This window comes from Calonectris borealis, chromosome 4 (assembly GCF_964195595.1).
Source record: "Calonectris borealis chromosome 4, bCalBor7.hap1.2, whole genome shotgun sequence".
Lineage (NCBI taxonomy): Eukaryota > Metazoa > Chordata > Aves > Procellariiformes > Procellariidae > Calonectris > Calonectris borealis.
The window spans coordinates 28,774,950-28,847,038 of record NC_134315.1 but is presented as its reverse complement, the minus strand read 5'-3'; positions in this window follow the sequence as shown (position 1 = coordinate 28,847,038).

The window sequence follows — 72,089 nt, the reverse complement described above, 5'->3', positions numbered from 1 at the left end:
GGTTTATTACAGGATGAAACCAAGCCTTATGAAAAGTATGTATCATATTTTCTTAAAAGTTGCATGAAACCCTGTTGTCACAGCATGTCACAAATAGAGCCACATCTTAGTGATAAGTGTCACAAGAGATCAAAGTGAAAAAGTTTATTTCACAATTCAAGATCAACTTCACTCCTCTTCTGAAGCCTTCAGTCTTTCTTAGAAAAGGTCATCTCTGACTCACAGCTGTAAAGATTTCTCAAAACAGTGAGTTATTGATGGTTCAGTCCCCAGAGGACACAAGGAAATAGCGTAATTCTGTCACTAATTCAGTCATATCCTCTGGGGTAAGAGGAGGATAAATATGAAGGAGGGAAACTTGGTTTGGGTACTCAGGCACTAGATTGATACAGCTCTGAGCTGGGGAATGAAAACTGACTCAGAATATTATGCTATGGAACACACACTCGTGTATCAGAATGCTCTTTCAATAGGTAATATTCTTATGTCTTTTGTCAAGAATTCAATATAGAATACTGGCAGTTTGTAAGCAACGTAAATTATTAATTAGTGTCACAGATGGTTTTTACTCTCACTTTTGTCAACATAAATCTGCTGTGGCCCTAATTAAGAAACTTAACCTAGTAACACCATGGTAAGATCAGTCCAAACAAGAAACAATTCAGCACCTGACTCTTTAAAGTTATTGGTAGGTTTACTGCAACCATGAAAATAAAGTCATTTAGGGATATATGCAACTCCCACTGGTCTAAATTAAAAGTGCTTGCTTGTATCTCTCTGCATCTAAGTCTCTCCATCTGTGAAATTGGCTCTCTACCTGCTTCACATAAACTGTATGGAGTTAGAAGGATCCAAAACCACTATACCAGGAGTTCCAGCTTACGCTATTATTTTTCACTAACGCCATTACTTGCACAATATTTAAGTTCAAACAAAATGCATATTATTCTCCACAATTTACTTGTGCAAAGTATAAGGGTTGTGACCACACAACCTCAGTCTCTTTGGCTCAAGGTTACCCTTAGAAAATACCTAGCTAGATACAGCCTAAAGCAATAATTCAAAGAAAAAAAAAAAAAAGGCAAAAATTTTATCACATACAACTGCATGAAGAACTTTCCTTGCTTTTTTTCAATCAATGTTTTGGAGGGGAGATGTGAACTTAACCAACACATTCTTATCATTTAGGGTATAATTCCTTCAGGAGGACTCATCCAGCCCCATATTGCCACATATTACTTACTCAGTTACTTTTTTTTGCCCTTAGTCTCAAAACCTCATAATACTAAACATTCCTTTTAAAGTCTCATTCCAAACAATACACCAGATTTTCACCTCTGTATCTCTACTGATTTGTACTCACCAGATTAGTTAACCACCACGCACGCTACAGCTTCACTTACACCAAGCTTAATTCCAGCTAGATACCCACACTGCCCCTCCAAACTAGAGATTCTGAAAACAGCTGATGCTATTCCCACCCCTATTATGAAAAACCTCCAAGCACACCTGTTAAGGCATGGTTAAGACCTATCCCTGCTCCTTTTAAAGGTCCAGGTCTTGCAGAGCACCAGGTCAACTTCCCAGGCAGTTCTGATGGTGCATTGTGTAGCTAGAACATGCTTAGTTCCAGCTAAAAGCTTTAAAATTGAGTTAGAAAACAAATTCTGTAAAACATACATATACATACCCTACCACTATTCTACTTTAGTGTGGGTAGTCCTGTCTCAAGCAAATCAAGAAAAGTGAATGTGCTTTAAAAAGATTCTGGTGATAGAACCCTTTCTTTTGTTTAAGTATTTGTATAATCACTACCAAAGAAAAAGATGAAGCTGTAAGCAGCCTGCAGTCGGTGAGGCACTTACCAAAGCTGAAATTACACGATACAAAAAGGGAAGGAAGCAGGATGAGAAATGCAGGAAGGCCTCAGAACAAGTATCTGTTAAGTGCTGCAATATACCATGCGTTAGACAAAGCTCAGATAAAATTGCTACAGAAAATAAGCTGCCGCTAAAAATTTAACTCTGTGGCATGGTAGCAGAGTGTCATTATACTTGGTACAGAACTGGAGGCCTGATTTTGAATGCTTCATAGTGAGTGCTCCCACCAGTGTCTGTGCACTGGTTCAATCCTCATCAGTCCCCCAATCCAAGGAAGAGAAAGTGGCTGATCCGAGGATAGCCATGTCACTGTGCAGTTCGCCTTTGGTGAAGTCAGCAGTGAGCTCTCTGCACATCATCCCCATTTGCCACCTTGATTAAGAAAGCCTTTGGCCTGGATTTTTAATTGAATTCTCACACAGAGTTTAGTAGTTATTTAACACTCAGGAACTTGGGAAGAGCATGAGTTTTCCTGCAGTCATCAGTAGTAATGGTGAAACCAACGACCCAGATGATCCACAGCCTCCTAAGACTTATCTGCCATATCTGAACCTTTTTTCTTTCTGCTCTCTACAGTTTTCTCAACTGATGTGTGTCTTGGATTGAGACTGTAATCTCATTTTCTGGAAGTGATGGGAAAAAGGATGCGTGCGTCTTTATAGCAATGGAAGGGCCCTGAGCCAAAGCTGAGCAAGCTGAATGGCAGGTTTCATCTGAGACAGGAGTGACATGTCCCAGGGAAACAGCACTAAGCTAAAAAGTAATAAAAAAGAAATAAAAAGTAAAGAATCTAGAGCAAGTGTGCTGGCAACTCCAGGGAAGCTATCATTTCTGTTTTCTTGGATTTACCTTTCTGCGCCACTCTGTGCAGTCCTGACTAATCTGAAACTGCAAATACCCTGAGTCTGGAGTCTCCAGACGCCTTGTTCAGTCTAATACTCAATAAAAATGGTCACCAGTGCAGCTATTAGTAAGAGTAAGTAACATGCTGCCTGTGGATTTTTCCAATTGCTCTCTGGTAACTGTCAGAGCTATTAATGTGTTCAGTGCCAGGGATGCTTCCCCTGAAGAATTTCTTTCAAGGAACAAGTTATTTGTACTGCCAGAATAACTCGCCTTATTTTTCCCTTATAGTCTGAGCTAGAGTTTAGCCCAAAATGTCTGCTGCAGGAAAAAAAAAAAGAGATTCAGATATTCAATGGAAGTAGGAGATAAACTCCTTTCTACACACATGTTTTTAATTTAGATTTAGAAATATCTACTCTAAGTATTTTATGTGGATTGGTATCATTACCAGCAAAAATAATATTGCAGTTATAAATTCATTATAGCTAATTTCTTGCATTGCCCACTCTGTCTTTTATGGGAGATGCATAGGATTTTTCTCCATGTTTCTACAGCAGTTTCATAATAAACATGCAGGTTGTTGGAGCTGAACCTCCAGAACTCTGGACTCACTATTCTTTAAATAGGACACAAGGAAATGTGCAATGATGTGGGATCATCAGCTTCTGTCTCAATCATTCCGTCTTTCAGGAGAGCAGCAAGAAGTGGGATAGAACTAAATATCAAAGTTTTTCAAACTCCAGGTTTGAAAATATTTCAAAGTTTTGAAAATATTTTAATGTGCAATTAAGATAACTCACAGGCATTTGGAGGAAAGGAATGAAGCTAGCTGGAAATCCTGAATGTGTGTTAGTTCTAGTTACACCTCCTTTTGACAAGGTTAACCATTTCACATTTAAAAATTCACGCTAAGATTTCAACAGTATATCTTATGTGCATTTTTAAGCCCCAAAATATCAGTATAGAAATTTCAAAAGACTTTTTAAAAAATGTAAGTTTTTTGAAAATTTTTCAAAACCTACTTATTCATATGAAAATATTCAATTAAGAAATCAGAATTTTCATATGAAAATTCATCTAGCTGAAAAATGCTTATTCCAACCCAGAATTAGAACTCACCATGAAAAATAAAAACTAAGGAAAATTACGCTTTCCCACTCATCGTTCCTTATTAGAGAACAGGAAATCAGTGACAGGCTTGTTGGAGGAAATTTTCTGAAAATCATGTTGCCTAAAATGTGACTCTGCTCACGGCTATTGCTACACTGAGGCCTCAATGTCATTGATGGATCAAGTATAAGAACAGAAGTGGGGACCTTTTCAAATTGGAAAAGGTTTGATGGTAAAGCTGCACTGTTTCATCAGCATACTCACATAGGTATGTGAAGACATCGCTGCAATAAAGACAGAGTTTCTCCTGACAAAACACTTCTTTTGACATTATTACATCAACAGGAGCAAAACCAGCTGGCAAGAGACTTATTCTGACCATGTGTCTGAATGCCTATTAGGACATTTACCAATGCATTTACGTCTGCTTTGAGGAGTGAGCTTTTTTGAACTCTCCTAACTGATGTTAAGAGGGAAGGCCTGAGTTTTAGTGTAGCACAGACCAGAAAAAATATAGCAGGAATATTTTTGTTCATTCTATGACAGGGCAAAATTTTCGCTGTGATTGTCAATTTCACAACACAATTAAATGTAAATAAACCTAGGCATAAATAAAGACACAATAAGATGAAGCATAAGCTACAGCACAGAGCATCAATCTCTCATGAAACGCTGCAAACATTTCAAAGGGATGTTGAAAGTTTTCTCTTAATAACTTAAATTGCTGAAAAACCGTATCTCTGCGTAAAGTATTTCTAAAGCATGTTCAGAAATCTCACTTTGCAGAAGACTACTACTGAAATACTGGGAAGCAACGAAGTGGTAGTTTGATTAGTATGTATATTTACATGCTTAGGCCTTTTATCAGTGTCTAAAAACAGTGAGAAATCATAAAGAAAGGATGCTGAAAGATGACCCCCAGTTTATTTCCTTTTCTCTGGGCAAAGGTGAAGTTTATCAAGTCTCCCTGTACTCAGAAAAGCTCAAGGACTGTTTTTTTTTCTGGCACATGCATCCCAACAAGAACCATGAGAAGATTCTGCAACATGGCTCAATGAATAATGGGGGGCATGTGTTCAGCTCTCAAGAGAACCGGGTGCTATTCTCAGCTCTTCCATTAACCTGCTTTATGGTCCTGGGCAAGTGATTTCACTTTTTTGTTTCCATTTCCTCTTTGACTGTCTTGTTGATTTAGATTACAAGTATTTGTTGCAGGGATAGGCTTTTACTGTTGTCTATAGATTTCTTTACTAAAAAGACTTTTAATTCCAGGCCGTGTGCCTAGGCATTATTTGAATATTAATTTGAGAAGCAGATGTCCACTACAGACCTGGAGGGTGACCACTGGACCAAGAAGGCATGAGTCCATTTCCTGTAAATAACGTGTATTTCCTTTCTGTGCAACTCATGTAGGACCCAGACAGATAATGGGCTTCCCAAAGCATTCCCTGCCTTATGTTGTCTATTCCAGTGGCAACACACCTCTTGTCTTTCAAGGGCTGCCCACCACTTAAAAAGTGTCAGTCCCTATTCTGAAACACGTTTCCTGTGTTTCCTCAGGCAATTACCAACATGAACATGAGCATCCAGGTCAAAAACACATATTGGTGTTAGAATTCAGGATTCAGTGAAAGATGACTTCTTCATCAGCTATTATCTACTTGGTTTTTGGGAAGGAAGGGACAAATGGCTACAAATAGGGACTCTCATCTTTTTGCTCAGCTGCTTCAATGGCCTGGACACTGAGGCAGATGCACATGTAGCTCCAGGTTTTAGGGGTCTACTATGGAAACCAGAACCAAATTGCAGTGTTTGGCAGCAGATGAAGCTGTATCACAACCTCCATCCCTCCCAAAACATTTTATGCTGCTTGGACCACCAGCCCATTTATTCCAGTAAAAGCATTGCTCCAAAGTGGAACTAAGGTGTAAACTAATGGGGTGTGTGGTGGAGAAGTGGAGGACCCTATTAAAAAACAAGACCACCTGTAACATGTCAGTAATGGGATTCAGAGAGAGAAAAAGTTGTTTGAACTTCAACTTGTGGACCTGGAAAATAATATGGTTCCAAATATGTTCACCTGTAAAACAGTGGCAAGAAAGAAACACATTTCCCACACTCACAGCAGAGCGTTAGCACCTGAGGTAGTGAATGAAATCACCATTACATGGCTTGGAAAAATATAATTGCTGTGACAACACGTCTTTTAAAAAGTGTGAAGTCTTGTTAAATATGTGAAGACAACAGTAGAGCTAGGGATTCTTTCTTCCCTGAAAATTAAGGGAATACTTAAATTAACATTTTAATACATTTTCTGAGAGAACAAATGAAATTTTGTTGGTGGTTGTAAAAGGGTATAGAAATAGGTAAGTGCCCATAATAAATAGCTCATGTGCTAATAAATGTAACTATTCATTACAAATGAAATATTTTTTTTGTTTCAATAATACATAGACACATGCACACATAATGTTGTCCTACATTTTAGAGGGCATTTAATGCATTTAAAAGGCATCAAATTGCTACAGAATAAAGCAGCTGTTCTGTGTCTGTTTGGATACATTTCTAGAATGACAAACAAAATAGCTGAGCTAAAAAACCTTTGTTTCTAATAATGCAATGTTCTTGAAAGAAGTCCTCAATGGTGAGGCAAAAGAGGGAAAGATCTAATTCCAAAACAGGTATACAGACTATGTGACACAGATACAAAACCTTGCTTAGGAAGAGAATAAATGTTCTGACTCTGCGCTGTTTTACCTGTGGTGTAAGTATTTGCATCCACAGAACAAAGGTGTGAGCAATGCTGTGTTATTTTTCTGCTGGTCACTCAACTTTGTAATCAGTCTGCACACATTCAAACTAGTAAAGAATCACTTCCATAAAGAGGATGGCAACGTGCTAAATGAACAACTGAGAAATGCAGTCTTGGCAGAGTTCATAGATTGACAGGCTGAAACCCTTGCCTGCCTGAATGACAACACTTTCACCACTTTGATTGGAGACAAGGTTTCTTCCACAGATGTTAGGACCAGAATTGTTATTAAGATTATCTCTTCTGATGCAAAGCAAAAGAAGTGATAGACTGTCATCTTACAATTCCTGAGCTGTAATTCAACTGGAGCAGATAATTTAAAATAAATCTTATTTTAAATTATTCAGATGATTGATTTATTGCCCTTTGAGATAAAAACTAGAGAAAAAAAAATTTCTCATTCTGTCAAAAAGAAATTGCTGGTGTTTGAAGACAATGGATAAAGTTTCAAGAGTATTTAAGAGAAGTAGGAACCAAAGTTTTATTAATTTAGGCATGGAAGTCACACAGGAACATTTAAAATTATAATTTAATAGCCAGTTAGGACATAATATGGAATCTTTTCCCCCTGCTGCTGACTAGAGGCTGTTGGTGTTGTCATGAGCATAATTTAATATATAGAATCAATTTAAAAAGATGAATTGGTGTATTCATTCAGGTTTTCAACTTCTTCAAGTGTCCTTTGGCACTTGGAAAACAAACTTATGCATGTAAAATAAATAGTTACAATCTTCTGGAACCATACAAGTCTATTTTCTAATGACTTACGTGACTCATTAGAGTGCGGTGACAGTGTCAAGTTGTATCAAAGAATGTCAGACTGTTTGAATCATGCCTGATTCGTGCAGTTTTAAACAGCCTGGGTGAGGTAATCCAACATGATATGGAACCTGATGCAGTATCAGAAAGTTCATTATTTTCACCTACACATTACTTTATGAATCCAAGCAAGATTTCTTCTTTTAATTTGATGTTATGTTGAAGTTCTCACTGGTGACAACAGGAAAGATTGCAATTTCATTGTGGTTTACTATTAATCCAATGTAACCCAATGAAAGACTTAAGATGTCTGGATTCACACTAGCACGAGTGAAGTAACTGATCCTTAAGAGGGAAAATTCCTATTGTTAGTTACACACTGTTACAAAATGTTAGAATATATGAGTGAAGAAATCACCATGTAATTCTCCCCTATATTTCTGCAATACTTTTAACAGATTAAATTACAGCACACAGCTAAGGTAAAAATTTTTAAATATTTGTATCTTTGTTTTTTAAAAATAAGCCCTTATCAAAATAAAATCATCAAAATGTAGTGCTGGTTTAATCAAAGAACCAGAGAGATAGTTTTAATAGCTATATCAAAGGTATTTGTAAAACTTTTTGAAATCACTTATGAGATCAGGTCTGTATTCTAGTTACAACCTGCAAATTAGAAAATTCTGTGATATGGTTTATAACTTGTAGAAATAAAAACAAAATTTTATTTCTTACAGCACACTGTGCATCTCATTTCTTTTAAAACAGTAACACTTACAGTGTTCAGCATAGTACTGGTAAGTAAAACAGTGCTTTATATGTTTTTCTAATTTCTACAGAACCACCTGTCTGTTACACATCCCACCTTTATCATTTTTATCTTCATTAGCAATTCCCTTGTGAGTATTCTATAAAAAAGTACAAAATGAATACTTTTTTAGAAGTATAAACTCAGCTGTCTCAGTTGTGTCTGTCAAACTGATATGTGCCATCTTTATTTAGAAAGCCGAGTCATGTTGTCGTTCCATCAGTGTATATAAATATTGATACTTTATGGAGATAAGTATATAACATTGCACACTGGAAAAATCCTTGGAATTTGTACTCCTAAGCTATATAGTTGAATTATGGTATAAAGATGTTTAGTACAAGATTCTAACAGCCATATGTCTGATATAATCAATTTATACCACAGTCTAATCTTTGCTTTAGAAAGTCTCTTTTCATGCTAATGTCAAGGGACAGAGATACCTCATTCTTAATCATAACTGTTTCTATTTCAGACATGAATACTTTATATTTGCCGTATAAAGCGGGTGCCAAGATTATACTTGCGCAATCTCATATGATTTTAGGTACAGTTTTAGGTACAGTCAAGCTAATACTAACAGAATCTTCAAAGGAAGCTAATTTAAAAAATTACTAGAGGAATATACAAATATAGGAATTATATATATTATATAGGAATTATATTATGGAAATATATATCAATATATATTTTTATATATATATGTATAATGGAAATATATATCAATATGTGACAAATGTGTAACACTATCTATACCTTCAAAAGATTCATCAGTTTGAACTTTGGAGAGATATCAGCAGGATCCAACAGCTTTTCTTGAGGAACAATAAGAAAAACCTAATTTGTACATTCCTTTGAAGTTGTTTGAAGTACAGAAATCTTACACAGTACATGAATAGCAAACATTTTAGTTTCTGACTCATGTAGACCAGATTCTGGTATCCCTCCCGATCTGAAAAGCAACTTATTCCCTGAAGAGTTCTCTTGGGGATTTCTTATCTTACATAAGCAGGTAAGCCCACGCTAGCTTAGAAAAGATTGGAGAGTGAGGTCTCTCCCTTATATTCCATGAAATAATTCAAATAGCATCAGTTCCATCCCCATATTTAACAAAATCAAACAAATATTCAGACCTGGAAACATTTTGCAAAATGAGATTCTTCCTTTCTAATTAGTCCTACCCAACAGTTCCTTATCAGAGCACCACTGTATAGACATTTCGTAAGAGTACTTTCAGCATTTCTGAATTGGCTTGATAAATAACTAGTCATGCATGCCTGACAATAAAGATTTTCTGTTCTTCCTAAAGTGAGAAACAAACAGTGAATGTTATAGCTTCATCTGTTTGTTTTCTGCTTCGTTTTTTTAACAACTGACTATTCCCTTCCATGTGAAGCATACTGACACGCACAATTTATAAGGAAAGGAATCAACCGGCTGCTTGTGAAGAGCTGGCAATCTGTATTTTGAAGAAGTTTCTTTCCCTGCTACAAGGAACAGGAGCTTCAAAGAGTGGACAAAGAGAATGTGTTAAAATACACAGGTCAAGGTAATTTATATCCTACAACTTCAAAGCTGTTGAGGAGTTTTCTGGATCATTAATGCTGAATTTTAAGAAGGCATGTCATTCTATAGGAAGAAGGCTAAAAATTGCCAGTATCTAGAAAGGACAAACACTGTGACCTGGACTAATTCTGCGTAGCACTCTGTGAGTTCAACTACTGGCGATGCTGTGCGCACGTACCGGGCACAGTGCGGGAGCGAGACAGCCTTGCCTTCGATTCCCTCCCTGGGACGCCTCACCAGCTGAGGGCAGGATGTGCCTCCACAAAGAATCGGATAACAACCTATTATAAGTTTTGTTAAATGTTGTGCTTTCCAATGTCATGTTTTCACCTGCAAATAGATTTCAGAATATCATGCTTTATCCCGAATGAACTGGCAACAAGAAGCAGGGACTGAGCAAATTAAGTTTGTGACCTCAAATGCAGTAAAGCATAGCCTTCTGTTACACTGCTTTTTTTCCTGAATCCTTGAGGATAACTGTGTGAAGGTAACTTTTTAACTGAAAAATATTTTTTTTACACTTTTTAAATTTAAAGAGAATCTTTTTGAAAACATATAAATACCATTTAAAATAATATAAATATTATTTTAAATGGAAATATTAATTTTCTTTCCTTAAGTTTTGCAAGTATCTTCATTGTTTCTGTCATTTTAACCATGCTTTGAATAGGATGCTGACTGCTAACTTCTTGCTTATAATAATTTTTAAGTCTGTGCTTTAGCTGAGAGGAAAAAGATTGATGGAAAATATGATGTATCCATCTGCTTAATGAAAAATTAATTATCCATTTCCTCATTTATAGTGTCTTGTGTTTCACATGACCATGTAAGAACCATCCTACTGCATTTCATATGGATTCATGTTTGTATTTTCTCTCAGAGCTAAAGCCTTATTTCCCTCTGTAATGTTCTACTTGTAATCCTGAATCTTATAGATATTTATTTTCAAATAAATCTGTCTTAACAATGTTTATAAGGTGGTATAATGTCTAGAAAAACTTCTCTTTGGTGTGCTAAAAAGGAGCTGATGTATGACAACACCAGAGGTCTCTGACTTAGCTCTGCAAAGTAAATTTGAAAACAATTTTGTTTGTCATTTCTCTCAGGGATTTTCAAGGGTTAGGTTAAGCAAAATTCCATGCCAATGAAAGTGAACTTGACAATACAGAATATATGAAGCCTCTTCTCATTAAAGCTTCTGATACAGCTCCCAATGATTTCAGATAAGGCTCACAGTAGGAAAACTTTTATTAGTACATGTTTAAAAGCAGTTTACCTCGCTGCCTGTCCAGATCTCCAAGGATGAATTTAGCAGTGAAAATGAGAGAGAGCACTAAAGACCTAGAGACCTTTTAGTGTGGATGCAAGGCACCTGAGTATCTTCTTTGAAGTTCAGAAGAGATAAAGTTCTCCATGTAGGCATATCCTAGGCATGTCAGAAATACACAGAGGAATTAATATAATGTATCACAGGAATTGTTCATGGAGCACCATTAGATCACCAAACTTAGCAACCTTGTTATAAGCAATATAAAATACCTCATAACTTTAAAGATCCAGATTCAGCTAAGAACAATCATCACAGTATCCTGAAACAAAATGCTTAGTCCTTTTATAAAATAATTACCAATATTTGCAATTTCTAACAGTGAATTAATATTAGTGATTCCTATTGAAAATCTTTAAAGCGCCAAAAATTTTTACTTGCTGGTTGTCCATCACACACACTGTACTTTGTCCGCATACAGAAACTCATAATTCAGGTTTAAAGTGAGGGCCGTTGTTACATGTTTGAAGCCCTCACAGCATTCCCTCCTCTAAAGTGATAGAATTATTAAGGGGCTATTGCTGGAGTGTTTTTGATGCAGTTTTTGAAAGCAGCAGATCATTAATATTAATACTAGGTTTAATATTAATGATAGCATTTACAATATGTTATTAAAATTTAAATTAACAGAGTACTGTGCAAATACCAGTTGTGCACATGAATATAAAATGGAGTATCTCATATGGGAAATAGTTTTTTCTCCATCCCTTTCGAGTTCTGACTGCATATACTTGGTTCACAATCTGCTAAGGAGAGATCTAACCAACAGAGTCAGGTGGCTTGAGCCCCTTCCCAGATTCTTAGTTTAAATGTTCTTTTTTTAGAGCTGAAATCTTGGAAATACTTGGGTTTTACAGTTCACCTCTTCAGAAGCATAGTATTCAGAGACTTTACAAAGGTTCTGAAAATAAACCTTTCAGATTAGAAACATCAGGAAACAGACTGAAAATAACACCTGTGTGCATTTTCGCAAATGTGTTTCTTTGATCAAGTTCTTCAAAATTAGGTGGTATGTATTCCCAAAGGATACCACATAGGCTTTGTCTTATGCAGCTGCTACAAAGTCGTGCACAGATACTGCCCAAAAATGCGTAGTTCCTCCCTGTATATGCACAAAGTAAGGAACAGCTACTCTTCCAGCAGTTCCCACTGCCACAACCAACAACATACCCAGGCTCTGAGGTTTATGACCCCTGCTTAAAAAGGAGCATATGGCCCTCCTACAGCTGTGCATATGTCTTCACCACAGGAGCACAGCTTCTGTGTGGAATCAGTTTTCTTCTCCCTACACCGTTCCCACAATTAAATAAGATCCATCTATTATGAAAATACACCCCTGCCTGACCTTTCTCTTCTTCTGTGAACCTTCTGTGTCTGTTCAGCTGCTGCCTCCAGAGGTAGAGGGTTGGGTGAAGGAATCCCAGCACTTTAAACTTCCCTCCTGGCAAGCTGATCTCCATCATCTTCAACTCCTTAATCTCAAGGGGGCCAGGCCTGACACCTTACTATTGGGTTGACCTGCTGGAGTATTCTGGGATGCAGCAATTTTTAAAGCTGAAATGGAGTTCATGACCTATTAATATCACAGAATTTCATGAATTGCCACAGCTGCAAAGTCAAAAAGTTATATTTTGGAACTGGAACACTGGACTTGAAACGTGTTTTTTTTTCCTCACAAACTACAGTGCTAATAGTTGTGCAGGTAATTAATATTGAGGTAGAAAACTGCAATATTCTTGATAGTTGACATGGACAGTAGTGCTGCAGGACAAACCCTAAATGTGATCAGAAATGGGTAAAACACACGTAAGTCCACATTTGGAAATAAGTATCATTTTTGAGTACCAGACTGTTTAGTCTGGAGATTAAATCTTTCTCTACATTTGCCAAATGTGAGCAGCTTCATGCATAGATTCATCAAAATGCCCTTCTCTACAAAGTATGTATAGCTGCATACAAATTGTGTTGTACATATAGATGAGCAAAATTTCTTTTTCAGTCTGCACTGTTTCTCCTCAAATACAAACTGTCACTCTCACTCTCTGCTTTCATCATTGAATGCTTGCTTAATCTGCAATTTGGAAGTAAAGGCTTGCACAAATGAATTTGAGAAAGTAATTGAAATATCACACATAAAGTTCCTCTTTACTTCCTTTTTTTCTTTTCTTTTCCTAGTTTTCATTTCTTCCCATTTTATCTCTTGATTCATGTGGCTAAATTCATTGTGTCCTTATAGCGTGGAATATATATACATGTATGAATGTATAAGTGTGTATGTATATATATGAAAGGAAAACCTATTAAATAGAAGTTGCAGGCTGTGAAACCAAAATTGCTTATGCTTTTTCCACATGAGAATTCTTTTAATAAGAGTTATGCATATATAAACACTCAAATAAGTCACTCGAATTATAAGAAATCTCATTACAGCTTCCTATTCTTTAAAGAATATTGTTCTCTTGGATTCTATGTTCTTTCTCATAAAGAAGAAAAATATGACATTCATGATAATTAAAGTCTAAAGACTTCATAGATAAGAAAAAGCTAAAAGTACCATTTAATGAAAATAGTTGTGTGGTATGATTACATTTATTCAATATCATGTCCTGAGTTCCTGAGGTTGGAATGGGTGGTCGCTCTTTCATTAATAAAATGTATTCTCTCAGGGATTTGTGTATACTGATATCAGATAAAGCTTAAGGTGTCTTTGTGTGGGAAAGAAAGATAATTTTGCATGCCAACGAGTGAGGACAGATTGGCTTGGAGAGGCAAGTGAGAGTTCAAGGAGTTCTGAAGTCACAAAGTGTTGTGCCTTACAGAGCTTTGATGTACGATGTAGACAAAACATGTTCTTAACTATCTCTCCATTCTTCAATACTCTGAGATTTCATACTCTATTTAGATCCTGCCTTTCACTTTTATGAAATACAGGATCATCACTTCCAACCTGACCTCTCCATGGGTAGCAGTAGTAGCAGTAGTAGAGCTGCCTTGGCAGCAGGGGTCTGAAGGCCACAGCAGTGCATTTCATAATACAGGAAAGCAGGTTGTAAATTAGCCCTTTCACTTTGATACCCTGTGCTACATGTATGTAAAATTGGCGCTGGTTTGTACCTTTTCATCCCACTGCAGTTGTGATTTGCAACTGGGTTCTCTGGCCACTGATATAATATAAATCGTACTAATTGAAGTTATTGAGCTGAGCTAAATTTCAGCATTATATAAATGCTATTACAGCTGTTTTCAGGATTGCTTCTCAATTCCTTCTAGGACCAAATGGATTGCGGAGATTCCACAGGATCTCATTGCTCTTATCTAAATGTCTCCTTAAAGGCCATTGACTCAAAGGAGATTCCTTTTGTTAACCATCTCTCACCTAAGCATGGTAAATCAGTAACATTATCTACGCATATCATACAGCTTTGCATTAAACAACAGTTTCTGCCCTGGTGAGCTGATCTTCTTTAATGGATAAAATCATAGCCACTCCTGATTTTGGTGAGCTTCCTGTACTTCCACTAGGTGAAAAATGTTTGTGTACAACATGATTCATTTTCTGACTATGTCAGAACAGAAGTAAAGCCTCCACAATGGAAGCATTTGAGATATGTTGTCGGTTCTATATGAGCATTTACAAACCCAGAGGCAAGGCTTTGTCCAGCCTGCTCTGAGTGTGAAATTTATGACATTTCACCTATTTTTTTTTAGCAGCAACAGCAAACAGAACTAGTAGACGTGTGAAACTGTCAAGCTTTTGACTTAATGGTAGCAGAAACTGATGTTCTTACACAGCAAGTTGTATTTCAGGATACCAAAGTACTTTAAAAAGTAAACATAGAGGTCAGTCCCTAGGGTAGTGGACTCCAGCTATCTCTGGAAAAGAAAGCAGAAGCCCTTTATTACATGCAGTATAGCTTCAAACTGCTATTTCAAGAAGAAAATGAAAAATGTCAGTTTTCACAGATAAAGGAAAGCTTACGGTTTCGACCTCACAACTAGGTAGTATTGAAATCCCATCAGACTGAATCCCACTGAAATGAGAAAACAAATGGAAATATGACTGAGTCAAGTTACAGTCACAGGTCCTGCTCTGGCTGAGCACTAATTGAAATTTCCATTATGTTTCTTTTTTTTTTTTTTCTTCCTCTGCATAAGAAACTGTAATCTCTCTAACAAGCTACTACACGAGCAGTTCAGGTTTCAGTTTGCAAGCCCTAGCCACTCTCCCCCCACCTCCAATAAAGAAGGCACTGTGAAATTGTTTAAGGTCTTAAATAACCAAAATGGACAAACTAATCCTGAATATCCTTTCCAAGATGACAATATCAAGTGTCTAATAGTGCCTGGGCATGAACATTGGTTTGATAACATTTTGTGGCCACAAACGGAAAGAGTGTAACCCCATCTTATAACAAAAGCATCTTTTCCATCTTTCAGCTCTCTGACTCAAACATCAATACATTCTTCTCTCAGTCATAAGGGTTGTTTTGGGCTCTGGCACAAGGAAAATGTTCATTCCTCCTCGCCTCGCTCAGGTATATCCCCTTTTCAGCGGCACCTGTTCATGTTGGTATGTTTGCTCTTACCATTTCAAATATCTGCAAAGGGTCAAAGAAGCCTGGAACAGGAATTCTCATAGAGGTTTGGAGAGAAGAGAAGCATTGGTGAAGGAAGAAGTTCACAGCTGAGACCTGTACTAGCCCACGATTATCCCTTCGCTCCTGTCAGCTGTGCTGACACCTTTTAGGCACAGGCTGTAGCACACATTGACTTCTCACAAGGATTTCTACGTCTTCTGACAAATGCCTCTAAAATTCTGTTTTGATAGTAACTACAGTCATAATGAGTAATGGGAAATAACTATTATAGATTTTATAGAATTCACGGAGCATATATTTGCTTTTGGCATGCAATTCGGCAGAGAACTGCGAGATTAAGTAGTTATATCTTGCAAGCTGAGAGGCACATTTGCTGTATCTTTAATAAACATCATGGCTTTGAGTGTATTTAAATTAATATAATTTGTTAAATCTTTCTGTACAGAAAATCAATTTTACTAGGGTAGAGACAAAAAGTTAATCAAGCTTAGTCAGAAGAAAATTGGTCTTTTCAATTTTGTTTACAGAAAAATAACCCCATACACTTTTAACAAAAAGAAAAATCAGCAGCTGAGCTTGTGAGGCAAAACCTCACTGAGTTGAATAAAAGATTTCTTAAAAGTCAGGAAGACTTGACAGGTTGTTTACAGTTCTTACTGAAGTTTCTCGAATTACACAGGGAGTTACAAGTACAGTTTCTGTTCGCACTAATGGAATGACAATGAAAAGGCAGCCCTTCAACTGCTCTGCACTCTGAGGAGTTTGTGCTGTGAAAATATCCCTCCCAAATTATTTTGGATTATGTCATATGCCCAAGGCAAATCGGTAGTTTTCTCTGATCAATACCAAAGTCCTGAGGTAAAAACATAGACATAAACCAGTCATCTACAGGGCAGAACTCCCCTTGAAAAAGCAACCATCTGTCCTGCTCTCTCTCGCAGCAGTTTTAGATGAACGGCTGTTGTGGAGGAGAAGTATCAAGACTTTTAAGTGGCTTCATTTTGCCTTTTGATGAATTTGTGAGCCAGAAATAGGTACTGGCAGGGACCAAATCGGAAAGAGAGCAGAAGCTGGGAATATGCTTTCTGACTGTCTGCTGTAGGTGGTCATGAGTAATTCACCAGAAGGCATTTCCAGCTGGTGGAACACACCCTTATAATTTTTCTTTCAATAGCAAATATGATAATTATTTTCATTTGTATGTTTCCACTTTTTGAAGTTTCCCAAGGTGCTACATTCACAGCCCATGTAGGAATCAATTTATCCACTACTGAAACTCATCCCTGAAATAAAATAGGGCAATAACAGAGCAGTAGATGAGAACAACCTCACAGTGGCTGGAAAGGACATACATTGCAGAACTGCCTCCTCTCCCTCCAGCAGCTGGAGCAGCAGCAGCAGCAGCAGCAGCAAGAATTAGGCCTTTTCTTTCTTTCTCTCTCCTAGGGTGACATCTCCCTATTTATGTCAGTCATTTTCAGAAGCTACATTAACATAGTCTGAACCTGACTAAACAGTGGACTAGTTGCCAAAGCCTTCATCTGCAATGATACCATGCTATTTCTTGACTAGTTAGAAATAAATAATTAAATAAATAAATACATAACAGTTGTTATGTCTAGGAGGAATGGGCATTTCAAAACCCCTTTAAATTCATATATTACTTTTATGATTTCTGGTCTGATACTCTAGATTCATAGCAGAGGTAAGACAAACTCCTCCGACTACCTGGCCTTGCAGTTAACACTACTTTTATATTTTGTATATGCAAAGCAGAGGGAGGGGGAACTCAGAAAATAATGAGTTTTGCATTCAGCCACTGTCTTCTGTCAACATGACTTCTGTCATCACTCTGCCTTTAATCAGCATTCACATTATTGTCTCTCCTCAGATTACCTTTCTAACTTTTTCAAATCATTAAAATTGAAACTCCAAAACTGAACTTCAGAAGACATACCTCTATATATTTTTCAGTATTTCTTCCTTCCTTTCACCGAAACTAGACTGCAAAGTCAAAATTAATCCTTCTTGTTCCTTTCCCCTCACATTCATGCTTTCACTTCCATCCTCACAAATTTACTCATCTCTTTGGAATCCAACTCTTCCTTCCCTTTACTTTTCTTTGCATTTTCCAAACTGGCCTTCTTTCTTTCTCAGCATTCTCTTCTGTGCACTAGTCTACATATATTTAACTCTTAATTGACTTTTATAATATTTCCATAGTATAAGAATCTTCTCCAATTTTTTTTGTAGTTCCTTGCTTTATTCTGATTCAAGTTCTGACTCCGTGTCCTTGCTTTGGAACTTCTGCACAATACCCTTTCCACACTGGTCATGGCTCTGAGCTCCATCTCTAGCTCTGACCACCACACTCTGCCACGCTGTCTCCTTTACCAACCATTTGATTTTTTCCTTATAAACAAAAGTTGGCACGTTTTGTCCCTTTATTTTTATTTTTGTTTCTTTCCTGTTCAGAGGCTAAATCACTCATGCCTTTGGAATTCTCCTTCATGATCTATATTTTGCAGCTGCTATTCCACCAGCAGGACTGTACATATGACAACTTCCTTCAAATGAATCTATAGTACTGAACCTGATTTATAAGAATGCAGTTCACTTTTTCACAAGTTGTTCAGGAATAAATAGTAACCATACTAAAGGAGGCTCCACCAATACTCAAAGCCTCACAGACAATCATTTGCTCAGTAGCGATGCAGATGAAAGATGTTCAGCTACAGTTACAGAATTGGACCTGTATTGACTTTTTCCTTGAGGCTCCAGCTCCCAGTAGATAACTAAACTGATTCTATGTACATGACAAGATCATAACCCCAGAAGTTAGATATACAATAATTGTAATTATCGCCTCCAGAAACAGCATTCTCACTTTACCCATAATGACTTCAGCAGTTGTACTGAGCTCATTTTTGTAATTATGATTCTAGGGACAAAATTTCCATGGATGGGAAGATAAGCACTTCTGAGTGTACATTTCACTTCCCTTTCAGAGATGAATGACAATGACTAGTTTGATTTTTATATCTAGCCTTCCAGACCTTTTAATGTTCCTGGTTTTAAAAGTTCTCAAAGTCTGTCCACATACGCCCCCTTGACTCATACCCACCCAGAACAGGGCAGGCCCTCACAACATCTCCTCTCTGCAGTAGGATGACCACTGGGTTATGTGCCCTGTGGTATGGCTGGAGGATGTGTAGGAGAGACTGAGGGCATAAGCCTACTGGGAAAGCCAGCTGCAGTCTTAGTTGTATCTCTGATTGTGAGAAGTCTCAGGAGCAAACTATCCTCAGAACCATAGGTGGATTTTATCTCATGGAGTCCAGTTGGTTCACCCCAAAAGAGAACAGAGGAGCAAACAATATACCTACAGGGCAGATAGGGAGGAGACCAGGAACTGGAAATGAGGCAGCGTTGAAGTTATCTGACAGTAAACACATTGGCAAAGTTAACCAAATTGCCTTTTGGAGTTCTTTTCCTAAACTGAAAATAATCCTTTTTGGTGAAATCAGTGGATCATACTATATATATATGTATACACACACTACTATATATATATATATACACACACACAAAATATATAAAGTATGTGTATATATATACACACTATATATATACAAACTATTATACATTGTGAACACTAGAATTTCAATCTAAATTAATGCTAGGAAAAAAATAGGCTCTTTTCCCCACCTTTTCTCCCTTTTATTTGGAAATATGAACAAGACGACCTCATATGAACGACCTCTCATGAAACAGGTCTCCCCATGGTGTGGGATACAGCCTCTGCGTTCCACGGGACTGGTGGTGAGACGAGAGCTGTCTGCCAAAGGCAGGGGAGCGGATCCTACTGGTGTGGAAAACGTTTAGCTGTTCTAAATTACGAGACATATAGAGACCTAGATTTATGTACTGTGACATCCCTATAAGAAGTTCCTGTCTCAAAACCTGTGTTATTCTAGACAATTTATATATTTTTAATATGTGTATTACCTTGCTATTTATTTTACAAGCATGTTGCAAGTTAGTTCTTGTCTGTTTTTAAATTATATGACAATATCCTGATAGTACTGGCTTTACTAGCACTAGTTTCCAACAGAACAAATTATACATTATGGACTAACTAAAGGGTCTAATCTCCTTGGGTATAAGATCTGCTGTTCTTTCTTTATTTGATTATGTTTTTGAATAGTATAAAGCCAAATCAGCAGCCAGGCTTCATTAATGTATTCTGCTTCAGGAATAGTACATTTTTTTAATAAATTTTGCATTTTATTTATTATTTAAGAACCTGAAAGAAAGAAACTGTTTAAAGGTCTCTTTCTTTCTCAGAATTACACTCCTAGGTGCTTATCAATTTTTAACTACATTTTCAAAGCAGCATAGGACGATTCAATATCTCCATTGTTTGAGAGTCATGTGGTTCTCCTTAAAATCATTATTTTGTAGTTTAAATAATAATCTATGCTCCTTCCTCTCATCTGTACTCAATGTCATCTCTTCTGGCTTTTTAGAATACATAGAGGACAACATCAGAACCAAGGAACTAATATATGTATTTCTAATCCTTTGTTACAAAGATCTGGTTTCAAACCATTTAAACAGATATTTGTCTTTCAGATTTTAGAGCTACCTTCTTTTCCAGAATCACTGATGTGATTATATTTTCCCTGTTTCTTGAACTAAATTTATCTTAAAGTTAACCTGAGACAAATTGCTGCAGGAGAATAATCAGCGCGCTTTTTCACACATATAAGCAAGTGTCTCACAGATAGCCATGGCAGAAGTGTGTCCAAGTAACCAAGCAGAGCAGTACCAAGACGTGCCTCCGGGTGAAGAATCCCAGTAAAATGTTACCTCCTTGGCACCAGACTGCTTGCTAAAGCACTATCAGACTCATCAGTATAATAGAAAGACAGGACGGAAAGTGGGTGCTCTGTGCCAAAGGCCAGTGTCGGGTATACTTCAGGCTTCTGTAGGAACGAGGAACCGCCTTCCCGAGATTACGCTGTCACTTTGTTGTCATGACTTCTGAAAGAAAACCAGCCATCCTATTTTTATAAGCCTCTAAACCGCTGAAGTCCCTAGTGGGGCTGCCTGCAGCCTGCACAGACTTACCACAGCACATTAAATTTCAAAAGGGAGACCTTCAGCATCCCTGGCTGATTTCCCAACAGGTCTGGAACCTTATAGAGAGAACAAGATGTTCAGACAAGAAGTGGAGAGAAGAGCATTATGTCCATAATAGCAACTGAATACATAATGACCAACAATAAGGGAAGAATAAATATATAGAGCTACGTGCAAGATGTGCAGTGAGTCCTAACTTGGCTTGCAGACCACTTAGAGCTGAATTCAGTGCCCGCTCTGGCAGTAACACAATTAGTGGTCCAAGTGCCGCAGCCATGACTATAGACTCTATAGTTATCATCTACACGTCGCATGCCAAGATTATTCACTTCAATGAGAAGAGAATCACAGTATCTAAGCGGCACTGCTGAGCCCTTTCAGTATCCAGGCACACTGCAAAGTAGGCCACTCTCAGCATGACTATGCTATTTTCTTTCATATACACTATCCATATGGTAAAAATAAGACCCAGATTTTGCAAAGAGTTCCGTACTTGTTTTTTTAACTAAACCAGGTCATTGTTTTGTTGATGCAGTTTTGTGCTTACGAAAAAAAATTCCTTGCACTGAATTGAAAGCGCACTAACAGTAGTGTCAGATACTTTATTACATGATTTTCTAGAAGCAGCCATCTGCATATCCTTGTAGCACATCAATATAGATGAAAAATTATACCTGCAGATACAGAACAAGACTAAATTAAGACAGGCATTAAAGGTCCCAATTGCTGGTATCATTTGTCACTACATGAAAATCTATGATTTTACTTAAAAAAAGACATCTTAGCTATGTGCAATGAAAAGTAAAGCTTCAAAACATAACTTGAGCAATCTCTGTATGACTCTGCTGACATCTTAAAACATTTTCAGGAGTGAACATCCCTATTCATATTATCTTTGAGGCCTACTGCTCCCCAGCAGGGATCATCTGGAGAAGGCATGAAAGGTCATACCGTTTGAATTTCCGTGTAATAATCTGACTCTGAAAATGGTCATCCCTGAAAATCAGGTCAGTAATACAAAAAATATCTTCAAATATACATTGTAAGCATGAGATAATGAAACCATGTACATGGGGTATCAACATTATTATATCGAGCTACATATTTATCGACAGTCATGACAGTTCATGACTTTTTTTTTTCCTAGGTCCATGACCATCTTGGCAGCACTCCACTGGACACTCCTCTGTTTTCTCAACATCCTTCTTGAAATGTGGGCCCAAAATTGGATAAATTTCAGGTGCGATCTCACCAGTGACAAGCAGAGGGAAATAACAATGACAACAATTTTCTTTGATCCACTGGCCATGCTCCTCCTAATGTACCTCTGTATTTCATCTTACTTGGTTCGTGAGGTTTGTCTTATCTGAAATAAGAGCACAATGTTGGCTGATATTCAAACTGGCATCCACTCTGACTACTCAAGTCCTCTCCGGAAGGTCTGCTACTCAGCCAGTCAGTTCCCAGCCTATGCAGATTTACGCGGTTATTTGTCTCTGGGTTGAGACATTTACACTTTTTATATCGAACATCAGGAGGCTTCAGCTGGTCCATTTTTGTATTTTACTCTGGTCCTTCTGGATTGAAATTCTGCCATTTGGCATGTCAGTCAATTTTCTCCCCAATGTAGCATCATCCATAAATTTGCTGAGAATGTATTCTGTTGCATCATCCAGGCTGCTGATAAAAATATTGAATAATATCAGCTCCAGTATTGACCCCAGGGCACTTTGTTAGCTCTGCCAAATGAATATCAAGCTATCGATTACTGCGCTATGAGCTTGGCAGGTTGGCAGTCCATCTGGTTTTCAACCTGTATAACAGTCCATTGGCACAGCCCACAGTTCCTCCGTTTTCAAGTAAGAATGCCTGGGAGCTGGTGTCAAAAGCATTGCTAGAATCAAGGTACATTAACCCACTCTCCTCTCACCCACATATCTGGTCTTTTCTTCAGAGAAGGCAAGCAACTGGGTCAACTAAGATTTACCTTGGTAAATCCACAGTGTCTAATTTGATTACGTTCTTGCTTGGAAATTAATTCCAACAGGGCATGTTTCCTGATCAGGGACTGAGGTGAAGCCTACACTTCCCTGGGTCCTTCTTGGTGTTCTTTAGATGGAAGTAATATTCATTTTTTTCCAGTTGTTGTGGACCTTGAGTGCTACAACTTTTCATTAGATGGTAGACACAGACCGTGCTATCTCCTTTAGCACCACGGGTGACTGCCCTAGGTGGAACTGTGTTTGCACATGTACAGTTTCTCTGCCTAGCCCTAACCTTGTTCCTCTCCACCCTTTGGCTGTCTTCTCCTTCCTAAACCATTGCATAACACACTTAAAAATCATTTTCCAATTATAGCAGCCTTACGAGTACAGCTGATGTAACTTCAAAAATGTTTTCCTCAGCCAGTTGAAAATATCTTATACTTTCCAGTATAAAGGGGCATTTGATTATTGACCACGCAAACTAATGCAACTCTGCTGCTTTGTTACATAGAAAACCTGAACAGAAGTTAGGAAAAATCCAGTGAGGCAGCACTATTCACAGACACTTGCAGGAAGGTCATGACATATTCTTATCAAATGACAATAAGAACAGGTATCCAAAATCTTGGGAGGAAGGGGGGGTATCATTCTGCTCCCAGCAGGAGAGGCCGCTTCCACAGCACTCTCTCCTTGCTGCTGTTGCCACTGATACAGCTGTCAGAGTTTGAGCATTGCTTTTATTTCAATTGCTGGAGTTATACGTAGCGATCTGTCAGTGCAGCCCCTGCACTCAGCCTTCCACAAACAATAGATTAAATCATTGATCCTGAATTGATGTTATGATAGAAATACAAAAAATTATATACTTTTTGAGGGACTTCAGCTGAAATATGCAACTTCTTTTAGGTACTGTTTGTCCAAGACAAGCATCCCCAGGATAAAAGAATCTAATGAATCTACAGAAGAATCTCATACATATTGTAGGTTGAATGAAATAAGCCTTGACATGTGTTCCATATATTATTCCTGCTTTTCTTCTGCTCTGCAAATAACCTAAGTGGCCACAATTCCCTCAGAGCAGGGAAAAAAAAACCCAACCCACCTTTTCCACACTGAAATAAATAAGTAAAACATGAATAAATGTTAGAAAAGACTCCAACAGGCAGCTGCATTCTGATTTTTATTGGCATATATTTGAAATTCCTTGCCATAATCTCAGTAGTGGGATGTTTGTCACTGTGCCATTATCAAAGGGATCATCACACTGGAATTCTAGTGTGTTCTCTGCTTTATACATAAATCCCATAACACAATCATCATCTCAAGTAAGGGCTGACAGAAGCTACATGCAACCTCACGACACCCCCTACTGCGCTTTATGTATGCTATGATATGAGACAAAAAAAAAGATTTATGAATGTGACACTATCTATAGGACTAATCGGTGCTTTTGCAAAAGTCAGCCCTCAAGCTATCATCTTTTTACATCAGATCAGAAACGACATCATGTGAGAACTATTGTCTAAGATATATTGGGACAGTAGACTTTATACTTGACCCCCAAATCTTCTAGCATAAGATGCATCCTCGGATGACTTGAGAGGAAGTGATGATAACTAATGGATAAGGTTATTATTTGGACATCAATAGTTTCCAGAATCCCTGTGAAGAAATTTTGCAGGCTTCATGGAGGTCCTATGAAAGGAAGCACATATTGATTCCCCTGGTCTTCCAGCTTTTTCAGGATGAGATAACAGCCCAGAATTTCTCCTCATGAAAGGACCTTAAAATTTTGTCCCAAGATCTGTTTCTCAAATCTCTACTTGCACAAAAGAAATCAACATGGATTTTTTCCTCTAACAGCTAGAAATATGTTTTCCACTGGGAGCTGCAGTCCTCCTAAGAGTCATGACTTCATATGCAACAGCGAAGATGAAAGTGCACATAGAAGCGAGCCTCACAGGGTCAAGACAAATGAAATGTTAACCCTGGAATAGGAACTGCAGGGAAAAAAGTTTAAGAATTAATAGATATTAAATATGTGTGTGTGTTAACATGTTTTAGTATAAATCTGTGGGGTAGTGTGGAATCAGACCTGCCAATGACAAAATGCACTCTGTCCTAACATATCATAGAATCATAGAATCATAGAATCATACTGTCGTGGTTTAACCCCAGCCAGCAAAAAATAAACTCCACGCAGCCGCTCGATCACCCCCCCCGGTGGGATGGGGGAGAGAATCGGGACGGCACAAGTAGGAAAGCTCCCGGGTTGAGATAAAAAAGTTTAATAATTGAAATAAAACTAAGTAGAACAGTAATAATAACAATGAGAACAACAACAATAACAGAATACACAAAACAGGCAATGCACAACGCAACCGCTCACCGACCGCGTGTCACGAACCGGGGGGGGGAGCGAGCCCCCCCCGCCCCCCCGGTTTTTATACTGAGCATGATGTCACATGGTATAGAATACCCCATTGGCCAGCTCGGTCCACCACCCCGGCTGTGCTCCCCTCTCACGGTGCAAGCATCACCCAGCAACAGCCAAAGCATCAATGGGCCATCAACGCTCCTTTCACACCGAACCCAAAACACAGCACACCCCCCAAGCTACTGGGAAGAAAGTTAACCCTGTCCCAGCTGGAACCAGGACACATACAAACATTAAGGTTAGAAAAGACCTCTAAGATCATCGAGTCCAACCATCAACCTAACACCACCATGCCCATTAAACCATGTCCCTAAGCGCCACATCTACACGTCTTTTAAATACTTCCAGGGATGGTGACTCAACCACTTCCCTGGGCAGCCTGTTCCAAGGCCTGACCACTCTTTCAGTAAAGAAATTTTTCCTAATGTCCAATCTAAACCTCCCTTGGTGCAACTTGAGGCCATTTCTTCTCGTCCTATCGCTAGTTACTTGGGAGAAGAAACCAACACCCACCTCACTACAACCTCCTTTCAGGTAGTTGTAGAGCGCGATGAGGTCTCCCCTCAGCCTCCTCTTCTCCAGACTAAACAGTCCCAGTTTCCTCATCCACTCCTCATAAGACTTGTTCTCCAAACCCTTCACCAGCTTCATTGCCCTTCTCTGGACACGCTCCAGCACCTCAATGTCCTTGTACTGAACACAGTATTCGAGGTGTGGCCTCACCAGTGCCGAGTACAGGGCCATGATCACTTCCCTACTCCTGCTGGCCACACTATTTCTGATACAAGCCAGGATGCTGTTGGCCTTCTTGGCCACCTGGGCACACTGCTGGCTCATGTTCAACCAGGTGACAAACAGCACCCCCAGGTCCTTTTCCTCTGGGCAGCTTTCCAGCCACTCTTCCCCAAGCCTGTAGTGTTGCCTGGGGTTGTTGTGACCCAAGTGCGGGACCCGGCACTTGGCCTTATTGAACCTCATACAGTTGGCCTCGGCCCATCGATCCAGCCTGTCCAGGACCCTCTGCAGAGCCTTCCTACCCTCCAGCAGATCAACACTCCCACCCAACTTGGTGTCATCTGCAAACTTACTGAGGGAGCACTCAATCCCCTCATCCAGATCTTTGATGAAGATATTGAACAGGACCGGCCCCACTACTGAGCCCTGGGGAAGATCACTTGTGACCGGTCACCGATTTAATATAACTCCATTCACCACAACTCTCTGGGCTTGGCCTTCCAGCCAGTTTTTTACCCAGCGAAGTCTACACCTGTCTAAGCCGTGAGCCGCCAGCTTCTCTAGGAGAATGCTGTGGGAGACAGTGTCAAAGGCTTTACTGAAGTCCAGGTAGACCACATCCACAGCGTTTCCCTCATCCACTAGGCGGGTCACCTGGTCATAGAAGGAGACCAGGTTGGTCAAGCAGGACCTGCCTTTCATGAACCTGTGCTGGCTGGGCCTGATCCCCTGGTCGTCCCGCACATGGCTTGTGAGCGCCCTCAAAACAAACCGCTCCATAATCTTCGCCGGCACCGAGGTCAGGCTGACCGGCCTGTAGTTCCCCAGATCCTCCTTCCGGCCCTTCTTGTAGATGGACGTCACATTGGCAAGCCTCCAGTCATCCGGGACCTCCCCAGTTAACCAGGACTGCTGGTAAATGATGGAGAGCGGCTTGGCAAGCTCCTCTGCCAGCTCCCTCAGTACCCTCGGGTGGATCCCATCTGTCCCCATAGACTTGTGAGCGTCCAGGTGGCATAGCAGGTCATTAACTGCTTCCTCTTGGATTATGGGGGGTTTATCCTGCTCTCCGTCCCTGTATTCCAGCTCAGGGGGTTGAATACCCTGAGGATTCAGATATGGTCCAGAGTAGCTCCTTTCTGAGACTACCTCACACTGTAGGTATCTGAACTCATTAAAATTCTCTCTACATCTCCTGAAACTTTCCTTGTTGTTCACTTCAACTGTCTGCAGTCTGAGAAACGTTTGTTTTTAGAGAAGAAGAGTTAATTTTTATATTTTAAAAGTTTAAACCCCAAATATCCCAATAGTGTCCCTATTTTACAAAAGACAACTAATGGTTTTGTTCAGTCCTTAAAAAGAGGACAAGACTGGATCCCATGTATATGCATATTTGCATAACTTCATATTTCTTATGAAAGAGCTCCTAAATCAGGTTGACTAAATCCTACCCACAGCTATTACTGGTATATCTGCACTTGCAGGTGCTTTCTATGGCTGTGTTTAGAACCAGAGGGGATGGTATGAATTCTGGAACACCCAAGACTGCAATACCTAGACTGTCTTATATTAATATCAATATCAATCACCTCGTTACCTAATTAGTATACAGAACCCATTGAGTGATCAAAATAAAACTGTATTACTTGGTCTTTAATGTCATTATATCTAGATAACATTAAAAACACACACTGATCTAAGAAATAATCAATTCTGTCACAGCGTTTGTAGCCTCTGATTTTTAGAGTATTTCACTTTTTTCAAAAGATTGATTTTTGGATGTAATTAGAATCTAGATTAAGCTCATCTTTGAAAAGGTAGACTTAACCTTATCTTTCTCACAATAATGAAACGAAAGAGTTCTTTCAAAATATGCCTTTTGTAGATATTGAGTTTCAGCTTCAAAAGAGGCTGCAGTATCACATCCTGTTAAGGATAACTAATGATAAATAGCAAAAAATTATTTTAAAAGTGAACACAGTAATCAGCAGCTGAACTTGTTAGTGCATCAAAATAGATAAATCTTTGAGCAAGAATTAATTGATACGAATTTTGATGATTAAGACTTACCATGTCATGAGCAATTAGCAAACAATATAGCAGTTTCACTAAGCTGTTCTAAACTTAAAATTCCCATAGAAAATAGGCTACATAAAACACACAAAGATATTTTGTGACACCTATATGCCTTTGATAAAATCTATGAGAGGTTTGTCTCTACTCACTATTGCAATTTACCCTGTGGGTTTAAGGAAATGAGATGAGTCATCACTTCTGGAAAATCCATCAGAAGAGTCTTCCTGGGATAAGAAAATCATTAAAAATTTAAGAAAGTAGGTTCTAGCATGGACAGTTGCTCAGGTGACCACAGGGGCCTTTGATGTTCATTTAAACAAATGAAAGCCCAAAAGAGATCTTTGGAACATGCTAGAAAACCAGCAATAAGCCAGAAAGTTTTTTTTTATTAAATAAATCTATTATTATTTTGCAACTAAGAAGTACCATGGGAGTTTTGTGCTGAGTGTAGAAGGAAAAAGGAGGAAGTAACAGTGATTAACCAAAATTAAGAATAAACACCTGTAGTACTGGTAATATCTCAAGGCAAAATTTGCATGAAAAGCTAAGGAAATTGGGAAAAAGAAGAGAAAGAGTGAGAGAGAAAATTGGTCTCTGAAGCTATACTTATACTGCTAACACCCGTGCCCTGAAAGAAGGCCCCTTTAGCTCTCAGACAGGTTGTTACAGGACAATTATGTCTGTACTGCTGAAGGCTATGTCTAGAGCTGGCCGATTCCAGCCACACTGTATAACCCTTGCCTGGGGACTCCTCTGGGACATTTGTGTCTGTGGCAGACATGCTAGTTACTTCTTGAGTGTTTCTTTCTGTTCAAATTATTCGATGTGACAGCTTGAAACGCTGGGTCTAGTGGGTTTTTTTTGAAGTGTTGCATGCCTTAGGGTGCAGTAAGTGTGCAGATGTTAAAGGGTACGAAACCAATGGAGGGTCCTGGAGGCCAAATCTGGTGCAGGTTTACCCACACATTTATACCATACATGCATGCATAAACGCATCTTATTTTTATTGGAGTAAACAATCTCCACAGCCTCACCCGAGTGGGTTTGTCTCAGAAGGAAATAGCTGGAAAGCCCCCGAGTTAATAAGCTGTTACACTAACACTGGGAGATCAGGACCCAAAAATGCATCAGAGAGCTAGCTCATCTGACAGTGTAAAATACTCTGTTAACAGGTCAAGAGTTAGAAAAATGGAGACGGATGCAACTGAAAGAAACACCAGATTACTTCAAGAATCAATGTGAATCTCTAGAAAATTAACGTGAATTGCTTCCAACACAGAAATGTTTGGCTTTAATGTCTGTAACGATATATTTAGATCAGCTTTTCTCCATTCATGTCTAGCTAGACATTCACAATTCTCTTTTATGTGTCTTAGAGTGTTTTATTCAAATAAAACAATGATTCCAGGCAATGGCTGCTGACTGATCATCTCAACAGGCTTAAAAGGTTATATTTGGAAAGGAGTAAGTAAACCAGATAGGAGTCTGGGATACTCTAGGCCTTGAAAATCAGTAAAACAGAGCTCTGAAAGAGCTGAACCACTTCTTCCACAAGCAGATAGTCGTGCCTAAACATTTTTCCTGCGTTGTCTGGACAAACTGACCTGAACAAATTGACAAATTTCAAAATAATCCTTTCTAACCTCAGACGCTTATTAAATCAGGAGAAACTGAAAGATGAAAATATGTAATTATCTATCTTTTAAACTATGACATATTAAACAGAGGAAGGAAGTATTGCGGACTGAGCATCTCTTTGCGATATGCAAGAGAAGGTAGAAGTTCGAACTCCTAGGGAATAACTCTGAGCCTTGCAGCTGCAATAGAAAGAAGTCGTTTTTTCACCTGAGTTAAGTTCTGCTTGTCTGTTTTGAAGGTGAAAATTAGGTCTGCAAACTGAAAACAACCAAGAAATTATGCTTCTAGCTACTTGAGTTACAAATCCAGATTTGAAGAGGTAGAAATAATCAGCTCTCTCATCCCACAGACTGATGTTGCCAAACCGTTGGCATATGTATTGTTGGTGCAACTTCCACCTCCATAGGAAAGCTACACTGCTGACCCTTATTTCTTCTTGTACTTCCTTACATTTCCTCAGAAAAATAGCAAAGTTTCTTGTATGTTTTATACAGTTGTTCTGGGAAGATAAATTAAATTATACTTCTGAAGCACGAAGAGGTGTTCAGGACATAGCATTATGTATAAGTACTCTTATTATTAATTATAATTATCATCATTATTATTATCACCTGACTTTAAAATTTCTGAAAACCTTATTTAATAAAGCATTTCAAAACATATTCTTCCCCTCTTCTCTTGTCCCTCACAAAGAAAGAAATATTCCCAAAGGTGACTTGACTTTGCAGGACAGGAAATTTTTGCACTCTTCAACATAACATCTTTCAGGTGAACTAGTAGAAATATTTCCTTTTGTCTTCCTTCTGACTATTACTCAAAAGGGGCAAGTACATTCCAAAATAGATTTTGGAAAGAATAGTGGAGTAGCCTGGATTCTGTGATCAGTGTTTTTCTTTCAGGGTGTGATACCTGAAGCTGTATGTGATTTATAATAAATATAACTACAGGCTGCTACTTATTATTCCTCAGTCTGTGAGTTACTATGGATTCAGCTGAGGGAAAGCAGCATGAAATAATATTTTTATTAATATTCATTTAAAGTAATGATTTACTTTAACTGATCATGTGGCATTCTGTACACTATTAAGTATGTACATATACTCTAAATGAGTCAGGTAACAGTAATGTCTATGAAAACTAGATTTTGAGTCACTAGTAGGAAATACTTGCTGAAGCAGAATTTAGAACATGGAATTGATAGTATTTACGTCAGAAGCATTATTCCAGGAAGACTGTTTCCAGACAAGGTATGTGGTCCAGGCGTTTACATAAAAATAAAGAGAAGCAGAATGTGTATTGACAATAAACTGTTTTTGTAAAATCCATAGTCTAAGAATTAGTGACTACATTACTCATAAGTTTCATTAAAAATCAAACTGGGAAATCATAATACACTTGAGGACATTCTATAAACAAAAAAGAAGCAGCACTAGTTTTAAATAATTTTCAAACCAGCATATAAACATTAGCTAACTAAACATTGTAGACCTACAATTTTTTGTCAGCCCAGATTCTCCAATGGGAAACAGAAGCAAGAATCACTGTGGACCTACAAAACCAGGAAGATAAACTGGAAACACATTGGTGTGTGGCGTTCAGTCTTGTGCAATGTTCTGAAGAGCAAACCACCTTATCATATTATCCATTAGCATATATATAATTCAAAACATATAACCTAATCTCCAAAAACTAAGTTTTGCTTTTCAAGTCTTCATCTTCTGATCACAGGTATTGACAGAGGGATAAATGTCAGGGGTACCTGCACCCCTGTCTCTCTTCATTTAATGACTGAGGAGAGTTTTCAAGGTGCATTCTGGTTGCCTTCCATGGGATGTTATCCCTGTTGTTTTTTTCCTCAGTGAGGATGAGAGCTCTTTAGAATTTCCACTGTAAACACAATGGAGTTTCTTGAACAAACTTAGATCTGATTCAAACCCACAGCAGTTACTATGTATATTTCAATGTATTTCAGTCAGACATCAAGAACAGGCCTTTAATGAGGTTCAGATTAACTCACATTACTAGAACTAGGACAAAAACTGGGTCAGTTTTCTTCAACTTTTGCTCCTGTCGGCTCTCTAAATAGTAAAAAGAGAAAATCTTTCCAAATTCGCTCTTTTGCTGATAGCTTACCTGATACCAAACAGATATCAAAAAAACTGTCCCCTTAGAGTGCAAGAGCAGCCATTCAGACAAGGGATCCACCAAGCACAGGATGCTGTCTCCAGCAGTGGGTGCTGGAGAAAGAATAAGGATAGGCAAGCGGATATGGCATTTCCCTGCATACTTTCCCAGTTCTTACTGTTTTCTGCTGAAGGAATATCATGAACTTGATGTGTTTTTTCTGTTTAGTGACAACAGATAACTCTTCAAAGTACTTGTCCAATCTCCCCTTGAATTATTGTGTACTTTTTGCACCCACATCCTTTGGCAAAGAGTCCCAGAAGTCTATGGCCAGTTGCATGAGAACCCAGCCCTTAAATTCTGTCAGACTGTGGCTCCTATTAGCCTTACCTGATGGCCCTTGCTCTTTCATTGGAGGGCATGGTGAATGGTCCCTGCTTGTCCCACTTTCCCATATCACTTAAGGTTTTGTAGACCTTCATCGTGTCTCCTCTAAGCCACTCCAGCTGGAGGAGTCTGAGGTTTTGCAACCATTTTTCTTTATAATTCTATCAGCAGAATAGGGAATACATTTTTAATGATATTTTAAATACTCAACAAATTATTTAATTGTAAAAGAGTTGATAATTTAACAGATGTATCAATCACAGTCTTCTATTTGGGGAAGCAATCGACAGGATTTTTTATATTTAGGATTCTTCTTTACTGAAATTTATTCTGCAACTCTTTCATGGAGATGAATTACAATTTTCATGAATTCCTCATTGCAGTAGTTATTTCAAGTATTTACTCTTTCCGAAGGACTCTGTATGCTGCTTCCTTATTGAACATTTATGAATAGGAACAGACCTTGAAAAACATTAATGGTATAAACATCTATGCAAACATATATTTGCATGAACACTTCTTGCCCATAAAAGTATTCATATTTCCTCGTCACAAACATTCTTGAATAAGTGAGGAAGAATTCATGTATGTGATTATAGAAAGAAATAAAAGCGGAAATCACTGCAAGTACTGCCCAAGACAATTGATGGCTTTTATTTGAATTCACGTTTTAAAACTCTTTTTTAAACAGTAATATTTTCTAAATTGAAAAAGGGCAATTATGGTCATTTATTTTGACCTACAGAACACCAACAATTTCACAAAGTATCTCATGAATCATGACCATTTTACCAGTATGCAGTTCCTAGTATCCATCAGGAACTGCCAGGAACAATAATCCTTTAATGAGATAATCAGATGGCTTAAAAATCTACAATTTCTGAAAGTGCCAAGGAAGTTCTATTTTGGCAGACCACATATTACATTATAAAAACTGTATTGAATTATATTACTATCAAGTATGCCATATACCTTTTCTAATCTAATCACTTACTGAGAGATATACAATATCATTTCATAGCTGGTGTCCTAAATAATGATAAGGAGTTTGTAGTATATTTAAGATACAGATAATTCGATTTGATAGGTAATGTGTGTAATTTGATAAGAAAAGTGATTCAGTATTGGAGATACGTGATTTGATGGATAATTGAGTGAAGGATGTATATATTCTAGTCACAAAGAGAAATTCAGGCTAATCTGCACATTCACCTAGTGTATCTGTGGGGTATTTGAAAGTTTTAAAAGCTATATAAATTTTATTTTGTGCTTAAAGTTGAAGGATTTCTAATCACTGTTGTTAAATATCAAATTTTTAGTCACTTAATAAAATAACTAGTCTTAACATTTACTATATTCAGGTTTAAAGCCACATATGAAGTAATCACAATAAACTCTCTCATTTTGTTTCTGTTGTAAAGGGCTAGAAAATTTCTTGTTGAGTTAAATGCATGAATAAATGTTGTTATAGCCCAAAGCACTTATTCAATTCAAGAACTTCAATGTTGCCTTAAGCAGGGTCTTTTTCAGTTTAAAAAAACATCAGTTTTTGTTAGTTATATTATACTGCAATGATATTTAAAATTTATAATTAAAAAAATAAAAAAGAGATGGAAATATAAAATGTATTTTAAATGTGTAACCCCGTGTCTCAGTTCATTAATTCTTCTCCTCAGCTAATGCTGATCCATTGGGCTGATCACCCCAAGGGACACATTCAGACCACTGACTTTCTTTCTGACATATAACTATGAGGAGATAGGGGCATGGGAAGGCTCCCCTAGCAATAGAGACTGAAAAGACAGAATGTTTAATTCAGAGAAAAGAAAAAGTGGGCCATGACAGAGAAGGCAGCTAAGGAACTTGAATTCATCTTTTTCCATAATAGAGAAATAAAGAGACTTCAGTGAAATGGAAAGGTAGGAAAATCAATGCTGAGAAGTGAAAACATTTCCTAGACAATTAGCAGTAGAACTCTGCCACAAAGTACTATGGAGACTTAGATCTTACAAAGGTCAGCAACAAGCATGTATATGCCCAACGTGAAATCCATGAGTTGCAATAAAAAATATCAAAACAGAAGATCTGCAAAAGGGATAGTGATTCTTGTACTTGACCACAGCTGCTAGCTGGAGAACAGCAAACTTCTGTGGGAGAAGGGAAGGAGCCAGTGTCCTTCAGGTTCTGCAGGAACACTTACATCCCTTGGTCAGTAAGCACTGTGTGTTATTTAGTCAAATTGCAGGTGTAAAAAAGACGCAAGACTCTGCTAAATTCACCTCACAACTTTAAGAGTCTCATATTCTATCAAAAAAATTGATTGAATTGGCTTAAATTTTGGCTTAATTAGTAAGGGTAATGGATCAATAGTGTTTATTTCTGCTTGCAGTTCCCTAAATATCTATACTTAGTTCAGAGAATAGTTCAAGGATGCCTCAGCTTGTTCTCCAGACTGCTGTGCATGTATCTATATAGCTTTATGCACACACACAGGTGTCTCAGGATAGCTCACAACAGATTATTGACATGCATGTGTTTTCTGACCCAGGCACTTTGATTGTACCACTTGTGGTTGTGACTCAGAGTTCTCACATCCTGGGAGAGGAAGTTTTTCTGGCTTTTCTCAGTGTTGTGCTGATTGTTCCAATGTTTCAGTTACTTCAGTAGAAGGTAGGTGAGTTTAACCCAGTTTCACATCAGTCAGTAAAACCTTGAGGAAAACACTTGAGAATGACATCCAGAATACTACATACTGTTCATCTGCAACACAACATTAATATCACTATATTAACAGTAGACTTCCAGAGAGTAGGCATAATGTAGAAACTCATAAAGAAATCTTTGCATGCAAAGGCCACTGTGTCACAAATCTTCAAGCTTTTAAAAAACATATGTTTTCATTCCCTATTATGAATCTGGGGCTCACATTGGTCTAAATTTAAGCACAGTGAGAAATTTTACTTCAGCTCATTGGGGAGAGAGATAAAACAATCTTAACTGTTTTAGAAAAATCTTCTTTTTTCCCTGTCTTGTTTTCTTGTATACTTACATTGTACTTGTCTGAGTGTAATTTGCTTGCATTTTCTAAAATCAATATAAAAACATTCTGTGGCTTTTCACTTTTACGCAATGACAAGATGTCATCGTTTTTATACTTTATGATAACTCATGACACTTTTTTGTTTGTGGAGCATGATTATATTTTTAGTTATATTTATGTAAGGTAGTGTCATTCTATTTAATTCATTAGATGCCTTTGGATTTGTGTGAATGACAGGAGAATCAAAGGCCTCATAATGCAGTACCATACCATGATAACGTTATTGTTCTAATACAAAATATGTGGCTAATTTAGTATGTCTACTATCTTTATTACTTCTACAAGAAGTAGACATTATGTCTGACTTCAAAAACAAACAGCAGACATATTTTATGTTCACTACTTGATGTCAAGTCACAGGCACTTGTCTAAGGGTAAAAGCATGTCAGAAGTTTGTTTTGCCTATTGTGATCAACAGCAGCATTACGAGAGACAAACTCCACAGCTTTTATATCTGCTGAGCAGTCCTGCTGACTTCAGTGCAAAGTACTACACAAACGAGCAATGAGCGAAGAACTTGGAATTGACTGTGAAGTTTTGGGACAGATCCCCAGCTAGTATAAATCAGAGTAGTTCTGAAATTCAGTGGAGAACTGCCTGTTCAAATCATGATTTCTGACTTCAGGAAAACATGACAGCCAATATAATATTATTAGTTGTAGTGGTAGTAATAGTAGTAGAGGTAGCAACTACTGTCCCTATTACTATTCCTATTACTACTACTCTTATTATTGTCCTGTTCTAAAATAAGACTGTAAATGCTACTAAGAAAAGTACTAATTAAGGTACCAAATAAAGCATATTTCGGTTCATAAGATTTTACACATGCTCCATTGAAGATAAGGGCCTACTATGCAGCAAATTTAAGCTTATTGGCAATAATCTCACTTACTTTTTATATAAACAGTTTATTAGTTAACCTCCCCTCAGAGGTCTCTGTCTCACAAACTAAAACCTGCTAGATTAAGTTATTAAGTAAACCGCTCCGAGGGGAAAAAAAAAAAGTCAAGAATAAAAATAGCAGTAAGAGATAAAGAGTTCATTCACCCTGGAGCAAATGGATCCAATTCTGCTCGTACCTAGGTCACAAACTGTCTTGAGCAGCACAGACCCAAAGAAAAGAAAAATATTATCTATTTTAAAATGTATCTTTAAAATGTAGAAGTAGAAAACAAGTAAAAGTTTTTTGCTGCAATCTGATTTTTTATACTATGTCAGAATGCAATTCCAAACACCATACGATTACCACATGGGTTTTTTATGATGGGATAACATCATCACCCTCAGAAGCATATCTGTGTTAATTTATTTCATATCTTATTGTGTACAGTTTTTCACTGTGGGCTGTTGGTGAACAGCACATTGACATAGCTTCAAAAACCTGAGGAAAGATCTTATGGCATAAAGCATAAGGAAACAAGTAAGTAACAGAAGAGGCATGGATAGGGCCAGTTCCTATTTTTCATCACTTGGCTCCATACCTGTGAGCTGCTCCTTTCTGTAAATGGCAACCCACACCCTTCTTTTCCCTATCCATATTTCCTACAAAGCCCATAGCACGCAGCACAGACCTCCTGTCGTATAAGCTATCCCACTGCTTCTGAGATATTTCAGCGTCCACATGCAGAGCTCCAGCTCCTCCTGTTTGTTTCCCAGGCCGTGTGTGTTTGTGCATAGGCCCTTGAGGTGGGCCCCTTTTTGACCCATCTTGTTTGTCCTGAGGGATCTGTATCTCCCACTGCCCTGCCTCACGTATTTACCATCTCTGACCTCCACTCACTCACTTAATTACAAGATGCTATCACCAGGCCCCAGCATGACACAGTTAAAGGCCTCCTCAACAAGATGGCAAGCCTCTTGGCAAACATGTTGTTACCCTACTTGGTCAAGTGGATCCCACCTCTTGCTGCCCCCCCCCGCCTATACCTAAATCAGGACAGAGCTGTCAAGCTACCTGGGGCAGAACTTTTAGAACATCTGAGGATCTGGATGAAAAGACTGCAAAAGCTCAATAGGGGCTGAGGTATAACTCAATCACTTTTTGATCTCTACTTTCTGGTTAGCTGAAAACATTGAAAAGACCGGTCTTCATAGCACTTCACTATGTTCTTTTCCCTTAGCCAGGCAACGGAGAGATGTAAAAAAAAATAAAATATAAGAGAAGACAGTAATCTAAGCTTTTTGAATTCCAAAAATGTCATATAGAAAGGTGAGCTGTTTGAAAATGCAGTGCAAGTTGTTTAGCTGGTAAAAGGCACAAGTACATTCTCTGTTGATTTGAACAGGTCAGTGAAGTGCAATGAGTCAGAGTAAGAGCTGCACTCCTCATGCTGTGGGATGCTGACATAATTAGGGACAAATGCTACAGCGTTTGAGGCACTGTTAGCTTAAAGGCTGGTTTGGAGGCATCTTTCTGCATTCCCTGATTTTCTCTGAGTTTTGGGGGTTTATGCCCAGTTAGCCCAGCCTTGGGTCATTGGTAAGTGACACATTTTGCAACAATCTCTTCAGGTGAACCCAAATCAGAATTGTCTATGCTACATCTCTTAGATGTTTTCTAAGTCAGCACTAACACCTTTGGTGCCTTTCAGAAGTGTTGTTCACTAGAATAGAGTAGAAAACAGTATTTTACACTTGACAAAAATGAAATTTGTTGCATTTATCTTGTACAATTTTTTCTGCTAATTCTATGTGTCAAGGAAAACCAAATAAATTCTGATCTTCCAAGTGACTGTACCCAGAGACAGATATAGGTACATGCATACACATGCTAACACAGAAGACCCATTCTCCCCCTTTCCTCACCCAATCTTATTCCTCAATTGCTTTTTCTGGGGCAGGTTTTCGCAGAAGTACTCTTCTTCATGTCTTGTCTTCTCTCTGATGGTGTCTGTAATTTGTATGTGGCACAGTTTGCTGCCTTCCACTCAGCAAGAAAATTATTCAGCTTTCAGGTTTTGTAGAACTCCGGTAGCTGGTTAAAGGTCAGGACGATATATGTTATAATCCTGAGATCCTGCACAGTCCTCACCCTTGGCAGGTTGGGTCCTGAAGTACCATGTGTTATTAAGTTCCGTTGATTTCCAACTGTGAGGTGAGAAAGATGGTGTTAATTATTTCCAATATCTCTCAGGACTGTGAGTAGGTAGTCTGTTCCAGTCTAATTTCAATAGTACTTGTCTTTCTACGAGGCTGAAAACATGAGACCAATACTGTGGACTGAATATTTCTGGTTTGGCCTTCTTTTTGTTTTCATAAGCTGAAAGAAACATTTGGCCCTTTATCATTGTCAAACATTAGTAGATACTACCAAACTGCATTTCATGTCCAAAGAAGAGCCACAAAGCTGGTGTAGGGTCTGGAGCACAAGTCTTATGAGGAGCGACTGAGGGAACTGGGACTGTTTAGTCTGGAGAAGAGGAGGCTGAGGGGAGACCTCATCGCGCTCTACAACTACCTGAAAGGAGGTTGTAACGAGGTGTCAGTCTCTTCTCCCAAGTAACAAGTTATAAGATGAGAGGAAATGGCCTCAAGTTGCATCAGGGGAGGTTTACATTCGGTATTAGGAAAAATTTCTTCACCCCAGCCTGCCCAGGGAAGTGGTGGAGTCACCACCCCTGGAGGTATTTAAAAGACGTGTAGACGTGGCACTTAGGGACATGGTTTAGTGGTGGACTTGACAGCGTTGGGTTTATGGTTTGACTCGATGATTTTAAAGGTTGTTTCCAACCTAAATGATTCTATGATTCTACGATTCTAAAGTACTGTGCCACTGTTTAAATGTCTAGTACATACAAACTGGATTGAATACAGGATGCGGATAGGGATAATTTTGCACACATCCAAAGCTATAATTTAACAGTAATCTTATTAACAAATGCAAGACAATTCATAATGTTGATGAATAAAAATTCCATGGGAAAATATGTTATACATATGGAATATATCAAATATAATAAATTTAATAGAAAAGAATTTGAATCCAATTAAGCAATCTGAATAACATAAAATAATAATATAAATCACCAGTTCTGCTTCCAGTCATAAATGTCCTCTATATTTACATACATTATATTAATTATCTTTCCATCTGAATTTTAAAAGAACTGTATAGAGAGCAAAGAATTTACAAGATTCGCTTATGAATTTTCAGTTATTTTGATATTATCAGAATTTCTTTTGATGTGGTCTGCAAATTCCCTCACTATCCCATTAAATTCAAACCTGAACCTCAGTTGACACAGCTCAGTTAATTTGTACCATATTAATTTACACTGTGAAGAATCTAATATGCTCTTTTATTAGCCACTAATTGTATTTTTAGTTCAAAAGAAGCAGTCTTTAATACAAGATAAAAATGTAAACACTAGCAGACTTACTATGGCAGTTGCAAGTATCGATTATCAGAGTTTGGCTGATAACCTTTTATAGTGCCTATTATCTTGGTATTAAAACGCTTTCCAGTGAAATCATACCTGCCTCATAATGTGCCAAATAGATTTTAAAAATACTTTGCTTTCCAGGGCTGCATCAAAAGAAGTGTGGCCAGCAGGCCGAGGGAGGTGATCCTGCCCCTCTACTCTGCTCTGGCGAGACCCCACCTGCAGTACTGTGTCCAGCTCTGGAGCCCTCAGCACAAGAAAGACATGGACCTGTTGGAGCGGGTCCAAAGGACGGCCACAAAAATGATCAGGGGAACACTTCTCCTATGAGGACAGGCTGAGAGAGTTGGGGTTCTTCAACCTGGAGAAGAGAAGGCTCCAGGGAGACCTTATTGCAGTTTTTCAATACTTAAAGAGCGCTTATAAGAAAGATGGGAACAGACTTTTTAGCAGGGCCTGTTGCAACAGGACAAAGGGGAATGGTTTTAAACTAAAAGAGGGTAGATTTAGGTTAGATATAAGGAAGAAATTTTTTAGAATGAGGGTGGTGAAAGACTGGAACAGATTGCCCAGAGAGGTGGTAGATGCCCCATCCCTGGAAATATTCAAGGCCAGGTTGGACGGGGCTCTGAGCAACTTGATCTAGTTGAAGATGTCCCTGCCCACGGCAGGGGGGTTGGACTAGATGACCTTTAGAAGTCCCTTCCAATCCAAACTGTTCTATGATTCTATAATTCTATGATAAATGTGGCTGTATTGGATGCTGCTGCATCACTTGCTTGGAGGCAGAGCTATTAAAAGAGGGAATATAGTCTGAAACAGAGCTACATCCACTTTTTGCTAATCGACAGACTGCTCAACAAAACTCTTGGTGGATTTTGTGTGTTAGGACACAATTTTGCAAAAAAAGGCAGCAGTGCACATGGCTTCTGTTGGGTCCCAGTGTCTGTGTAGGGAGTTACGTATGAATTTGTGAACCAGCAGCCAGCTCCAGACTTGGTAGTGATGACTGATGCAAACACATCTGGAAGGGAATAATCATGTCTCACTGCCCTGAGACGAGCAGTCTCTCTCCCACAGTCATTTACTTCAGGGGTTTGACTGAAGTTGGTGAGAGTTTTGCCATGCACTAGAGAATGGACTCAGCCCAGGAAGGTTGAAGGGTAGTATTAAGATGCAGAATATGGCTAAAATGTCTTTACACTAATATTTCTTTACTTGAGATATTTTTTCATATTATAGCAATGCATTCTGATACATAACAGAAATAAAATCCTGGGCCTAATCAAGTTACTGGGACTGCACGGAGACTAAGATGGCAAAATAGCATAACCCTGTCCTGTTGTGGAGCTCTGCTATGTCCTTAGGGCCAAAGTCTCTGACCAGCCACAGTCCAGCTCCTGGTATGCAGTCTGGATGCCATGAGCAGCATGTTTGGCACAGCAAGGGAAAATGACGTTTCTGATAATGACCGCTCCACCCTTCTGTGTATCCCTTGGGGCAGTTTGTACCGGAGTCCTGCTTGGACCTGTCTCAGGCTGTGAACCCATATCCCACACCAGGAACAATTTTTAGGGAGTCAGATTGGGTTTTTGTGTTAAAGAAAGAGTGAGCTGTGACCTTGTCTGTCATTTGGGTCCCCGTAAGGAACCTGTTTTCAGTGTATTTTTGAGTAGTTTCTAGATGTCCACATAGTTATGGCCTGTGTTTTCTTGTCTAAAGCTTTTGTGAGACAGGCAAGCAGATGCCTTTCCCAGGACCTTGCAGGAATAACATGTATGGCACTTATAACGACTACTTTTATGTACTCTACTGTTTTTTATTTGCTGCCTTGCTCTTACATTCCCCCCGAACACAAATTTGTGCATGGTCCCTTCCTTCTGCTCCCTCTCTGTGGCTGCTGCCTGTCCCTGCTCCTGGTGAGTCCTGGTGATTTCAGACCTGCAGAACTCCTTCAAAGAGGGCATCCATCCGTCAGAAAAATGACAGAGGGAACAGCAGTATCTTGTGGCTTAGGAGGTTAAGGTGGGGAAGTAAGCTTTCTGCTCCATCAGACCATCCCTACAGCCTCAGCCAATGAGCTATGGACTCATCCTCTTGTCCTGTGTGTATTCTCAGGTACAGGAACTTACAAATCTTCGTGACTGAGAAATCCAGGCATTTGGGTCTGGCCCCCATATGAGGTTTCGCTGACAGGTTTCCTCTTTTACAAGAAATGAAGATAGTATAACAAATGTATATGGGGGACTGGAAGGGCCAAGAGTGCTCCAAGGGTTTAAGGGAGAGATGTCAAGCCCAGGAACATGCCAGAAGGTATCCAGAATGAACATGCCCCAAACATCTGCACTTTTAGATTTGATAAGGACCAGCATTATGAATACAAATAAGTTTCAACTTCATATATCATCCTCGGACAGTTTTCAAAGTTGGTCTAATAAAATAAAGAATGGAGATACATCATCCAACAATGTTACATCATAGCGCAGGAGTATGGGTGGAAATTTCAGCAATTGCTCCTTTCTCTCACTTGACTTGTAATTTTAACTACAGTTTAGCAGGGAGGTGTTGGTTTCACCTTCTCTACACTTTCTCGTTACTTGTATTTAAAATGAAATGTCATAATTGTGGGGCACAATTGCAACATTTATATAACTAACCTGCAGCGCCATCACTCCTGATCTGGTAGCAAAAATATTTTACTTTCCTCTATGTGGGTCAGAAAGCAAAGGAGACATTCACTCAGCAGCTGGCTTTACTGCTACTTGCTGCCAGAGAGAGATGGCATAACTAACAGCTTCTGGGTTCTGTTCCAGCTTTTGCAAGACACTGTTCTCTTATGTTCTTTAGCACTGGTAAAACAACATACTTTGCCTAATCTCATTCTCTGAAATAGCTGAACTATTTTGTCTGAATGTTTTGAACAAGATTCCGTCTGATGCTTAAACCTACTGTGGAAAAATTCAGTCCAAACATTTCAGTTTTGGCCAAGTCATAAGCAATTTAAAAGAATGCCAGACATCTTCAACTTTATAGGGGATGTTGTCAGCTCAAATGCTACAATCACATCCACCGCCCACATACACAGACATGTATATATACACAAACATATACATCGCCACAGAGGAAAAAGCAGATCTTGTTGGGATCCTGTGTTGCATTTTTTCCCCCAAATCATTTAAACCTAATAATTGTTAAGATTGCAAAATGTGAACTTCACTGCTTTGCAAAGCCTTGACAGTGATGGGAAAAGACATCGCAAATAAAAAGGCAGATTTTCAGTCAAAAAGATTACTTTCTCCTAATAGAACACTAAAGTGTATTTTATCAAATATTTTCTATTAATCATGCAAGTTCATAAAATTCCCTTAATAGCTTTTACTTTACTTCTTTTATTGCAAAGTAATATACTTACAGCTATCATCCATCTTCATTCTGAGCTCAAAGAAGAATTAAATTATTTTTACATAGCAATTTTTTTCTGAAGTGCTCTGCATATTTCAGTCCTACAGTATTCTACATAGATTAAAAAAAAAGTATTTGAATAAATCTTTACCTTTACTTTACTATCACAAAAAGCACAAAAAGTAGGAAATAAATCATAAGAAATAAGAAGTTTGAACATTTATCTTGGAAGATGTCTGTGACTGTTTTCCTAAAGGGATCAAGAAATTAAAATGCTTACTAATAATTTCTATTCAATATTAATCTTTAATGACATGCTTCACTGAGATTTTCTTTTTCTAAACAGGAATGTGTGTAGGATTTATTGTGTTATACTCAGCTACTTCTTTTTGACATAAATATGCATTAATCAAAAAAAAAACCCAAACAATTTCTCTTCCTTCTTCCTTTTCCCACCTCTCAGCTTGCATCCTTTGAATTGAGCATATACTTCAGCCTTTTCCTAGGTGAGGAAAAAAAAACCTGGCTTGAGTGCATGCATATGTATACGGACACTTGGTTGCAAGGGACTTTCTACATTGCTAAATTCAGGCTTTCATAACAAGAGGCAGCATGTCTTGTTATCCCTTTCATCAAGTTACCCAATACCCATCATAAATGCCAATATGGACTCTTTTTGATATTCCAAGCAAGGACAATAACAAGGAGAACAAAGGTGGTGTGAATTGAAGAGCTTTCCACAAAATGCAGCTCTAAAGAATCTTCAATTCAGTGTTTTTGTTCCTGTAAAATGCTGGGGAGTCCTATTTATTAACTCTAGAAATGACACAGGAATCTCAGTCAAGGAAAAATAAGCTCCTGGTATTTTCTCTTTATAGGTGGCACTTCGGAGCACACTACTGGGCCATCGTGGCCTCAGTAGCTTTCTTTTTTAGCTATAATATTGTAGATAGCACTTCTAGACATACAGCAGTATAATAAAGTCTGCTACTGGCCTAAAACAAGAAATTCATAGTGTGAAGTAGATTTTGCCATCTGTTGCCTTGAAGTATAAAAACTGGTCGTGATTTCATTTTGAGCTAGTCTCCTGTTTCTTTCTTAAAGAAAGAAGCTTAAAATTGAGAGCTTGGGAAGTTTTGACTGTAGCTACATTATTCAGGGAAAAGGAAAAGATCGTGCTCAAATTCTTTATACGCTTATGTTAAATCCTATCTCCTAATTGTATTGTGGACTCTGTCATTGAAATGTTTCCTGTCTGCCTTTATAATTTGCATACTTCTTGGGTTTCAGATGTACCCTGTGTTTTATACAAAACATTAATATGCTGTCAGAATTTCAGTAAATTAATAATTCTCTACATCAGAACAAATGTCTTGCTGTCAGGGATTTTGTGAATTTCAGCTTACTAACATCCTTGGATCATATTCATTTTCCAGGAAGTGTTTGCATTTCACACAACAGTCTATGTGAACATTTCACTCTCCAATATGAGAGATTTGAAGTTTTGACTATAGAGATAGGCTTTTTAAGTGTCTTGTCAGATAATGACTATTACAAATCTTTTAGACTTCTTGGAAAGAAGAATAATGAAAAAAAAAAAAAAAAAAAACAAAACAAAACCAAAAAACCCAAACCAAAAATATAGTTAAACATTTGAAATGTGAAGAATTAAGCTTTCCCTTTTAACATTGCTTCCCTCTCTCCATAGCTTTTAGTGTCCTGGCTGAAAGACTTGTTTGTGACCCTGAAAATACTAACTACTCCTTTTAGGTGGAAAATTAAGAAAAAAAAAAAAAAGCTAAAATGAGCTGGAGTGCCTGTTCCCTCTCTTGTTGTCACAGTCGACAACAGCCTGTAAGCACGCTCAATACAAACAGCAGTATTGCAAAGACAGAAAACACCGATTCTTTTTCTAAAGCTGACTTACTTGCAACCTCACTGCTGGACAAAAGCAGACCCAACACAGGTCTTTACCAGTGTCCTGGTTTCAGATGGGATAGAGTCAATTTTCTTCCTAGTAGCTGGTATAGTGCTGTGTTTTAGATTCAGGATGAGAATAATGCTGATAACACACTGATGTTTTAGTTGTTGCTAAGTAGTGCTTACACTCGTCAAGGACTTTTCAGCTTCCTATGCTCTGCCAGGTGTACGAGAAGCTGGGAGGGAGCACAGCCAGGACAGCTAACCCAAACTGGCCAGAGGGATATTCCATACCATATGACGCCATGCTCAGTACATAAACTGGGGGGAGTTGGCTGGGGGACAGCAACCTCTGCTCGGGGACTGGCTGGGCATCGGTTGGCAGGCGGTGAGCAGTTGTATCGTGCATCACTTGCTTTGTATATTCTTTTATTAGTAGTAGTAGTAGTATTACTACTACTACTACTATTATTTTATTTTATTTCAGTTATCAAACTGTTCTTATTTCAACCCACGAGTTTTCTTACTTTTACTCTCCCGATTCTCTCCCGCATCCCACCGGAGCAGGGGACTGAGTGAGCAGCTGTGTGGTGTTTTGTTGCTGGCTGGGGTTAAACCACAAGAACCAGCCTTAACACAACATCTCTTGCAGAGCTCTAGCTGTGAGCTACAGTAAAGCAGTAGTAACATTTCCTGCAGTAACTTTACTGCAGTAAAGCTTCCATAGATGAGGGAGTTGGCGACAGACCACGAGCAGTTGCAGTTTCTACCTCCTGTGCTCCATGACGGGGCTCTGCTGTACTGTGTTGTATTGTTCAGTGTCTGGGTTAACTTGAAGGCATCATCTTTCTACATAACAGATTTTGTCAGCTGAGACCTGTACTAGCAGTGAATTATTTTAAACTTTGTTTTCTTTAGTGTCTCTGGTCATCGGTGCAGAGAAGTGTACAAAAGATAACGACTTACTTTGATAAGCCAAACTTTTATTAAACTGAAGGTGAAAGAAGGAAAAACAGGAAAGAAAATAAATTGGTGGTGAAAGGAAAGGAGAGGTAAGGAAGATCTGACTGAAATAACACAAGCCTTGTGTTCCAGGTGCTATTCAAGACTGCAAGGAAGCAGGTAGCACTGATGTTGTCTTTTCTGTCTATCTCTCCGCCCAACATTTTCATAAGGCTTTTACTTTCCCACACTAGCAAAACACCAGGGCTCTCAGGACAGATCTCAGTGCTGAAGCTGGGGCATGAAATCTGAGTCTGAAAGCTAAGCATGGTGTCTGTAACCATAACAAACCTTGATAAATCCTGTTGCTTATCCTTCCTGCAATGGTATGTAGAAGTAGCAGTGGACAGAGTAGTCTTTCCTTCCCCTAGATTAATTGCTAGTTAGGCCTGTTTTCTAACATAACAATTCTGATCTACCGTTTTCTGATGTCATACTATTTTATTTTTTTTATGGCATAGTCCTTGGATTCCTTGAAGAGGCATTTTTGTTTGCAATATTTTATTTTTCTGCCTTTCAGTTTTTCCGATCAGTCCATGCTATTACTATGTAATAAGCTATGCTGGATGTTTCTGTTTCTGAGAGCAAAATTGGAAATATAGGTTTCAGTCCAGAAGCCACAGCTACTCGTTGTGGGAGTGTAACACCTGCATAAACATGTTATGAATCTCAGGTTAATCAGAAAAGGGCTATTTGGTGGACAATCAATAACTGCTATTGCTCCTAAGCTACTCATTGAAATGGCAGCACAGGTTTCAGAGGAGTCACCTGTGACAATCTCTGTCCTTCTGTCATCCTGGAAGTCCTCACAGGGGCTCTCAGTAGATGCTATGGGCCCTCAACCCACCTACTGGAAATTTCCAGAGTCTTGATTCTGGACAAAGATGGTTATTATGGGGAGTAACTCCCCCTTTCCTAAGTGGTGCTGGGGAGCAATTGCTCTGCCATACCTTGCCTGCAGGTAATCTTGCACTGGTCACAGAAAGGGTGGATCTACTCCTCCCCCCATCTGCGTCCTCCCACCAGTTTCTGAGTATGCTCTTCTGCTGAGGAATTCTGCTTTTCTCACTGGAGAAATAGTAGAGCAGAATACAGATAATAATAAAAAGTTGAAGGGCTCAAAGGAAAATCCCAGCTACATTTTTATGTCTTTTTATTCCTCCCTCTCTCTCTTTTTTTTTTTTTAAATTGAAGCAGGTCTCCTGGGCATTCACTAAACAACTTCTATCTAACAGGAAGAATATTGTATTTTGCAATAAATGAGCTGGCAAATAGAAAATTACGCCAAGAAATTGAAAGATAATGGTCTGTAAGCACAATAAAGATGGACACTGCAATAATGCAAGCCAGTTCTTTCAGTGAAATAGGCGAACATTATTCCTTAAACTTACGTGGTTTCTGGGTACCCTCACCCCAGCCTTCTGGGGTTTCGCATGGTTAAATTTAGCCACTCACAGTTGCATAACCGTTCCTTTTAGCTTGTGACACTGGAGTCAACGTGAGGTCAAGCTGCATCCTGCTGGAGGCTGACATATAAATAAGTATGAGACCGTGTTTCCTAACCTAGATTCTCTGGAATATCAGAAGCAATGCTACACGCTTTCTCTTCTGTCCTTTGCTTCACAGTACATCACTTAACATGCAATTTATTTTTTGAAAATATCTGATATTCCTTGAATACACATTCTTATTTCTAACTTTGCTGCTGCAGTGAAAAATGTTTCAGTTCACTGAATCACCAGCGATGCTGTATACCTTGAATATAATGCTGCCATGTAGACCATTAAGGTATCCATTACATACACATTAAAATAATTGTATCCATTAAAGCAAAAAAAAAAAAAAAACAAACCTTTTTAAGAATATGGTGCATGGCAATGACTATTAAAATGCAGGACAACCAGGGGCTCAGGCCCAGCCAGCACGGGTTCATGAAAGGCAGGTCCTGCTTCTTCTGATCTCCTTCTATGACCAGGTGACCCGCCTAGTGGATGAGGGAAACGCTGTGGATGTGGTCTACCTGGACTTCAGTAAAGCCTTTGACACTGTCTCCCACAGCATTCTCCTAGAGAAGCTGGTGGCTCACGGCTTAGACAGGTACACTCTTTGCTGGGTAAAAAACTGGCTGGAAGGCCAAGCCCAGAGAGTTGTGGTGAACGGAGTTAAATCCAGTTGGCGGCCGGTCACGAACGGTGTTCCCCAGGGCTCAGTACTGGGGCCGGTCCTGTTCAATATCTTCATCAATGACCTGGATGAGGGGATTGAGTGCTCCCTCAGTAAGTTTGCAGAAGACACCAAATTGGGTGGGAGTGTTGATCTGCTGGAGGGTAGGAAGGCTCTGCAGAGGGACCCTGTCAGGCTGGATCAATGGGCTGAGGCCAACTGTATGAGGTTTAACAAGGCCAAGTGCTGGGTCCCGCACATGGGACACAACAACCCCATCCAACGCTACAGGCTTGGGGAAGAGTGGCTGGAAAGGCTGCCCAGTAGAAAAGGACCTGGGGGTGCTGTTTGACACCTGGTTGAACATGAGCCAGCAGTGTGCCCAGGTGGCCAAGAAGGCCAACGGCATCCTGGCCTGTACCAGAACTAGTGTGGCCAGCAGGAGTAGGGAGGTGATCGTGCCCCTGTACTCGGCACTGGTGAGGCCGCACCTCCAACACTGTATTCCGTTTTGGGCCCCTCACTACGAGAAGGACACTGAGGTGCTGGAGCGTGTCCAGAGAGGAGCAACGAAGCTGGCGAAGAGTCTGGAGCACAAGTCTTATGAGGAGCGGCTGAGGGAACAGGGGTTGTTTAGCCTGGAGAAGAGGAGGCTGAGGGGAGACCTCATCGCACTCTACAACTCCCTGGAAGGAGGTTGTAGTGAGGTGGGTGTTGGTTTCTTCTCCCAAGTAACTAGCAATAGAAGGAGAGGAAATGGCCTCAAGTTGTGCCAAGGGAGTTTTGGATTGGACATTAGGAAAAATTTCTTTACTGGAAGAGTGGTCAGGCCTTGGAACAGGCTGCCCAGGGAAGTGGTGGAGTCACCATCCCTGGAAGTATTTAAAAGACGTGTAGATGTGGCGCTTAGGGACATGGTGTAGTGGGTATGGTGGTGTTAGGTTGATGGCTGGACTCGATGATCTTAGAGGTCTTTTCCAATCTTAAAGATTCTATGATTCTCTTCTATGAAAATCCCAACGTGTTTCATCATGAGTAACAACACCGAACTTAACAATCTAGCAAAGTGCTGGCGAGACATCTTTAATTTTAGAAACCTTTAATTAAATATGTTATTTAAACAGAAAAAGTAAAAGAAATCATGCTACAGGCACATCTTCAAAAATATAGGGAAACAATCAATTCGTTAACAGGGAAATGACAGAGCAAACCAATAATTTTCAAGATGAGGAACATGACAAAAATCAGAAAACATCTTCTAAAGCAACTTAGCACATAGTTAAAACAATCATCAAGAAATCCACATCTTTTAACATGAAGCCTTTCTGTTATTTACAAACTTAGCACTCAGAAAATTCACTTTCAATATGCAAGCAGAAATGTCACCTTCATTTTTCTCCCTGAATGCTATGTAAGTCATGAAATTATTATTTCCAATTTGGTAAACAAAGCAGATAGCAGTTGCTGTTGTGATTGATGCTAAAATCATACATAGGCCTCCGTCATCTGAAGAAATAAAGAAGTTTTCCTGAGAGAAGAAAATCTGAGCTCTTCTTCCTTCTGTTCAGTATTTTGCCTCTGTTTCTGAGTTATGTTCTTAATACTTCAGGATCTGCATTGATGAATGGCAGGAGATGAACTTTTAGGAGTGGTCTTCCTTAAATGCATGTGGTTCTATCCAGTGCAATAATGTATATAATATTTTCATCTTGCTTAGAATTGACTTGCTGTTACAATTGACAGCATTTTGCAGTTATTTGCACTGTAAAATCCTGAAAATGAATGAGTGTACATCAGAAGTTAATGTCTTACTTATTTCTGTTCTTTCACATGATTTATGGCAGGGTAGATTAATTCTGCTCTTACGCCTTATTCAAACAGAAGAAGAACTGTTCTTCCAGACTTTAGTCTGGAGAAGAGGAGGCTGAAGGGAGACCTTATCGTGCTCTACAACTACCTGGAGGCTGGTGAGACCTGTTTATTTCTAGAAACCTTTAATTAAATATATTATTTAAACAGAAAAAGCAAGAAGAATCCCTCTAGCTTTAAAAGGGCTTCCTTTCTCATTCAAGGAATTTAGTATAAACTATTTGGTTTTATTTTGTAGTTTTTCTTCTCTATCTTCGTGACCCCCTCTGATTTCCTTAGAGATAACTGTACATGTGCAAGTGTGCCCATGTTTAGTGACGTGTCTAGGTAGGATCCACTTGAATGCAGAGCCTGTAGGGCAGTTCCTCAAATACTTAAGTCAGTCAGAGTTTAAAAAACATTTTCACCTAATAGACTGTGCCGATGTTTTCTCCCATTGTTACAAAGTACTTATAATCAAATAGGGCTAGGTATGATGAGAAAAGGGAGCATTTCAAAATCATGGATGGATGCAGCATGTCACGAAGCATCCTCACAGACAATTGCAGCACAAATGCCAGAAACACTGCTGTTAGTACTTTGATCTCAGGTCTGATTTTGTTCTTAGTGTCTTCTAAGAGCCCCTTTTTAGGACACTCGAGTATACCACTATGCCGCCTTCTCAGCCCTCACAACACTTTTTTCCCCTTCCTCACATGTGCTCATATGTCACTCCACAACAACGCACACTTCTCTGCACTATGCAGAATCCTTTCTACATAGGAGTTGAGTGAATGCAGAACTGAGAAACAGCATTTTCAAATGCTGTGGCTGGGTAGGACTAAGGACAAGTGAAGACCTAGTCCATCCTTGTTATGAAGCTCAATGTTCATACCAACATACCAACATAATGAACCTAATTGTGTTGTTTCCCTGGCAAGATTACTGGGTTTAGCTGAGAATGGATATAGGAGGTATAAGGAAATTCGTCAAACTTCTCATATCCAATATATACCGAGATAATTTCCCAGTGCTTCCCTATATGTTATTATAATGTACTATTTCAATTAACAAGTTAGGAATAACACTCATTTTACTTGTTTTAATAGGAACATCAGATACTTGCTATCTTGCATTTATGAATAAGGCATGTACTGTTTTGGTAGTTGCAATTAACGTTAGAGTTTAGACACTTTAAAAAGATTCTTAACTTAATTAGCATTGAAAAATCTGCAGTTGTTGACTTTAATGATCACACATGTAAAATAGCATACCTAAGTCTGACAAATGTTATTTGTCTTTATAGCTGAAAAATGTTTTTAGCCAACCAGAGAATATATTGGGGTTTGGTTTTTTGTGGTTTTTTTTTTTTTTTTTTCTGTAGGCAAGAAGTGAAAATATATTTTAACAGAAAATTGAGAATATACACACTGACAAACAAACAAAAAAAAAACATTTTATTTTGTTTTAGAGATTATGTGTTGCTTGACATTTTAAAGTATTAAACTGCAAAATTATTGCTTGCAGCAACTATAAATATTTCTTGCCCACTATGTTTCCATGGCAACTGTGCTAATTTATTCAGAGACCTTTACATTTTTTTAATTTAAGAGAAACAATACTATCTGTACAAAAACTGTTCCTAGATTTGACATTTTGATCCTTTCTGAAAATAAAATGTGCCATGTAGAATTTTTAGACATAAGCTACATTATTATACAAAGGGCGCAGAGGATGTTTAAGACGTCTTTTGGTAGGTTTATATTGCATAGGCTTTTTATGTGTAGATATAGATACATACACAATTAGCCCCAGAATAATGGTTCAGAAGTTGAGAAGGTACTTCTATTCTCAGCTCGTCATAGCCTTTGAAGTGAAATATCTCATGCCTAGTGTAATCTCAGAGATCATAGAATCATAGAATCATAGAATCATTAAAACTGGAAAAGATCTCTAAGATCATCGAGTCCAGCCATCAATCTAACACCACCATACCCACTACACCATGTCCCTAAGCGCCACATCTACACGTCTTTTAAATACTTCCAGGGATGGTGACTCCACCACTTCCCTGGGCAGCCTGTTCCAAGGCCTGACCACTCTTCCAGTAAAGAAATTTCTCCTAATGTCCAATCTAAACCTCCCTTGGCGCAACTTGAGGCCATTTCCTCTTGTCCTATCGCTAGTTACTTGGGAGAAGAGACCAACACCCACCTCACTACAACCTCCTTCCAGGGAGTTGTAGAGTGCGATGAGGTCTCCCCTCAGCCTCCTCTTCTCCAGACTAAACAGTCCCAGTTCCCTCAGCCGCTCCTCATAAGACTTGTGCTCCAGACCCTTCACCAGCTTCGTTGCTCCGCTCTGGACACGCTTCAGCACCTCAATGTCCTTCTCATAGTGAGGGGCCCAAAACTGAACACAGTATTCGAGGTGCGGCCTCACCAGTGCCGAGTACAGGGGCACGATCACCTCCCTACTCCTGCTGGCCACACTAGTTCTGATACAGGCCAGGATGCCGTTGGCCTTCTTGGCCACCTGGGCACACTGCTGGCTCATGTTCAACCAGGTGTCAAACAGCACCCCCAGGTCCTTTTCTACTGGGCAGCCTTTCCAGCCACTCTTCCCCAAGCTGTAGCGTTGGATGGGGTTGTTGTGTCCCATGTGCGGGACCCAGCACTTGGCCTTGTTAAACCTCATACAGTTGGCCTCAGCCCATCGATCCAGCCTGACAGGGTCCCTCTGCAGAGCCTTCCTACCCTCCAGCAGATCAACACTCCCACCCAATTTGGTGTCTTCTGCAAACTTACTGAGGGAGCACTCAATCCCCTCATCCAGGTCATTGATGAAGATATTGAACAGGACCGGCCCCAGTACTGAGCCCTGGGCAACACCGTTCGTGACCGGCCGCCAACTGGATTTAACTCCGTTCACCACAACTCTCTGGGCTTGGCCTTCCAGCCAGTTTTTTACCCAGCAAAGAGTGTACCTGTCTAAGCCGTGAGCCACCAGCTTCTCTAGGAGAATGCTGTGGGAGACAGTGTCAAAGGCTTTACTGAAGTCCAGGTAGACCACACCCACAGCATTTCCCTCATCCACTAGGCGGGTCACCTGGTCATAGAAGGAGATCAGGTTGGTCAAGCAGGACCTGCCTTTCATGAACCCGTGCTGGCTGGGCCTGATCCCCTGGTCGTCCCGCACATGCCTTGTGAGTGCCCTCAAGATGAACTGCTCCATAATCTTCCCCCGTATCAAGATCAGACTGACAGGCCTGTAGTTCCCCGGATCCTCCTTCCGGCCCTTCTTGTAGATGGGCATCACATTGGCAAGCCTCCAGTCATCTGGAACCTCCCCAGTTAACCAGGACTGCTGGTAAATGATGGAGAGTGTCTTGGCAAGCTCCTCTGCCAGCTCCCTCAGTACCCTCGGGTGGATCCCATCTGTCCCCATAGACTTGTGAGCGTCCGGGTGGCGTAGCAGGTCGTTAACTGCTTCCTCTTGGATTATGGGGGGTTTATCCTGCTCTCCATCCCTGTCTTCCAGCTCAGGGGGCTGAATACCCTGAGGATAATTGGTCTGGCTATTAAAGACTGAGGCAAAGAAGGCATTAAGTACCTCAGCCTTTTCCTCATCTTTGGTGAGGATGAGGATGATACTTTTTGAACATTTTCAGTTGTCCTGTCGTTCTGTTTTACAAGAAACCCCTCTCTTTTTTTGACATTTTCAGAGCAATCTAGTCTCTGTATCACTCTTTGCCTTTGTTTTCAAGTGTCTCATATGCCCGATATTTGAGACTCTGTTCAGAGAGAGGACTAGCACTTACATAACATTTGTTTAAGTATTTCAGAACACGTATGCAAAATCATAACAAATAATTGTTTTACATGTGCTTGTCCTTAAGATCTGATCAACACCTGACATGGACAGAGGGAAAAAAGGTATAGCACAAAGATATTTGCTTCTCTCCTCTTTCATTGAAAACATTCACAGCATCAGAGACTGTCGTAAGTGGTGGCTTGTGTCCAAAATGGAACATAGAACCAGATTCCCTCTCAGATACCTCTATCTTATAGCAAATGCTTTCTGTTCATGGTGTTCATCAAATGTGCTTTAAAAACAGTTTTCCCTTTGGTCGAATATGTGCCACATTGGGAGGGCAGTATTGCAAGCCTTGTGCAGCTGTTGCTCATTTCACTTATACTCTGTGGCTGTGTAAAGGAGTTCAGCCCCCAAAGCTGTCGATTAAAAGCTTTGTGGGAACAGCAAATTCCTTTAAATATTAGACATTTATCCTCTGAACATAAGTAAGAGTAAATTGATAGGTGTAAGGGAAATAACTTCTATCAATAACACTTTTTTATCCTGAGCTCAGAATCGAATTAAAGATTCAAGATTTAATTACCTTTTTATAACCATTAATATAATGCTGTTTATTTCAGGTGTACCGAAAGATGGATTTGATATTGAAAATCACTGACTGTTGGGAAACCTTTGTACACGTAGCTTTTGACTGCAGACAAGGTTGTTCTTGAAAGACAGACTAATTTTAATTAAAAATTCAATCTGCATGTCTAATCCCTGGAACCACTGGTTGCTGGTGGCAAATAACTAATCTAAAAAAGTACTGGAGTATTCAAAATCCTTTCTCGAAGAAACTATAATGAACCAGTTAACAACTTACATATTCATACTGCAAGAGGAGGATATATGTTGCAAGGTTCATCTGCTGAGTTTATATGCTCTTTACATGCACATAGGTAGCTGAAATTTAAAATCTGCATCAATTTACATAGATCAATTAGGAAATCACCTTATTATTCAAACTCAGCAACAGAAATACCTTTTTTCTTTTTAATTATTGTAACTATGCAAAAGAAGTTTCATTCAGCTGGCAAGTGAGAAGATTGCTTGATGTGTAATTTCTCATGACTGCAGCAGTTTTAAAGACTGAACCTCCAAACATACTCCCAATGGGGTGCATTTCTATGTGATATTAAGCAATTATGAGAAATAAGCCCAGCTGCAGAATTAGACAGTATTGTTCAACTCAGATGTTATTTGATTATTTGCGTTGATGATCACAGTAATATCTAGCAGTCCAGCAATGTCATTTCGTAACATATCTTGTACATGCATATGCTAAAGGACTCTTTGTCTTCTTTATTGAGTTGATAAACTTGTCAGAGCAAAGACTGAATATACAGGAAAGCAGATATTGCTATGATCCTCAGTTTACAGCCAGATAATTGAGACACAAAGAGATTAAACAGCATGCCTAAGGTCATATAGTGAGTTTGACTCCAGTTCCTGTAAATCTTTCTTTTCTTAACCAAATGAGTTTCCTTGCTGTCTAACACTTTATTTAGTAATTGCTTTGTTTATTGTTCAGGCTGAACACTGTCTGTGGATACAGCATGTGGGAAATAATGACAATTTCAGCCAAATGAATTAACCTAGAAACACATTTGTGGTGGTGATTTCTAAACCAAGGCTTTAGTAGCTTTTATATGGACAGCTATAAAAAAATCACTGGAAGGCAAATAATACATAACTTTTCATCTGTGCAAGAAAAAGTTCTAGAGGTATAATTAAGAACTCAATTTGTGATCCATAATTTTTTAACAGTTTTCAAGGAGCTGTGGTTTAAAGTATGGATCCATCTTGGGGACTGGTACATGTCAAAAAATTTGACAGCCCTCTTCATTTTTCCTCTTAGACATTCAATTTATCTTAGAATAAATTGAATGGAAAGGGAACTGGTTTTCATGTTCTAGGATCAGCTTCATGCCTTTGGATTAAAGAGCTGGGAGACCATTCAGATGAACTGTCTGCCATGAACCTTACTACAATAGAAAATGGTGCAAACACTAAGAAACCGTATCCAGTTCAGAAATTCATATCATTGCTTCACGCTCAGCTATCAGACCAAAACTCTGTATTAAACTGCTGGGTATGATATATTTAGCTCCAAGGTACCTTCATATCCCTTCAGGGGTACAAATTGTATTTTCATCTTTGTGTGCCTTCAGTGATCAAAGGTGGAAAAAGACATGTATCTGTCAAGTTGTTACACTGTCTTACACTATCACTTTACATGGAGGATCTCAGAGACCTTCCAGCAAATGTCACCGTTGATGAACACAGGACCTATCGGTCTTTCCAGCTTCCAAGATCCCAGAGGTCCTTGGACTTCCATTTAAACAGAATTGACAGGTGAGCTAAAAAATTTCCTTTCCAGTTCTATGTTTCTAGTAAAGACAAGTGAGCTTATAGGATCATGGCATAATTCAGGTTGAAAGGGACCACAGGGGGTGTCTAGTACAGCCTCCTGCTCAAAGCAGGGACAACTCTGAGGTCAGGCCAAGTTGCTCAGGGCTTGATCTAGTTGGGTCTTGCTAATCTCCAAGGACGGAGACTGCTCAACCTCCCTGCCTAGTCCTCTGTTGGACTGTCCTCATGGGATAAAAGCTTTTTTTTACATCCAGCCTGAACCTTTTTTTTCCAGTTTATGACCCTTGTCTCATTCTCCCACTATGCACCACTGCAAGGATCCTGGCTCTGTCATCTTGATCACATCACCATAGTTATGGGAGTGTGCTGTTGGGTGCCCCCAAAGCCATCTCTCTCCAGGCTGAATAAGCTTCTGTCCCTCAACTTCTTCTCACAGGGCAAATGTTCCTGCCCAGACCAGCTTGGTGACCCTCTGCTGAGTTTGGTCTGGTTTAGCTACATCTTTCTTGCATTGTGGAACCCGACACTGGACACGGTATCTCACTGTGGTCTAATGATCATTTCCCTTAACCTATTACCTCTTCAGCTCAGCCTGTTCAAGCAGCCCAGGAGGCTGTTGGCCTTCATTTCTTCTAGGGCACACAGCTCACATTCAGCATGGGGAGAGTTAAGTTTTGATAAACTAGTTGGTTTCAGAAAAACTTTAAAACCAGCAGAAATACTAGCAGTGTCTTTGGCTGAATTAATCTATTCAATTTTTTTTTTCATTTAGATTTGCATTGTTGGGCTCTGTTGGCTCTGAGCTGTTTCAGAAACCAGCTAGAAACAAGGTGGCAAGTAGGACCTTAGCTCGTATGGGTAGCAAAAGGTTTGCCTTCAATTGCTGTAGAGTTACAGTCATTTCTGGGTAACAGCAGTACCATCAGAGACTGTGAAATTGCCCTTGTGGAAATCTGTCAATAAAAATTGTAATTTCCTATTTCAAATGTTAATCTACGCTTAGCTCTGCAGAAAATAATAATGTCTGTTAAAATTTACAGATTTTTTTAATATATATTTGCTGTGCACTGTCCCCTCATGATAATTTGTTGCCTTCAACTGATTTTCCAATAAACTTTTTAATATATTTCTCTCATTTTTGCTCTTTTCTATCTTTTCTTCCTGTCTTTTCCTTTTCCCTTTCCTTTTCTCTTTTCCTTTCCCTTTCCCTTTCCTTTTTGATCCAAAAAAGATGTTTGTCCACCAGGAAGTGAACTGAGGGCTAAGATATTTCATATAACACCACAACATCATTGCACAATAGAGTTTTTCAAACTAATTTGAATTGTATTAGGGTCAATGCTGAAAAACTCCACAACCCTGGACTATTCAATATTTTGTTTCACTCATATTTTTTGTGCAGAAATTTAATTACATGGACACATTTTTCAACAATTAATTTTACCTCTGGCCAGCTTATAAGTCAACTGAGTTCAACCACACTGAATAATTAATTTTAGCTACATTCTATATTGTGATGACATAGACATGTCCTGAAGGCACAGTTATCAGAAATTTCTCAGATGAATCCCTGTTTCTCAGGCCTGTTCTTACTAGAAGACTGCAAAGAGGATGATATCTCTCTCTTGGACCGATCAATTAAAGTTGGAGGTGCCATAATTTTGCCACTGACAACCTTAATAGAAATTCTTCATAAAGCTACACATATAAATTTATTAAACATCTACTAGAAAATTAAGTCACTAAGGAGGTGTACTTAGACCCACAGGTATTTTGCAAGTAGTTTACAGTACCAGAAAATGTTATGCTGCTTTGCAACTGATTTTCAGAGGTTCTCCAGCATATAAGTAAACAATTAGGGAGTGAGAGTTGTGCTTCTTTCCTTCAAAACACCTTATTTACACCACTATACTGTCCCTCATTAATGAAGGTAGTGTTAAACCAGTGTAACTGGAAATTGCTCAGGCTCCATCAGCATAACATAGAATAATGCAAAGGTCTTAATTCTGCTCTTTCAGTTTCATTGCTGAGCAAAATGAGTAAGAACTCAGCTAAAATACCCATCATCACGGGTGCCGATCACATTTAAGTCATGAAAGATACTAAAAAATGCAAAGACAGGCACAGATTCTGCTCTCAGTCCTGTCAGTGCTACCATCGCTCCCTGCAGCAGAGGAGAAGAGAAGATGCTCCCTTGGGATGATGACATTGGCTGGCAGCTGTCTTTCAGATGACCAACAGAGATGTCAGTCACAGAGGCTGCTTTGGACAGGAGATGGTCTGGCCTATTTAAGAAAAGATACTTCATAAATGCAAAGGCCTGTAAATAATTTCTGACATGATAGGCTACAGAAGTCAGTAATAAAGCTGGTAACAGCTGGGAAAGGGAAACATTGAAGAAAATTTCATGTTTTACCAGCTCACATTTTGAAGATATTTGCAACCACTTACATTTCTTCTTATTTTCCCAATTTTGAAGAGAAATTTAATTGCGACTTGGGGAGGACAAGAATTTCTAATCATGCACCAGAGGCTAGAAACCAAAAAGCACAACAAAATAGCAATCTCTCTTTTAACATCAAAATTATAAGTAAGTAAAGGAGCATTACTATAAACAAAGAGTACATGCCTGCACTAAACCACCCCTATAACCTGAATTCTATTGTACCTCTACTATCAGCTTTTGACTTGCAGACACCCCCACTAAAAAGAAGGCTTGAGTGAGGGTCTTTGTTTTATTTTTGTGACAGTAGAAATATTTTCTTGTATGTCTATTAGCATGTACTGGTTTTTTGCATATAAAAAAGAAAGATGTTAGCTAACAGAGAAAGAATTCAAAAGTTTTCAGAACCATTGACTTTTATGGTCAAAAATAATAGCAGAAAGCCCATAAAAAGAGAAATTATCAAAAAATGGTAAATGGAGCACATCAGGGTACATTCTTTGGGCTTGTGCCATTCTACCACACGGTGCATGTGACGCATGTGCTTCGGTACTGAAAGGTTCCCAGTTCCCTACAAGTACACTGCTGGGGGCCAAGGCATGTCCAAGGAAGGTGCAGGGAGTCAGATCCACAGTCTCTTTATTTAGAGGCCCACCTGGCCCCAGAGCACTGCAAGGGTGGCAAGGAACTTGCACAGTGCTGCAAGATAGACGAGTACGCAAATACAGCACTTGTAAATACGACTGATATGTTGTTACTTGTGACTAGTTTTATACAACGCAAATTAAGTTATAGCTTGATAGCTATTAAATGTACTGTGCATTTTTCTTTGCTCTTTATACAGAAAGAGATAACATATATATGTGCAATTTGTGCATGTAAATTTTTTTTTTTTAAGCAAAAAAGAGGACTGAAAACATCAGTAACAAATATGCTTGATGTGTTTTCTTTTCTCTCCTAAAGCCTCTCACTAAAATATTTCCTTATCCTCCCTATCAAGTCATGTTCTGTGGAAGAAGTCAGCAAAACAAGTCATAACAAAGCTGTGAAGAGGGAGTTTCCATTGTAGTATAGTCTGTCTTTACCTGGCTGTGCTGCTCAATAAGATAGAAGCACTAGAGAAAATTCAGATAAAGGTGTTTGGGAGCATCACCTTTGGGTGTCTTTTATCTTTATTCTTCCAAAAGGTTGTAAAATGTCCATCACCCTATCCAAATTCTGTCCTAGCCACAGTCATAGTACAGTACATGACCTACAAAATAATTTTTAAAAGATGTTTCTACTTGTGCTCTGCTAGACTTATTGCTGCCCCAGATATATGCTGCAGGCCCGAAAATTGTTTGTCACAATAGAAAGCAAGCAATTTCTTACAAATGCTACTATGAGCAGACGCTTACCAAGCTTTAGGTAACCCTTGGTCTCTAAATGTCAAACTACAAGCAGCTCTGACCTGAACTCTTGATTAATCCACTCAAAACAACACAAAAAAATAGATTTCCTAGTGCAATTATTCTGAAATAGGAAGCAATAGAGCTATACAAGCACTCTTGAACAAGTATCTACATTATTTTTTCCTCTCTCTACCTATACACGTGGCTCTGTGTGTAAAGGGAGAGTGAAAAGTCACACACGAAGATTATCAGTTATTTTCAAATACTTGTAAAGGGTAAATGAAGGGAAAGAGGGAGAGGAAAGAGAGGGAAATATGGAGGGAAGAAGGAAATGGTGGAGGGAAAAAGTTTGTACCCGGGCCAGTGGAATACAGAAAGCAAAACAGAACAGGTAAAAAGTAACATAGGACAGTAAGGTAAGTGTGCCTACTAGTTTACTAGAAGCTCTGGAGTGCAGAACTGAGTTTTGCAGGGGGTAGACAGATGTTTGAAAGATTCAAGAAGAACAGGGTGCAGCAAAAGAACAAGATTTGCTATGGGTTTGTATAGGCCTAAAATAATTGAGATCTCAGAGTAATGACAGACCTTAATGTCAAAGGAAGCATTACAAGTCCATAAATGTAAACCTATAAAAGCAATGTTACAAAATTGAAATAGCTCTGCAAGTCCCAGTGCCTAAATGAAACCCCAAAATGAGTTCATGTGCCTATATCCCATACACAACACTATATGCTATAGAGACTAGCCTGTCAGTGTACCTTTTTGAGGTTTAACAAAAGAAAGGGAAAAACCACAGTGAAATAAGTCACACTGCAGAACTTGGCAGGGAACAAAAAGAGATCCATTTTTAAAGGGCATGAAAGTCATTTTTCTAAATACCAAAGTGGGCTAAAGAGGAGATTTTAGAAACAAAAACCCCCAAGGAATTTCAGGGTATACTACTGAAAAGTTGCACTGAGAAATGTATTGCCCAAACCCTGTCATTGCAGAATGTCAGCCCAAGCTAGTTTCTCTAGTGCGCAGACATGATATAAACCTATGAATACTAAGACAGAGTAAATAGTAAATAAGCTTAATAGGTTAAGTGGATAAAGTACTTCCTATAGAATAACTTGGGCTATCAAGCACTGGTACCTAATGTTTTTCAGTGGAGTAAGGACATTGAAATCTTGAGGGTTTCCTGCATGTTTGCAAGGTTATTGGTAGTGACTCCATTTAACTATCGTGCCAACTTTTCTTTTAGTTCCAGACATGAATATTATTTGAATTGTAATATAAATACATGTACTGATACTCTGTTTACTATACACTGTTTATTAAACTGCATATAAATGCATTCTTCTAAAATGCCCATTTCTGTGCATACTCTCTTGTGCAAGATTAACTCAGGCAGTATTGGTAACATGTTCAAAGGGGGTTGAAATCAATCCTAAGATACCTAACTGACCTACAGGATTGTGGATCAGGTCCCAAATCAATCATTGCTAAAAAAAAAAAAAAAGAAAAGAGGAAGTGCAGTAGACTTTCCAATTTGAAAGTCAAAATAAATCCTCTAGCCTTTTCTGTGTATGCTTCTGAGCCCTGGCCATGTCCAACTTCCATATTATGGCATACATGTCACTCACATGCCTTGTTTCCCCAGAAAAAAAATGAGCACGTGTCCAAGCCTGAAACTACAGCTATATTTTAACAAGGTTTTTTCTCTAGATTCCCAGGGAAATAGGATCATATGCTGCAATATATGCCTAAAATCAGGTTATACATATACAGTGTATATTATGTAGGTATGATTTTCCTTTTTTAAATATAAAGTAAAGTGAATGCTACATTATAGTTGCCTTTTTTTTTAGTTCTGTACTAGTGTGTGTGTGTGAGAAGATTTTTTTTCAGTATCATCAAGTATTTAAGTAGCTGCACTTCAACATTTTTTCTTCAAAGTTTGACTCCTTCACCTGTTCAGGTCTTTTTTAAATATCCATGAATAAACCATGTTACCCAACACAATATTTGATTCCGTACTCTGTAAGAAACTCTTCTAAGTATTAAAAACAAGGCATCTATGCTCAATTCAATCTAGCCATGCAAGAAGGAGGTAATAAAGTCCAGAGAAGGTTTGACAAAGGCCAGAATTAGCACATCCATCAGTCTGAAATGGTCAGCTACTGTAACTTAAAATAAATAATTGAATGAATTGGATGAAAAAGAAATGACCAGAAAAGGTGTAATGTCTTTTCATAACCATAGAAAAAATAGAGTAGAGTTGGGACTTTCTCCATCTTTGAGCTTAGGGTAGAGAACAGAGGATGCACCATCTGATCAAATTTTGTAATTGCTGAATGGGAAGCTAACGTTATGCATTTGCCAGGCTGTTAGTTAATTTTTTTAACAGCAAACTAGGAAAATAGAATTACCAATTTGATAAATGCTCTATTTGAATGGAATATAATGTTTTATTGAGTGCATGGAATGTTATCTTACTCATTTTAGCACCAGTTTCTAGCTTTATCTGAGGAATAATCTCTTTGATCAGAAAACTTTGTTATTGTTAATAAAAAGAAGCAATATTATTACTTTACCAAGGACCAAACTGGTTTGTGGTTTCACATATCAAGTCCAAACACACAAACATGTATTGTTTGTAAATAAAAACCTCTTACAAGCAATTTCTGAAAAACAACATCGGGACAAATTTATTGTAGCAAAATCCCTGTTCGATTTTTTACGGCTTTTATTTATAGTTAACCACCAGATCATTCCTTCTTACATCAAAGTTTTGCATGCCCCATGACTTTGCCCTGACTGCAGGTGTGGGTGAGACAGGGGACATTCTCCTTCCCAGCTCACTCTGCTCCCTGTGGTCCTTTCGGGGCAGAGCTAAGCAGGGCAGAAGGACTCACCCACCCCTCTCACACTTCTTCCCACCCCACCAGCAGTGTCACAAGAATCTCACAGTCGCTGCTGAACCCCCTGGCACATAACCACAAAGCCAAACAAACCAGATACAGTTGGGCCTACTTAAAGTATCATAAATAATCCTATAGATGAGTCTGTAGTTAGTAAACCTCAAAAGTTCTCCAAAGCACTTGGGGGCAGAGTTAATTTAGTACCTAGCACAGCAAGGAGGCCGTCCTGTTTTCCCTTAGCCCCTCAGCCTCAAATGGAAGAACAGGGCTGGAGATATGCTGTGACCAGGCAGGGAGACTTCCCGAGGCAGACACAGCTCAGGAAGGAGTGATAACCTGTCCCAGGCACTGTAGTCCCAGCTAGTGCCTGGAAAAGCTATGGCCAAGTTTAACTGTCTCCACTAAACCTTGTCCTTCTTCTGGGGCAACGCAACAATCTCTGGGAAGAAAGATAGAAAAGAAGCAAAATAAATCCCAACCTTTAAAAATATCTCAAAATAAAATAAATTAAATTAAGATAATTGTGGCAGAGTAATAGGCCATACTCATAGCAGGACTGAGTAATCAACTATGAACATTCAGAACAAGAAGTTCTCAATGGTGAATATCAGACTGTGTAAAATAGCTTCAAGGTATAAATAAATTATTCCCAAAATGCAGAAAGCACAGTCTTTTAGACAAGTTTAATTACTTTAATTCATCAAACAGAGGATAAGTGAGGGAAAATAACGAGTTTGTTGATCCATAAGAGACTGGGGAAAGCTTATACGGTGGGAAACATTCTTCATTTAAAAACAAATTTTCCCTTCCAGCTCAGTGACAGCAGTATGGAGCTTTTGGAGAGGGTTTTTCCTGTTTGTTTCTTGGCTTTTATATGCAAATAAAAGAGGAATGTGAGTGAGGAACATGGACACCAGGAATTCTGGGAGACTTTTTTAGGGTTTTGGCAATGGCTGCGTGTAAGTTACCTGTATTTATAGCCAGCCCCCTTCCAGTATCATTTCGGTGACCGGAAGCTGTACATGTCATGATAATGTAAAGAACCCATGGTTCTTCTGTTTGAATTGTAAGATACTTTTGAAGGAATAGTACTAGGAAAGGGCCATGACTGACAGGGAACGTAGAAAGAGCAATATCATCTAATCCAAAATTAACAGAATACACGAGGCAACAAGGAAACTAAGTCAAAATTAGCAAAAGAGGGAATCAGAGCTAAAATAAGTTTTTATTGTGGAGTTCTTAGCAAGCATTTATTTTAAAATATGAAAGCAATTTACAGCAAGACAAAAAGAAGCAGAAATCTCTAGTGAAGACCTAGAAAGGAACAGTTTTTAAGAAGAGGTTTGTAGGATAGTATGGGCACAAGTCAGAGTAAAAAAAATCTACATTGGAGGTGGGAGAAGTATCAACAGAAAACACAGAAACCACCTCCGCAGAGTCAGAGTGCCCATAGCAGGTGGGTGTACACTCAGAAAAATGTACACACGGAGACACAAGGCTTTTCTGGAATTAGGTACACTAAATCACCACCCTGAAAATACATAATTGCTGTTTCTCTCAGCCTCTCTGTAGATTGCTTTGCTACTTTGAGATCTGCACTCTGCAAGGATACCCACACTCCAGTCAGCTGATTCTACATACTTTTTAGCTCCATCGGTTCTTCATGAATCTACTTATCTGCAGAGTCGTTGAAGCACAGAGCTAGAGGAATTAAATTACATTTGGAAAAAAAATATACATTTCCCTGTGCCATGTAGCCCTAAAGTGGTGATGAGTCCTAAAGAGCTCTCAGTGAAAATCTGACTTGCAAATTGGACACATTTGTCTTGGAAAGAACATTTTCTCTGTTTCAATCTCTCTAAGATGGTGGACATACTAGAGAAACATAAGTGTTGTTCACAGACCTGCAGAGGGTTATCCTATTTGTTTAGTTCTTCTCCTATTATTATAAATGGTAGTGTCAAAATCTTTCCTGTGAAAATATAAGTAGAACATAGTTAAGCAAAAACTAGCATCTTGGGCATTGTTTGACAAACACTAAACCAAAATCAAAACTCAACCAAAACACAACATCTTCTCCTTTCTAATAACACGACATTTATTTACTCAGGACAGATTTTTCAAGGGAAAAAAACTGATTAAATTTGAAAAACCTATTTTAAAAATTGGACATCACATAGCTGTATTGCCAGTGTACTGGTATGTCTGCTAAAACTATATCTGAAGGTTAATATGACTGAAATGCAGTCACAAAAACAGAGAATAAAAACCTGAGCAAACATAGAAAATAAGGAAGAAATTCAGGAATATTTTAGAAACAATCAAATGCCAATTACTTAACATTCACTTTTGTTTCAGATCTCTGTAACCCAAATGCATTTAAAAATCAAGATAAATGTGTTAATCAGTTCTTGATTATAAAGCAGAAAGACTTTTCTTTATAAGTCACCAGATGGGAAAACATGCAATGTCATATATTCTGTACCTCTGCTTGAAGAAAGCTGTTTTATTTTGTTTGATGGACTGAACTGCTAAATTTGCTTATTCTCTACAGCTGTTCTTCTCCAAAAGGAGGGGCTGTTAAGCAGAGATGGAAATGAGCTAAAGAGCACAGAATTAGAATAGCTAGTCAGCCTTATATATGTATATGTGTGAGTATGTGAGAAGGAGAAAGAAAAAATAAGAATGGATGTATTTGTGTTTTATTGTTATAAGAAACGAAGTAGAATATGATTTGTATTAGGACTTTTGTACTTGATTTGACTGCAATTAAAAAGTGATTCTGAGATCATGACAATCTAAATATAGAGATGTTTACTATAGATGAAAAAGATTTCTTTTTAATCTGAAGCAAAACATGACAGGGTGGAAGAAGATTTAAGTTACAGTACTCATAGAGCCAAGCTGCAGTGCATGTGGTAAAGATTAAATAACTTGAATAAAAACTGTTAAATTAATACCTTTGATAATACCTTTAAAATTACTATGAATCCAAAATATTTGCACCAATGCGTTGGTATTTGAGATATCATTAAAACACAAAAGTCTTGATACATTTTCTCAGGGGTGAATTCCAAGTATAAGATAGTTCTTACATTTACTGATGGAAAACACAACTTTAATTCACTCAACTGGATAATGGATGTATATCAGTTCTTCTGGCAACGTCTTATTTATCGGCAAGATCCAGATTTATGTGGATCTCCCTGAATGTCCTAGTAGTGTCAGAACATCCCAGACTGCTACTGAGGAAACAGTAGGTAGTCCCAAAATTGGACACTTCCCAATAGGCTTCTACCACAGCAGGGTAAACTGGGAATAATACAAGAAGTTTCCATTTCATTTAAAACCCTCTGGACTTCATTGGATCACTTGGATTCCTACTAAAGTCAATGCAGATTTAAGAGTCTAGAAACACAGTTCATCTTACCACAAAGAAAATTAAACATCTGGTAAAATGAATCACACTTTAAATTTCATTGACTCTTCTGCATATATCCCCACTGATTACAAATGGAGTCTTGAATAACTATAGCTCAGCCAGAAATTTAAATTATAAACATCTGATAATAGGTAAAACCTAATGACACATCTTGTGAGTCCAGCCAAAACACTAATTTCTGGCAACAGCAGAAATTGGAAAGACATAGTCACAGTTTCATCTATTTAGATAAGGCTGGCATCATTATCTCCATGGTCTTAAGGTTTGATAAATGCTAAAGGACCTAAATACAATCAATTTATTTTAGTTTCTCACATGATAATTTTTTGTTGTACAAAGAGGAGGTGTTGTTTGACTGCTTAAAAACAGTGAGTTTAATCAAAGAAAACATGAGCATCCCCAACAGCTTACCACAGATGGAGATGGAACCTGGTAAAACTAGGAAGGCTTTTAAGGGTGCAGAAAAGATGCATTGATAGAGCTTCTGACCCAGCAGGGGGTGCAAGATCATGAGCCATCTCCTCCAAAGGATCGCAGGAGGGGCTGGATGTTTAAAAAATTCCCAAGGAGCCTTGTAAAAGTTGTGTAAGGGTTGTGGGCCATCAGATTCCTGAGCAAGCGCATAGGGTTTCAGGGAGAAGCTTAGTAAGTCTCCTGAGTTTTGCAAGGATTGAGAAGAGCTCCAATGTGCTGCTGGGGAGTAAGACTTGTGTAACGGTTAAGATCTACAGAAAAAGGGCTGTAGCAACTTTCATTTTTTTCCCCCAAAATTAGCAAGCCCCAAATATATGGGTTTCAAAGAAATTTAACTTTTCTGACTTTTAAGAATGACTGGTTTTGCTAATGGTAGTGTTCTTGCCCTTAATTCACTGCTGTGTATGACTAACCTTAATTTCTTGATGATTAAAGGCTTTTATTTTCTCCCTCTCCTCTGGTCAGAGATTTAACTATAAAAGACTGTGCCAGCTACTAACAGAGCAGTGGCAATATTATCAAATGGGATAAGCATCACTTTTTCTCTGTCATGGTTATATCTCTTGCAAACTTAAGGCAGCCAAACCCTTGCACTGTTTAAAGTTAAATTTTGTGTGTGCTTATAGTGTCATATCTTACATTTGGAGAGGGAACGTTTCTAAAGTGAGAAATGCCTCTCATCGTCTCTGAAGACAGACAAGTCTTTGAAGAAATAGTTTTTTGAAGTCAGTGTTTAATAATCTGAAAAAATCACGAAAATGCTGTGAATTCAGTACAGGAACATTGTATATAAAAGTTACTTCAATTTTTTTAAAACCTTTCTTTTAGGCTGAAATAAAAAGGTTCAAAAGTTCACTTCAGTGCCAATGTGTAATTAAAGACCCAGAAGTCTGGATGATTGAAATACTCTGGGATGCAAAATTGCAGAGAAATACTGGAAGACAGCCTTTACTGAGATATTTTGAAGACTGAACTTCTGCTCCTATATATGAAGGCAGGAATAAGAACACACAATGAAACAAGGAAAGAGATTTCTTCATACTGTTTTTGATGCTCCAAAAATAGCTGGTTCAGGTTCACCTCAAGTTTTAGCAAAGAATTTCTCTAAGAATATTCATATTATCACAGTTTTAGAAGACCCAGATTTGTTTTGGCACTATACAGACCCTACAAAATAAGGCAGAAGCATTTCCAATCCAAGCCTGAAAAGAGAGAAACAGTGGCTTGAAATGACTCACTAGGGTCACTCAGTTAGTCATCAGCAGTGCCAAGAACAGAAACCAGGTTTTCTCATTCCCTGCCTCAGACCCAATTTGTTAGGCTAGGTCAGAATGGTTGTGGTGACAGTACGTAATAATATAATGTGATTTTCTCTTTTCAGCCCCTTTGTCCTTCCCTAGAGTAAGGCTTGCATACTTCAGTTCAAATCTTCAATCCTTAAAATGTAATTATTTCAGTTTTACTTTAAAGATACCATCACAGCACTACTCTTATATTTGAAATGTTGCACAAAGCTGCAACTGTCCCTTTCCTGTGCCTCCTGAGCTAAATAGGAAGAAAATTGCTATCCTCTTCACTTCAAGTCATATTTTCCTTTGATTTACTAATCCATTTTGTTTTATCAGCTACCTGAGTCCCCATTTGAAACCATTTTTACAAAGTAATTGTTTTCAGTGAGAAAAATGTGTTTTACAAATTCTAAGCCTTTCACAGAAATAGGGAAAAATTAAATTGGATAGGGTAGTCATGATTTTTGCCTAGAAAAAACAAAGACTCTTGCTGCTCAAAGGATCAGAGATCGCAAACGAAAATGAAATCCTATGCTGAAGAAAGCTATATTCTAGTTTCAGAGCACCAATAAAAATCAAGGACCTAAATTAATTTCTGAAAAATTAACATCCCTAGCCACTTACTGTACACAATACAGTGGAAACCATAATTCCTTAAGCCGCTGTAGTTCAGTAATGAAGTGTTGTAGCTGTCTGTATAAAAAAAAGTATGCTAATATGAAACAAAATCGCTCAGCTGTTTGAATGCAAATAACGTAATATTGCTCCTTACTTTTAAAACAACATTCCTAACCAATTAAACTGGCCTTTATCTGATGAGAATTCCAACAAGCAAGGTGATTTTTTAAAATGAGGCCAGCCAGTGATAATGTTTTCTTAGCATTATCTTACCCTTTCTCATTGAACAGTAAAGTCAGAGATGATGATTTTCTCTATTGGTGTTTGTATTGATCAAATTAAATTCTTCGGTACACCTTATTATGTACCCAAGTACTTGTGCTTTATCTGTATGTGGAGTTTGTCCTTACAGAATTACTACATAGGAGCTCTGCAAGGAGGATAAACAGCAATAATGGAGCTTGTGGTTTTTCCTATACATGTATAATGAACTTCAGCCAAAATTGTGATGGGAGTCAGTAATCAGGCAACAAGCCACCCTTTCACAGCCTGCGCAGAGCATGGCAGTGGCTCTATTCAAAGAGAAATTTGAAGAGACTGCGCAGCTGAAAATCCCAAAGAGAGAGGTGTTTCTGACAGGCTTTGCCTCTGCCAGGATTGAAATGCACATATTCTGATGGCAAAGCAAGTCAGAGGGACAGTGTGCTGACCTCCAACTGAGTTGATTCCTACAAAGCTTTGGGTGGCCAAAATCATTTTACCGAGTTCTATATAATGGAGGGTTAAGTTCTCCATAACATTTACCTAAATGGCTAAACAGGTTGCATTTTGTGATATGAATATACATATTACAAGCAAAATAAGTATAGCCTTTGAAATAGTTCCGGGCAAAATATCAATATCACTTGTTATGCGGCAAATACCACTTATGGGGCATATCAGGCATCTTTGCAGCAAGTTGGTATTCCTCATTCTCTGACTTTTAGACACTCCCATACACCCTTTAAAACCTACTCAATCTCATTCTACCTATATGTGTCTACAATAATATGATTAACTTTCATCTGAGGGTATATATCAGAAGCAATCCTAAATCAGTGGTAGATTACATCCATGAGCAAATATTTGCTCCATTAACTCTGGTACGGATTGGAAGTGCTTGGGCATCAGGAGTCTTACTATTTTCGACAGACAGGGCTTTTTCAGTCCTTTAAAGGTCAAACTCAGTCTGACAGCGGAAAACACGAATTCCAAAGTTTGCAGGGAATGTTCCCAATTTCCTGACCTTTGAATCTGTGAGCTGTTCAAGTACCACAGCTGATCTCAGTTTTATTTTCAGCCTGTAGGGAGAGATGTGGGTTTCACCTACTGTTTTAAGCAGAGGATATTGTACTTGACCCCATCCCACTTACAGAATAACATGCACTCATCAATTTTGAACCAAAAATTCATGAGTAACTCTGCCAGGTGCCTATCAGTTGTAGTACCACTGTGTACGTTGTGATAGGTCTGATTTTGGAAAATGGAATTCTAAAGCAGGTCATCAGAATATAAAACCCTTTTCCTCCTGTGTGTTTATCGGAAAAAAATTGTAAAATCTGTAGACTGAAAAACTTGTCTATTAGACATTCGTTCCATATTGCATTTATTGCCTTGGCCACAGGGATGTGTAGCTGCTAAACCAGTTGGCACATTCAGTTTGCTGGGCTGATTGATTCCTCTTTTCAGAAAATGCATAGTGAATTATGCTTGCAATGTAGCATAATTTTATTGCTGCTTTGGTGAGGCAGTTAAACATTTGTTTAATACCTATTCATGCCAAAATGCTATGGAATAGCTTGTAAAAGACTATAAAATACATAATACAATTTAGGAGTGCTATCGTACCTCTCATTTACTACCCATGTGCACATTATTTTGAGTTCTTCCATTTAGAACACAGCAGTGCTTTCTTGTTTCTTAATTTCCTGTTCTAATTAATCAGATCCATATGATTGTCTATACAGAGCCAAAGATTTGTGCATTTGTGTTTCTTTGAAAGTGATCGGGTCTAAAACATCATGAAGAGCTTTTATAACCTATTAAAGGTAATTTTTACTTAATATAAAACTGGGGAATAGGCTGTCGTTTTTACAGGTTTCACTCACCTAAACTCCTTTCTTACATTGTGGGTTATGTAAATGGACTTATTACAGATCATGCACTCATATGCATGTTTATACCCGCTTGTAATATCCTGATAAAGTAGAGATGAAAGTTACACTTTTTCAAATATTCTCTTCCTCAACAGTGTTCAAGGACAGGTTGTACAAATGGGAACAAATATTTATGATAAAACTGCAATATGTAAGGATAAAATGAATTCCGTTCATCTGTGAACTCACAATAAAGATGGATCATGTATAGAAATGCCTCATACAGAAAGTGAATAAATTAAAAGCTATAATGGGAATACTGTGAATCCGTATGACTCTGCTGTGAAGTATTTATGATAAAGTTACATTTTTAATATTTTATTGGACTTTTAAGACCAGTTTAAAGTTTGTTTCAAATTTTCTCTCCATGTTTTAAGACATGCACTTAAAAAACATAGAGAAGATATAATCTCAACTGTTGGAATAAATTTAGTTTCCATGTTAAAGATCCAGCTTTATTAAACAACAGGCCTACCAAATCGATTAAATTGACAAAATGGAAGCAAGGCATTATACCATATATATATATTTATGTTTGCATGTATATATGTGTGTAGGTACTTATATACACACATATGACTATTAGCTCTTTTGAATAATGAAATATGAAATGCTGATATTGTTGATATGGAAAGACTATACAGAAAGAAGAACACACAGAAACATGTACTGGGGGACAGGATGCCTCAGTGTATGAGGCGCAGGAGTGCTTCCCACACAGCAACCTTCACATTGCTCTGTGAGAAGTAACTTTGCCTCAAAATTATGTTGAAGAGACAACGAGGCAATAAAAACAGATTAATGATGTCACTTACTTCTTCTATAATTCACTGGTCTTTTTTTTTTTTTGACACATACAACCCAAAAAAACGATGTTGTAATAAACATTTATTTTACCAATGTAAGGCTCAGTCCTCCCAGAGGCTTTGAAGAAAGAAACCATGGATAGATATCTAGTGAAAGAGTATCAATGAGGAGGGTCTTAGAAAGAATGTGTTCCCCTCCTCCCTGCCCTAGTGAGGGTGGAAAAATCTGGCCGTGCATGGAGAAAGCGGG